The 53505-nt window shown below is 34.8% G+C and overlaps 1 long non-coding RNA gene across 1 annotated transcript; it reads right to left on the bottom strand.

The window, feature by feature from the left end:
- Positions 1–25579: 25579 nt before the first annotated feature.
- Positions 25580–47702, bottom strand: LOC129045589 (uncharacterized). Its single transcript, XR_008505543.2, has 3 exons — positions 46666–47702; positions 46474–46581; positions 25580–26025 (listed from the first exon to the last, which is right to left on the bottom strand). It is a non-coding gene; the product is annotated as an uncharacterized LOC129045589 (long non-coding RNA).
- Positions 47703–53505: the final 5803 nt, after the last annotated feature.

Here is a 53505-nt window from a genome sequence, read left to right as displayed (position 1 = left end):
AACATATAATGTAGTATTTGTTTCAGAGGTACAGGTCTGTGATTCAACAGTCTTGCACAATTCACAGCACTCACCATAGCACATACTCTCCCCAATGTCCATCACCCAGCCACCCGATCCCTCCCACCCCCCACCACCAGCAACCCTCAGTTTGTTTCCTGAGATTAAGAATTCCTCATATCAGTGAGATCATATGATACATGTCTTTCTCTGATTGACTTATTTCCCTTAGCATAATACCCTCTAGTTCCATCCACGTCATTGCAAATGGCAATGTGTGTGTGTGTGTGTGTGTGTGTGTATCACATCTTCTTTATCCATTCATCTGTTGATGGACATCTTGGCTCTTTCCACAGTTTGGCTATTGTGGACATTGCTGCTATAAACATTGGGGTGCATGTAGCCCTTCGGATCACTACATTTGTATCTTTGGGGGAAATACCCAGTAGTGCAATTGCTGGGTCGTAGGGTAGCTCTATTTTCAACTTTTTGAGGAACCTCCATACGTTTTCCAGAGTGGCTGCACCAGCTTGCATTCCCATCAACAGTGTAGGAGGGTTCCCCTTTCTCTGCATCCCCACCAACATCTGTCGTTTCCTGACTTGTTAATTTTAGCCATTCTGACTGGTGTGAAGTGGTATCTCACTGAGGTTTTGATTTGGATTTCCCTGATGCCGAGCAATGTTGAGCACTTTTTCATGTGTCTGTTAGCCATCTGGATGTCTTCTTTGGAAAAATGTCTGTTCATGTCTTCTGTATGGGAGCATTTTTTAAACTGATTTTTAAGTATGCCGTATGTTAAATAATTCAACAGATGTCTGATATGATAAAAGAGGGGATAGGACTATTTTCCATACCAAGAGGAACAGGTATGGTTCCTGCCTTCAGAGTGATGACCTAGTAAAGAAAAGAGTTATCATTTTGTCTGACATGCAAATGCAAAGACCTTTTAATATTCAGTAAATTGTTCCATAAACATCTCTTAGGAAGAGCAACATCATGAACAAGTCAAATCAATTCATTTGGAAATTAATGCAATCACAGGAAACTTGGCTTGTCTCTAAAGTCTGTATAGCAAGAATCCTCCTGATGAAGTTCTTAAATTTCCTAGCATGTTAATACTAGCTTTTTATGACTAGAATAATCTTTTTTTTCATTTTTTCTAATGCTTATAAACCTCAAACAATAAAGAAAAATATAAAGGAGAAAATAAAAACTACCTAAAAAACCCTTTATACAAACATGTTTTTATGTTTATTTTCACTTCTCCCCACTGATACATACCTGTGGCATATGGCAGGGAATGAGGATAATCAGAAAGCTAAGCAAAGAAAGGGAAATTAAAACAAACCAGAGAATAAGGGAAATTTGTGCAGACAGCAACAGATTATAATAGAAGAAACACCCTCTGTTCTTGAGATTTCTTCCGGGGTACAAAAAGCAGGCAGTTAAGAATTGAATTTCATATACAAAATTACATTTTAAAGTCCTACAATGACTGGTCTGATCATCTACTATCACTTTGCAAAATACAAACAAATAAAAAAGTATCCTCACATTTAAATTTATAGATTCTGAACAAATATTGTTATGCAAGAAGGAATTTAAAGAAATTCTAACCATTTTTATTACCTGTTGTAAAACCTAATAGTAGGCTGCCATATGATTATAGTTCTTGCAAAATGTACAGGGGAAATTGATAATCAAACACCACTGAAGACAGGTATTTATATCAAATTCACATAACTATTCCTAATTATAAATATAGATATGCATTCCAGGATTATCCACAAGTATGTACTCCTATGAATACTTCATATGAAGTTCCACATGCACATTGAAAGGAGATATGCCCTTTCACCTTTTATGAACTACTCAGAAATATTAGAGCATCACCAGCTGCCTGAAAGGTCACACTGAATTTTGGGTGCTAATTGTGGCAGACTGATGTACATCACTTAATTTAAAAATAAAGATGTTTTAAATCTTCATTTTAATCTACTTCCTCCTGCTTACATGGAAACCAAAAATTTAGTAAGTTATCATGTTTATATGTACTCCTCCCTCTATGTAAAATGTGACTGGTATAAAGTATGTGAAACCTGATAAATTAGTTAGTTGAAACCTTAAGTCAAGTTTGATCTCTAGTACATATAGCCACCACATGATTCCCATTGGCTCTATTAAGAGTAGAGCCTTGTGCATGCATGTCCCAGGCTTGGATTTGGAACATATTGCGACATGTGGGGTGAGGGCAGGGGTTAGGGAGCAAGAAATATTACTCTTTTAACAAATGGTGTTGAGTAGAAAGTTAATGCTAAGGTACACAATCTTTCCAAAGGCCGATTTAAGTACTTGTATTTTAGTTCATGCAATAAAGTTGTTCTTAAATTCTAATCATGGAATTTTGGACCTGGGGTTACACTGAAGTCCATAATTGAGGTATGTATAAAGAAATGACTTAAGAAAATTAGTGTGCTTATGGAATAATAAAATTTATTATATTTTCCAAATCTTAAGTCCTTTAATACAAAAAAATTCATTAAGTTAGAGCTACACTGTACTAACTGCCCCCAAATGCCATTTACTTTTGCATCTTGGTACCATGGTTCCTGTTTTCTTTTTTCAAGTGAATTTTCTCCAATCTCCTCTCAGTTTCAAAAGCCTTTTTAATTCCTAGGTTATATACCATTTCCACCAAGAAGCCATCCCCTTTCCATCCTCCAAGCTGAATTTATTGTTTCCTTTGCCTTCTTTTAGCACTTTCCCTGTAATCTCTATTCACCAGCTATTTATATTATACCTCAAGGCATAGCTGGTTGGTTGTTTACAGTGCAGTTTCTCTTACCAGACTGGTTTACAAACAGTAGATTATAAAACTGCTTAAAGGCAAGAAATGGCTTTATTAATCTAGGCATTCTATGAAGTGCCTAGCACACTAAATGATCATAATCTTCATTCAATTTAATTCAATAAATTTTTTTTTAAAAATTCAAGTACAATTAACATACAGTGTTGTATTAGTTTCAGAGTGTAATATGATTAAAAAATTCTATGTATTTCTCAGTGCTCATCAAGATAAGTGTACTCTGAATTCCCTTTGTCTATTTCACACATCCCCTCCCCACCACCAATTTATTCTCAGTATTTGAGTCTGGTTTTTGGTTTGTCTTTTTTTCCTCTGTTTGTTTGCTTGGTTTGTTTTTTACCTTCCACAGATGAGTGAAATCATACAGTATTTTTCTTTCTCTGACTGACTTATTTCACTTCTAAATTAAAACTACAGTGAGATATCACTTTTTACCTGTCAGAGTGGCTAAAATCAAAAACACAAGAAACAACAAGTGGTGGTGAGGAGGAGGAGGAGAAGGAACCCTAGTGCATTGTTGGTGGGAATGCAAAGTAATGCAGCCACCGTGGAAGACAGCATAGAGGTTCTTCAAAAAATTAAAAATAGAACTATCTTATGATCCAGTAATTCCACTACTGGGTAATTCAACAAACTTTCATAAAATGCTTTATACAAGACAGCATGCCAGATATTTGCCACATATTTTTAATCGACACGTAGTTCCTACACATTCACACTCCTGTGTTCAACTTTGAACCACTGAGAATAGTAGCTAGGAGCTTGAAAACCAGTAGCTTGAAAATAATATTTTCCAAAGTTCATTGCCATAAGGATTCTGGTTAGATTCTTCCATTTGGAGGCATTCAAAGGTTAGAAGGCAGAAGTTAGACATAACCCATTCTTGCTTGTTTCAAAGCCTCCTAGGTCTTATAAGGCCATTAGGAGTATGGGCTCTGGTCTCTGGTTAATATGGTCTTCTCTTTATTTTCCTCTCACTCTTCTACCCATTCTCTATATTAAAACTTTCTGTACTGAAATACCTTAGTTTCTGTTTTCCTAATTGAAATCTAACTGATATAGATGCAAAGATTTCACATGGGGATGCAAAGATTTCACTGGGGATGCAAAGGGGGGTGGAACTCTAACTGATTTCACTGGGGATGCAAAGATTTCACAGCCAAATAGAGGAGATGACAAACTTTTTCTGTAAGAGCAACTTAGTAGAGAGATATTTTAGGTTTTATAGGCTACACATCATCTCTGCCACATATTATTTCTCTTTTTTCTTTCTAACAACTCTTTAAAAAGGTAAAGCCAATTTAAAAAGACAATAAATTTTTCTAAAACAAACAATAATGTAAAGCCATTCTTAGGATCAGGGTATATACAAAAACAAGGGGGTAGGGATTCAGGATTTGGCCTATTGGACATACTTCACAGGCCACAGTTTGCTGATTGCAATGCAATGTAGTAAGTAATATAGAAAAGATGATGCCTAACTCTGTCTACAATAGTCATCTTATGTTGACAAAGGAGTTAAACATGAGTTAAAGTCTAAAAAATGTGTAGATGTTCAACAGGCTCACAAGGCATTCCAGAAATAAAGAATGCTCAGTCATGAAGACATGAGAGGGTAGAGACGGAGATGGTCTTGCCTCGGGTAAACATAAATGGTTCAGAACTAGTGATATACACAACAATATGAATGAATTTTAAATATATTATGCTAAGTTAAAGAAAGCAAACTCAAAAAGCTATATGCTATATGACTCCATTTATAGGACATTCTGGAAAAGGTAAAGCTATAGGGAACTGAACACAGATTAGAGGTCACCAGGGGTTAGTGATAGGTACAGGGATAGGGATTGACTACAAAGGGACAGTATGATATAATTTGTGGTGGTAATGAACCTTTTCTGTATCTCTATTAATGTTGTGGTTAAGTAACTATATACATTTGTCAAAATTTATAGAAATCTACACCAAAAATAGTGAATGCAATTTACTACATACAAGTGTTTTAAAACTATATAAAAATAATTATCTATTGTAGACATATGGTATGGAAAGTAGGAAGAGGAGATAAGGATCTGAAGGCAACCAGGGGCTAGATTCTGAGGTATCTGTGTGCCCTGCTAAAGATTTTGAACCTTATCCTGTACTAAATAATGTGTGACTGAAGGAATTCAAATTTGCAAGTAGTTCAACTACTTTTAGAAAGAATCACTCTCGTATTAACATAAAGCATTAATGAAAAAGAGATGAGACTAGGATCAGGGAAATGAAGTATGAGGTTATTATCCTGAATGGATATTTGGGAGATAAAACTAATAGATCTTAATAATCAATTGGATGTGAGAGCTAAAATGGAAAGAGGTGTCTAAAAAGAATATGCCTCCACCATGGGCAACTGGATAGTGATGCTCAATGTGAAGATTAAAAATACAGGGGGAAAAATCAGGTTTCACATATAAGATAAATTCTATTTTTGAGATGTTGAATAAGCAGTGAGCCCAGAACAACCAGGGCTATATGCTCAATAGGAGATGAGAAATATAAGTTTAGTAAGATTGAGCAAGAGCTATAAATGTGGTAGGCACTAGTGTGTAGAGTGTAGTTGATGTACTGGGGTGGATAAAAGAGAGTCAAGAATAAAATTTTAGGGAACTTCAACACTTCCTTCAACAAGGAAAGGCAGAAGGAGGAGATATCTTGGAGGTTGGAAGAAGGCACGAAAGAGAGAGAGAGAACTGACAGAGTAATATAAATTGAGAAGAGAGATTTCATGAGAAAAGAAATGGTGGCTAGGGAAAAGGATAGTGAAAACTTGAATCACAAAACCTCCCTTCCTTAAAAACATAGTAAAATGAACAATAGAAAAGCAAAATACACCAAAACTAAAACAACAAAAATAATAACCAAATCGGAAAAAAATATATACCAGTACCACTCAGACTAAGAATTATACAAAATCCCATACTATAAAATGGAAAAGTATATCCAGGTAAAGAGGAAGAAGATTCTAATAATTAGCAGTTGGCAACAAATCTCACTGCTGAACTTGGGGTTATGTAAGATGATGAGTTTGTAAACTCTGAAAAGTCCCGCTAAGACTTCCTAATTTGAAAGGAAGTACATCAAGAAGGTTGTTATACAACCCATGGAAATAGGAGAATGCTCCTTTTTCAATAGATGCCATTTCCCACTATCATGGATAAATGACACAGAAATAAGGGAAGAGTTAGGATTTGACATTTTGGTGGAGTTTTTCTGTTTGTTTTTATGTCATTTTTTGATGTGTATGTGTGCGTGTGCACTTGAATGCACACATGCCAGGACAAGAAATATAATAACGGCCGATAATCATCCAGAGCTAACTATTTCTGATAATAAATAGTGATTTTCCAGATAAAGAGATGAAGACAAGAAATACTAAGGGGGATACCTTTGAAAAGTACCTTTCACCTGGTAGGATGGAAAACTGTATTAATAACATCTTAACCAGAACCCTTAAGTTTTGCTCAACTCCAGAAAGGACTGTCCTGGTTAAAAGCAAAAGTTTAATATTTACCCTGAATGAGACATTACAAAATCCAAAGGATTTTTGTCTGGGTAAAGTGAAGTCAGGTATAGAATTACTGTTTAATTACAAAAATGGAGTAGAAAGTAAATAGTAAAGAGTAAATCCAACTATCACAATTGCCTACAGACACAGCTAAGTATTCCCTGCCTACCCTCCACTTTGAACACACATGCAGAAAAGCAAATATTTTGATCTTAAACAAGTGAGGAACACATGAATATTCATTTGATTATTTCCAAAACCTCTTATTTCACATAATTTTTAAAAATGTGACAGGACACAGCCATAAAAAACCTGCCTTCAAACTAAAACTCTAAGGGAATGATATAAACATGATCTTTTAAAGTGGGAGAGAATTGAGGGCTAAAAAGAGATAGTATGTCTTCTAGAAATACACTACAGTATAAATGAAAACTAATGGAGGGAGGGAGAGAAGGAGACAGAAAACAAGCGTGCAGTGAACAAATAAAGAATACATTCTGAAAGTACACATCCCTCCAGGAAACAGAAGAAAATTTTCAACAAAGCTCTCATATTAAAGAGAGCATGAAATCTGTAGAGCAAGAAAACTTAAAAAGGTCATAGCTCAATGGAATGAGGTTAAAATGGAGAGTGACAGACAAAGATATGAACTAAGAATGAAAACAATAATACTACAGAAGTAATAAAAAAGAAATGCTAAGATAGACAGTACTGAAAATCTAATTGTTAAGGAGGAGGAAAGTCTTTAAAAATTGTCAAAGAATGAGGAAAAGGGCAGAGAGTTTAAATCAATTATAGAAAAAATAAACACACACATAACAGGCACTCAATAAATATTTAGTGAATGAGAAAAAAAAATTGGGTTGACGTTTTATTACAGAGAACTTCAAATGCAGAGTAATAAGTCTGTCCTACATATTATATAGGAAATGAGGACACAATGAATCTTTTGAGTGTGTGTGGAAAGAGTAGATGTGATAGGGAGGACAGTTAAAATTGACGTGATAAGAGTATTATGTTAAGAACAGTAATCTGGCAGATGAATCAGAGAAGGTATGACTTGGAGGCTGGAAGACCAATAAGCAGATGGCTGAATTTTTTTTAGGTTTTATTTATTTATCTGACACAGAGAGAGAGGAGAGAGCAAGCACAAGCAGGGGGAGCGGCAGTCAGGGGAGAAGCAGGCTTCCTGCTGAGCAAGGGGCCTGATGTGGGGTTCGATCCCAGGACCCTGAGATCATGACCTGAGCTGAAGGCAGACGCTTAACCGACTGAGTCACCCAGGCGCCCCCAGATGGTGGAATTTAATGAATTTGTATGGTTTCAAAGAATAATGGTGCCTGACTTTTATTCTGCCTTGCTCAGTAGTCCCCTATGTGCCCAGACATGGAACAATCTGGGCTAGTTTTCATCTTATCTATAATCTACATAAATGATTGCACCTGTGGAAAAGTATTTTCTGATAGCATCAGAATAATTATTTAGATTACTAAATCTTTTTTTTTTAATATTTTATTTATTTGACAGAGAGAGACACAGCGAGAGAGGGAACACAAGCAGGGGGAGTGGGAGAGGGAGAAGCAGGCTCTCCGTGGTGCAGGGAGCCCGACGTGGGGCTCGATCCCAGGACCCTGGGATCATGACCTGAGCCGAAGGCAGACGCTTAACGACTGAGCCACCCTGGCGCCCCGATTACTAAATCTTACTTAGAAACTTAAAAAGTCCCCAGTCAATCTCAACCTTGTGTTCCATAGTAGTAATAAGTATAGACAGAAGAAAAGATAACAATAATAATATAAGAGTTGGGGGAAGGTGATTATATTCAATGCAAACTAAGATGTTCAGTTCAAAAACAGAGATACAAAAAGGATTTTTAAATAACTGCTAATGCTGATTCCCTGGTTTGGAGACATAAATGTAATTCTTCCAGACATTAGTAATTTCAAGTGATTATAAATATATTTAGGGATTTTCCTTTACAGCAAGGCAAAAGATATATACATATGACACATTAGTAGTCCAGGTTAGAAATAATGACTGACTGGATCATTAGGTGAATGTGGGATCAGAATGAGATATTTTAGAATATATACAACCCTTTAGGTTGCTTTGGAAGTTCATGGTTGACCCTACAATCAACTTGAGTTAATTCAAGTATCCACGGGGAGCTCCTCAAGCCTAGACTAGGTCCTGAACAAATAATATGTGTGCACTAGTCTTCAATGACATAAGTTTGAATATACCTCAACATGCTTTCCCTTCAGACATGCAGTCTAAAAATACTTACTACAATTCAGCATTGCATAGGAATTGTGCCCACTCTACAGTTGTACAAAGTATATATAAACATGACTTTACTTTTGTGTGTCCCTGTATATGGAGTGGAAAGAACTAGCCATCCCGATAAAAGAATATATGCCAGTTGTGCAAGTCTTATCGTGGTTACTCACTCAAAAAACTTTTAAGATTCCAAGTGCAAATCAGCCAGCTAATCCTAGGAAGCCCACATTTCCTAGGATGCTGCTCAGTGACAAAAGCTCCTGTAGGAACTCCATGGTAGTCAGGATGCTGCCCTCCCATCTCATTACTTCCCCACACAGGTCATTTGTATTTGCGTAAGATCAAATACATTCACTATTGTATCTAGTGCCCCCTAGAGGACATCTTGAATTTTATAAGACAAAAGTATAGATTTACAGGTATGGGGAAATTACTATAAGGAAAAATTCCTATGTTTCCTCTTTAATGGAGTATTGGTGGTAACATGTAAAAATCATAATTGTAAGTTAGAAAATGTTATAACCTAACTAATATATCTTTACTTCAAACTATTTATACATGGACTGGTAAATTTTTAGACATTACTTATAGCATAGTAAATATGATCTTTTGACGCTCTCTTTATACTCCAAAAGAAATCTAAGCAGCTTTTCTTTTTCCTTAGGTTTCTGGTAAGACAATCCTCTTAAAACTAAAGAGATTGCTTTATAACAAGAAAAAAATTCATTTTAAAAGTTTGACATTTTAAAATAAAAAGAAAATATTGGAATAGAAACAGAGAAGGATTTTTCTTCAGAATGATAAATCTCTATAGTATTTCTCAAGCTGTCCCATCAAAGTATCTCTTTTTCTCTTTGAGTTTTATTAAGATATAACTGACATATACATTGCATTAATTTTGGGTATATAACATGATGATTTGATATATATATATATTGCAAAATAATTACCACAATAAATTTTAAGTAAAATATTAGCAAATACAATATGGCCTTGTTTCAAAAAAACAATATTCTATCATCAAGTAAGTTTTAACTCCAAGAATACAAGGATGATATTATATCAATAAATCTGTTAACATACTTCCTACATCACCAATTAAAGGAGAAAAACTATATGACCATATCAGTAGATGCTAAGAGGCATTTGATAAAAACCCAGCAGCCACTAATAAAAATCTAAGATGACTTAAAATTGATGAAGATTCTTTTCTAAAAACCATAGTAAATATCATCTTAAATAAGATACAAAAATGATTTCAATCAGTATCAGATATCAGAAAGTGATACACTATCTAGAAATTCCAAGAAACTATAAGAAAATTCTACTGGAAATAATACAAGAATCTACTAAGGTGATTAAATGTAATAAAATATATAAAATCAATAGCTTTTCTTTCTGTAATAGCATAAACACCAAGAAATGTAAATGATAAAGCTATCTCTTTTACATAGAAATAAAATCTATAAAGTGTTTACAAACATGGTATATTTATGGTATTGGCATAGAAATTAAGTTATTAGGTATATACCTCAAAGAATTGAAAGCAGGGACTCAAACAGATATTTATATACTCATGTTCACAGAAGTATTATTCATAATAGCCAAAAATGGATGTGACCCAAATGTCCATTGATGGATGAATGGATAAATAAAATGTGGCATACATACAATGGAAAATTATTCAGCCTTAAAAAGGAAGGAAATTCTGACACACACTACAACAACATTAATAAACACTGAAGGCATTATGACAAGTGAAATCAGCCAGTCACAAAAGGATACATACTGTATAATTTCACCGATATGAAGTACCTAGAGTAGTCAAATTCATAGATACAGAAAATAGAATGGGGAGAGTGGAGAGTTACTGTTTAATGGGTACAGAGTTTAAATTGGGGACAATGAAAAGATTCTGGAAATGAATGGTAGTGATGGTTGCATAACAATGTGAATGTATTAATGCTGTTGAATTGTACACGTAAAGATGGCTAAAATGTTTAAAAACCTGCTTTAGGTTAAACAGAATAGATCTGAGTATAAATGACAAATGTGGTATCTCAATTCAGTGAGGGAAGGATGCTATATCTAATAAATGATATAGACTCAATTGGCTAATCATCTGCAAAAAATAAATCTGGACCTTGTTCTCATAACTTAAATTCCAGGTTGATTAAATACTTAAAAGTAAAAAGTATGACATTAAAGTATTAGTAGAAAAGTTTAAAAATTACACATAAACATGTTTGACCAAGTTAAAATAAACAACATATATGGTATAAGAGATTATAAATAAATTCAACAGACTCTACACATTTAGGCAAAAAATACTTTCATTGAGGAGTTTCCTCAAAAAGTTAAAAATAGAACTACCTACGATCCAGTAATCACACTACTGGATATTTTTACCCCCAAAATACAAAAACATTAAATCAAAGGGATACATGAAACCCTATGTTTACTGCAGCATTATTTCTAATAGCCAAATGATGGGAGCAGTCCCAGTGTCCATTGATAGACGAATGGATAAAGAAGAGGTGGTATATACAATGGAATATAATTCAGCCATAAAAAGAATGATATCTTGCAATTTGCAACAACACGGATGGAGCTAAAGAATATAATGCTAAGTAAAATAAGTCAGAGAAAGACAAATACCATATGATTTCACTCATATGTGGAATTTAAGAAACAAAACAAACAAGCAAAAGGGGAAAAAAGAGAGAGACAGACAGACTCTTAACCACAGAAAACAAATTAATGGTTACCAGAAGGGGGTGGGAGGGTGGATGGGTGAAATAGATGATGGGGATTAAAGAGCACACTTAACATGATGAACACTGTGTAATGTATAAAATTGCTGAATCATTATATTGTACATGGGAAACTAACATAACACTGTATGTTAACAATACCAGAATTAAAATAAAAAACTTAATACAAAATATTTCCATTGCAACTGGCAGATAATGGACTGACTTCTGTGATACAGCAGGAGCTGCTAAAACTTGCTAGAAAAAGACAACCCAGAATTTAAATGAAAAATGGATCTGAATAGAAAATTAATTGAAGAACAAATCCAAATGTCCAACTGTCTCCAAATTCCCTCTGTCCCTGCACATACATATCCCCTCGCATCAAGAAGTGGAATCTGTTTTTTCTCACCTTGAATCTGCACTAGCCTTGTGATTTGCTCTGTAAAGTCATGTTAAATGTCCCAGTCACAATAAATGTGACAGAAGTGATGTTCTAGGAGTTCCTGAGGTATTAAAAGGACCAGCATCTTCTCTTTCAGTGCTCTTAAAATCCATCTGCCATATTATACAAAATCCAGGTTATGCCAATGAATGATCCATGGGAAAAGGGTTCCCTGGAAGATGAGGATGATGATCATTCCTGCCCCACCCAAGATCTGGATTAGATGTTCCAGTGGCAGTCATACTCTTAAATAACTGCAGCCCTATAAATGACAAATGCACCTGTAGTGAGGAAATGTAATTTAAAAAGCAGTGAGTGCCATTTACATGCTGCATAGTGGGCCAAGACTTTTTATTGTTTGTATGACGAAAATATGTAGAAAATATGACTTGATGAGAGCTGTGTGCAAGATGGTAACAATTGGCCCATAAAATTTGAAGAAGTGACTGTGACATGATCTTACAGACTTATGGGTTGTCCTCAAAGCAGTCTGAAAACACTATCAGATTTGAAAACTGAATTTGCTTGAGCAAAGACCGTACTGCCTTTGTTGTGTCCACATCTATTTAGGTCCACAAGCAGAGGTATGATTTAAAGCAATAGTCTTCAAAATTCTGTAATTCCCCAAAAGAATTTTGAAAATCTACATCTGCATATCCCTTCACATATTTTTAGTTGGTGTCTAAAAGTGCTCATCAGGAGTTGAAATAATTATAAAGAATGCACACATATGGGGCGCCTGGGTGGCTCAGTCGTTAAGCGTCTGCCTTCGGCTCAGGTCATGATCCCGGGGTCCTGGGATCGAGTCCCACATCGGGCTCCCTGCTCGGCGGGTAGCCTGCTTCTCCCTCCCCCACTCCCCCTGCTTATGTTCCCTCTCTCACTGTGTCTCTCTCTGTCAAATAAATAAATAAAATCTTAAAAAAAAAAAAAAAGAATGCACACATATTGTAAATACTGACATTTAGAAATAAAACTATAACTTCAGTTTTTAAAACATATCCAAAGGAATCTTAATAGCATAATAGTCTGATATACATCATCCCCCATTTAAAAAATACATGAGCAAACTCTTCTCTAAATATTTCCTTTTTATCTTTGGTCTCAAATTTTCCTTATACTTCCTTCTCAGATATTTATTTATTCAGATGTTTATCTGAATGTAAATCTATTTGCAGAAGTTTTTTACTGATCACCTGTGGTAGACTGATTATATTAATGGTTCCAAATAATGTCCTTCCTGTGTCTATACCCTTTCTCCTATAATTTTGTAGTCTCCTTCCTCTCTGACTCTGGACTTGGCCATATGACTTGCACGGGCCCATGATATGTCAGAAAATGTGATGCTTGTGCATTTCTGCTCTTGGTTCCTCTGCCTTCACTATGAGAACAGGCCCAAGCTAGCCTGCTGGCAAAAGAAACACAGAACAGCAAGGTCAGGAAAGTTGTCCAAGCCAAGGCCCCAGACATGTGAGCCTAGCAGATCAGTTAAGCCCCTAGCTGACTCAATGTTGACTATAAATGTAGAATTTGACCCACTAAGCCCAAATCAATTAAGACAAATCATAGAACTGTAAGCTAAAGTAAATGTGTATCTTCATATGCTGCTGAGGTTTTGTGATTTTTTTGTTATGCAGCTCAACTATTGGAACAGGTGACTGATCCACCACTCACCATATTTTCTAGACAACCACACTGACTTCAAATTCATGACTAATCCTCAAATATTTGTTGAATGAATCTGCAACATGTATATAAATTGAAATTTAAGATTTTATTTTTCTTTCTTATGACTGTAAGACTCTAAATATTGAAAAAGTTCAAATTCATGACTAATCTTACTATTAATATTGCTCAGCAACCATGTATACATCCTTAACCCACTCCCTTTTTGCTTTCCTAAATGATTTTCACATATCATCTCTTCTTAAATCATAGTAACTCCCTTCACTGTTATTCAAAGTAGATGACCTTACTTCCTACTTCTTTAAGAAAATTTAAGCAATTAGAAAAGAAATTCCACAACTATTATCTGTACCACATTTTCTCCTTTCCTGCCTGTTACCATAGATGAATTATTCATACTCTGATATAAAGCAAAATTCACTACTTGTATACTGCATCCTATCCTATCTTACTTACTCAAGAATATAGATCCAAAAATACTTCCTTGTTTTTCCTAAATTATCAATTTGTCATTTTTCCTTACTTGATCACTCCTACCAACATACATACATGATGTTATTTCTCCCGTCTTTCAGATGAGTGTTTCTTTGGCCTGACTTCCCCACCAGCTGCCATCTCTATTCTTCACTCCATTTTGCAACAAAAACTTGTTACTCTCTCCTCCTTGAAACATTTTACTCACTTAATTTCTTCTCTTGGTTATCCTAAGACCTTACTGGTCACTACTTCTTAGGTCCCTTTGCTGAGTTTTTCTCTTCTTCCCAACCTCTTAATGTTGGTATATCCCAGGACTCAGTCCTTGATCTGTTTGTCTTCCCTGCCTACTTATTTTGTGCATACTCTCTTCCAGTCTAATAGCTTTAAATATCTCTTTGACAAGAGCTTCCAAATTAAAATCTCCAGCCTACACTTCTCTTCCAAATTCCAGACCTGATTATCTGTCTACTTGATATCTCTCTTTGGACATTTATAAACATCTCAATGTCATCATAAATTAAATCCCTGATCTTCCCCTCCAAAACTGCTCCACTGCAGTCTTTCCCATCTCATTTGATGGCAACTCCATTTTTCTTGTTGCTCAGAACCAAAACCTTGGACTGACTCCTCTCTTTCCCACATATCCTTAAAAAATACATCCAAAATCCAACAATTTCTCAACATTTCCTCTTATTTCACTCCAGTTTGAGCCACTACCATATCCTAAGAGCTCCTAACAACTCAGTGTATATTAGTTCTTACCTCCTATAGTCTATTCTCTACACAGAAGTCAAGAATGATAAAGCTATACCTCTGCTCATTATCCTCCAATGGCTCTCCATTTCACTAAAAGTAAAACACAAAGTGCTTTTAAAAGGTTCTACAAGGCCCTGCATGATCTGGCCTTTCCCCACCCCTATATTTCTCTGACTATTCTATGTTTCCTCAATTTGCTCTATCTGCAGTGCCTCCTAACCATTCCTCAAAATACTAAGCATCTTAGGGTCTTTGCACTGCAATTCTCTGCCTGGAACCCCAGGTATCTACATGGCAAACTTCTATCTTCTTTGAATTTTGCTCAAATATCATCTTTTCAACACAGTGTACCCCCATTTCCCTTTTTAAAATTACAATTTCCTCACACAATTCCTATTACAAACCCCTACTTCCTAACCTCTACTTTCCTGCCTGACTTATTAATTTTCCCAAAGCACTTATCACCTTCTAACGTAGTGTATAATTTGCTTACTTACACCCCAGAATATAAGTTCCAAGAGATCAGTTGTAGGGATATATGTGTGTAATCTCTTTGATTCACTGACATATCTCAAGAAACTAATAAAGTATCTGGCCCAAAGGAGGAGCTCAATAAATACTTGTTGAAAGAATCTACAACAAAACCCAGTATATTAACAAGGATTTTATATTTTATTTTTTATTTCTGATGATAGTTTGACTCTAAATATTAAATATTCTCTTTTGGATTAGGTTACCATTGGAATCATTATTAGTCTACAACTGATCAAATAATAGAACTATATTTTAAACACTGATATTTGTTAAACAAGTAAAACTTTGGGTGCCTGGGTGGCTCAGTTGGTTAAGCGACTGCCTTCGGCTCAGGTCATGATCCTGGAGTCCCAGGATCGAGTCCCACATCGGACTCCCTGCTCGGCGGGGAGTCTGCTTCTCCCTCTGACCCTCCCCCCTCTCATGTTCTCTGTCTCTCATTCTCTCTCTCTCAAATAAATAAATAAAATCTTAAAAAAAAAAAAAACAAGTAAAACTTTACTGAATACCTTAATGGGATGAATCATGAACAACGTTTTCCTCTTCATTTAATGAAAACAAAATGTGTACACTGCTGTAAAGTAACTGGTATAGGGGCTGTCCTTTTATTTTTTTAAAGGACGTAGAAAATTACTTTAAAAAATTTCTAAGTTAAAAAAAAATAAAATTTTTAAAAAAAAGTCTAAGATGAAGTTAAGTGAGAATTGATTATAATTGGAATAAATGATTCATCAGATATACTTAATAAAATGGATTTTAAATACTTTGTTTAATATCACCAAATCTGAAAGAAAGGTGAAAGTCTTATCAGTGAGTTTTACCTAATATGTCTTGAAAAATTTGGTAGCACCAAAAAAAATTTCAGTTACATTTTAAAAAACACCAGTAAACTTTACCTCTTTGGCTTTTCAAAGAAGCTTTTCTTCCCAGTTAATGGCATGTCCTAGGGATAAGTATAGCTAAAAATAATTTTTTAAAGCTTCAATGTATAAAGGGCTGTTTTTAGCATTCAATAGTTCTTATTAATGCTTTCTTTACTTTGCTTCTAAAGTGCTCCCCTTATGTGCACATATTCATGGATAAAAGCTAGCAGCATGGAAAAGGCACAGTCCTTAAATGAAAATCATCATCAATCCCACTACCCACCCCATTCTACTATATATACTGCATTCAGAACATCCCAGCATGCGCCAAAATACTACATTCCTAACCTACTTTTCACCCATAACATAAACAGAGAAGACAGAGAAATTCCCAATGGGTTGTAGTAACTTGATTAATCATTAACTAAGGCCTCTCCTTTTTTCTTCTCCCCGCCCCCCCCGCCCCCGATTTGGCTGCCAGTGTGAGCAGGTGCCATCTAGTTTTAATTTCAAATTACCTGTCAATTTTTGGGATATCTGTCAATGAACTACATAAATAAGACATGAAAGTATAGAAGCCACTCAGTGAATGTTATTTCAGAAACTGCTGGGTTTAAGATTTGTCTTAGGAGAATCCTGGGCACGTTTCTTAGGGAATACATTCTTGCTATGAAAGTCTTGCTCATGAATGTTAAGGCCTCTCCTTTGTTTGAAGCTCAGTGTGTGTATGTGTATGCCTTTATAGCGTAAAGTGAGGGAAGAACTGTTAGGGCACGTACTGCATGGAGCACTGGGTGCGCAAACAATGAATCATTGAACACTACATCAAAAACTAATGATGTAATGGATGGTGATTAACATAACATAAAAAAATGCTCTTTAAAAAAAAGAACTCAGGTGAGTTCTCAATCAGATGAATTTTTGGAAAGAGTTGGAAGTGGAGAATCTGGAAATTGATTCTTTTAAAGTGATCCATATTCTTATATCCTCTAGAAAGTTTTCACATCCTTAAGAGGTAACCTAGCCCAATTTGAAGATTATTGATAAAGTGCATTGCTCGCCCGTGATAAAATGTACACTGCTCTGGTTATCTGACACCTTATATTAAATTATTGGAATTTTTTTGTAGTAAGATCTTACTCAGAAGATCTACTTATCTAAGATAGGATCTCTTCATAATATATCATACCAAGGCTATTCCCTAGAATTCTGACTCCAACTAGCTTTTACGTACAACTGCTCACTGAATCATCCACTTTGAGAAGGAAGTTGTGGATCTCTGAGTTAGATATTTGACTGTGAATCTGAGGGAGACTTAGGGAAAGTCTATTACTCAGTTATGCTCCAGAAATGATGTCAAGGAATATCAACTTCATAAATGCAATTCTTGAATATTCTCCATTCCTCTGACACAATTTTTTCACAGACCAATCACTCATTCATCTTGTGAATAAGTGATAAGAACATAAAATATTATATATTTAGGGCTATGTTTTTCTCATTAGACACATTAGAATGTTTAAATGGCCATCTTTAGGTACTTTTAGTGCTCATTTGCACCTCCACTGGATGATAATAGAAACTTATGTATTGAGCACCAGTATAATATATTGAATATTATAAAGAAAAGGGGAAAGGACAAAAATTCAGATTAGAAACAGTATCTGCCTCCCTTCTTCCCAATCCCAACTAAATTGGCCAAGAAAAATGTAAAAATAAGGAAAAGTTGAGTTAGTGTTTAAAGCTAAGGAAAGTATGCCAAATGCTACAAATGCTGAAAATATTTAAATGGAGTTCTAAACTAAAGGAGGACACCTCAAGGAAGCTTGCCATTCATTTCCATAAGAAAACAGCATTGCCTTTTGAGAATAAAAAAGGCAGACTCTAAATCCCAGGGCCTTCTCTCCTAATTTAGGGAGAGAGAAAAGGGAAAACCATGAGACTAACAGGGAACACGCTGCTGGGAAAACTTTGTCTGCCCTACAATGGCAAAATATAAAGGTTGTGGCAGGACTCTGTAGGTACCAGCATCTGGGATAAGTAGAAGTCCTGTGGCAGTAGTGGAACATGACTGTGGCAGAGATGAAGTGGAAGGAGGCTGAGGAGAAGGTGGTGAGATTACTCCCACAGTGGTAGACCTAAGGCCTTAAGCAACTGACTGTACCGCACTGTCCCTTGAGCCCACTAAAATATCCAGTAAAGATCTTGGTGCTTCTCCCTCCCAGAAGGGTATATATACACACTCAAAAGTTTATAGTAGAATGTCCTCCTCCCCACCCCACCCCCACCCCTTCCTCCTCAACGTGCTCCTTGTGTATCTGCTGCTTTTGCTGCTGTTTCTTTGCTGATTCCTTCCTTTGCAAGGTGGCCTGGTAGGGCACAAGTGCCCTACAGCCCATGGTAAAATGATTATAATCATATGATATAACTGGAAATTAGATGATTATCTAGGGTAGAGGTGTGAAAAACAGGTGTTTGTTGCTCTCGAAATAAAAGGACCAATAAACAAAATAAACAAGAAACAATATGTTTTAAAAGAAAAGATATTTCTTTCTTCCTTTTTTTTTTAGAAAAGATATTTCTTGACACAAAATAAGGAGAATATTAGTACTTAACAGGAAGGAAGGGGTACTTTTGAAATAGATCTGCTGGGGAATAGTATTAAGTGATAAGGTAAGAGATAAAAAGGAGCACAGCATAAAAGGCCTTATGAGTCACTGTAAAAATTTTGACTTTTATTCTGTATAGATTAAAACCAGGGGAGGATTTTGAGCAGAATACTGACATTATCTGACTTACATTTTCATATACTCACATTGGCTAAGTTGAATGTATTAATACACCGAGAATCAATTCTTCAACAAGAATGGAAACCCAGAGATTGGTTATGTTGTTGCAATAATCCATGCCCTCCTCCCACCTCCAGTTGATGACATCTTGGAACAGGTTAAATCAGTGACAACTGTGAGAAGTGATCAGATTCTTGAAATTGTAAAGTTATAGTTAAGATTTTGTGACAGAATAGATTGGGTAATGAAAGAAAGTCAATTAAAATGTATTATAATTACTACTAGTAATTTGGAGGACAATTTTAAGTGGATATGTAACTTGCCCCAGTATTTCATTTATATATATATTTATTTTTTTTATCTATTTATTTTGAGAGAGAGAATGAGAGACAGAGAGCATGAGAGGGAGGAGGGTCAGAGGGAGAAGCAGACTCCCTGCCGAGCAGGGAGCCCGATGCGGGACTCAATCCCGGGACTCCAGGATCATGACCTGAGCGAAGGCAGTCGCTTAACCAACTGAGCCACCCAGGCGCCCCCCAGTATTTCTATTTTAAAGAATTTAAGCTATGGAAATATTTATATAAATCCCAAAGGATTTATTGTTTATAACAGAAAAAAATTGGAAATTATCTAAATGTCAAAAAAGAAACTGTTTAAATAAATTATGGTAGAATGAGGTAAGTAAATAGTATGCAAATAGTAACCAAAAAAAAGAATTAGCTCTATAAGCACTGATGGAAGGATATTCATGAAGTTTAAATTAGAAAAGGTGGAAGAAAAATATCATTATTTACATAAATAGATAGTAGTCTTCCTAGAATAGCCAAAATAAACTTTTAAAAATTATAAACTAAAAAGAGGTCAGTAAGGAATCCAGATGCAAGAGCAACCTGCAGAAGTCAATACAGTTCCTATAAAAAAATGTAATGAGAAAAATAGTTTTTCTGCTTTAATTGCAATATAAACTATAATTTATCTAGGAATAAAACTAACAAGGAAAAAATAACAAGAAACATTAAATACTTTTTAGGAAAAAAGAACTAGAAAACTTAAAAACATAAAAGACCCAGTATTCTAGGACATTGACAGCAAAGTAGAACTGATAGCATAGTGTGAATATTTCTGAATCCTCACATAAAAACAGAAAGAGCAACTAAATTAAAAAAAAAATCCTATGGACATTTATAAGAAAACTGGGAGACAAAGTATTCCCAGAAAACCCAAATACTGAACAGGCAAGGACAGACCTTAAGACATGTAAGAATTTGGCATCTGTGAAAGTAAAGATGGAGGAAAAAATAAACCATCAGATGGCCCTGATAACCAAAGTAAACAGTAGGTATTCAATGGAAAGCACTGAGTCAACTTGAGAAAAGCAGATATGCAATCCAAAGGTGGTTGAGTACAAGGGGTCCAAAATAAGGACTGAAGCTGACTAGCCCCCATGAATTCATAAAACTGAGCCACTAGGACTGATTTCTACAGTGGTTCCCCACACTAAAGAGAAAATAATGAGAGGGAAATAAAAATTCAACAGGATAAGAAAAATAGAGATGAAGAGAAAAGAAGGTCTAGATACAAGCAGAGAGCAGAGTTTCTGGCTATTGCATAGTGATGTGCTCGGCAAACATTCTTCCAAAGAGTAATTATACATGGGGCAAATTCACAAAAATAACCATTTCAGCACTCTGGAAATCAAACAAAGCCATAAACAGTCTGAGAAGCATTTTAATGCTTGCAGTACTGCTGAACATAACATCAGGTAAGAACAGTAGGAATGTGTGGAGTTCTGCTGCTCCTATAGTGTAGGCTGCTCCGACAATATCTGCCTTGGTCTATGTGGAGGTTCTGCCAGGTGGGGCAAGCTGTGAGGATTGGCAGCTTCTCTGCTACTTTCAAAAGGGGCTCACTTGATTTGGAATGGTGGATAAGACCCATGCCAAGTGGCACTGCTGATGGAAGTGACTTCCCAAAGGTTGGCCAGCTGGAGAGGGCCAATAGCTTGACTCTACTTCCCCAAGGTTGCAGTCCTGGTTGGGGCAAGCATATTACTGACTGAGGATGTGTGTGTGTATACACACACACACACACACACACAGTGGATAAGGAATGGTCCCAAGCTATTCACATACTCCTAAGAATTCACTCATATGGAAGACAGGAGACTCAAAAGGACCCCATTGAAAGTAAAACCTGAGCCAGACAAGAAAATGTCCTGAATGTGCTCTCCTGCCTACATATAGATCTATCTGTAGATCACAGAGCTTTATTGGCTCAAGGTATTTGAACACAATCTTTGTCAATCAATGGCAAACTACTAAACTATGTAGATGAAAGGCAGCTCCTAGAAAGCCAAGTGTGGAGTGGTAACACTCCACAGGGGAGATTTCACAGAATAAGCCCAGGCAAGTAACTAAACAAATGAACAAACAAAAACCCAGCACAACAACTTTGTGGGACTGAGGGGTGGGGGGAAGGGAGAGATTAAGCATTCAAAATGCTACAGTATACTATCCAAAATGTCCAGTTCCCAACAAAAAATTATGGGATATGTGAAGAAACAGGAAAGTGAGATCCATATTTAGAAAAAAAGGTCAATAGAAACTGTGTCTGAGTGTCTTCAGATGCTCCAGATGTTGTTATATAGCAAAGATTTTAAAGCAGCTACTACAAATATGTTCAAAGAACTAAAGGAAACCATGTACAAAGAATTAAAGTATGACAACAAAGAATCAACAGATAGAGATTTTCAATAAGGATGTAGAAATTATTAAAAGATGAAGAAACAAATAGAAAATCTGGAGTTGAAAATTATAATAAATAAAGTAAAATTCACTATAGACTAGGTTTACCAGCATGTTTGACATGGCAGAAGAAAGAATCAGAGAAGTGATGATAGAGCAATTATAAATTATACAATCTGGAGAACAAAAAGAGTAAGGATTGAAGAAAAATTAATGGAGCCTCAGAGACCTGTGGAACAACATCAACTGTACCAGCACACATGTAATGGGAGTACCCCCCCAAAAAAGTAAGAGGACAAAAGGGCAGAAAAATATTAGAAGAAATAATGGCTAAAAATTCCTGAATTTGAAGAAAAAAAATCTATAGATCCAAAAAAGCCCAATAAACTCCAAGTAAGATAAATACAAAAATTTCCATAAGTAGATATTTCATAGTTAAAATGTTGAAAGGTGGGGTGCCTCAGTTGGTTAAGCAGCTGCCTTCGGCTCAGGTCATGATCCCAGGGTCCTGGGATCAAGCCCCGCATCGGGCTCCCTGCTTGGCGGGGAGCCTGCTTCTCCCTCTCCCTCTGCCTGCCTCTCTGCCTACTTGTTCTCTCTCTCTATCTCTCTGTCAAATAAATAAATAAAATCTTTAAAAAAAAATGTTGAAAGGTTAAGAGAAATCTTGAAATCAACATGAAGAAAACAACTCATATATAAAGTAGCATCAATAAAATTAATAGTTGACTTTTCATCAAAAAACAATGGAAATCAGGGGCGCCTGGGTGGCTCAATTGGTTAAGCGACTGCCTTCGGCTCAGGTCATGATCCTGGAGTCCCGGGATCGAGTCCCACATCGGGCTCCCTGCTCAGCAGGGAGTCTGCTTCTCCCTCTGACCCTCCCCCCCTCTCATGCTCTCTATCTCATTCTCTCTCAAATGAATAAATAAAAAATCTTAAAAAAAAAAACAATGGAAATCAGAAGGCAGTAGAATGACACATTCCAAGTGCTGAAAGAAAAAATAAGACAATAATTCTATATTTGACAGAACTATTCCTCATAAATGAAGGTAAATCTCCAGAAGAAAAAGAATACCTTTCTCACAACAGTTCCAAGAAAAATAGAATTGAAACTTCTCATTTTGAATTGTCCTGGCTGGGGTCACATACACATGCCTGGATCTCCAGTCACACAATATGGATATAGAAAGGGATATCTAAGGAATAATAGTGTACAACTACCATAAAAGGAAATAAATTCTGGGCAGGCAAAAATAACAAACTTTTTGGTCAGGTCACCTGTGGTATGAGGAAGAGCCTGACATGGTAAGGTTAGAGGATAGCTAGCTTGGTTGTCTGTCCAGTGTCCCTTCTCCCTCTTTTGGTAATAGCAAAATTTTTATTTATCGAAATTATTTACTTCATATGGTTAGTGGAACTGTCAATCACAGGATTCTTACCACAAAGGTGGTCACGTTACCCGTTAGCCAATCTTTCCTGGGAAGTATAATCATTAGGTTTGGGGTGCAAAGGCCAAAGGTGGTTGTAACTGAGTTATCCAGTGGTATGACCATTGATATCCTAAGGATATTAAGAGATGGCCCAAGATATCTGATTTCTAGTATCTCTAAAGGTGAATTCCTGTACTTCTAAGAAGTCTAGATACTTAACTCTTACTTTGATTCTGTGAGCAAATAAATATATCACCATAAATGTCCTTTTATTGCCTATGTTAAGGACAATTCCTATTGCAGGCAACCTCAAATTCTTACAAGTGGTCTGGTTTCACAGGCTCTCATAAGAGTCCACATTACCTCAGATGTCCAAGAACAAAGTTAGACTTGTCAAAATCTCTGCCTGACCCTAAAATAATAACAAACTAAGAATGTTTCAGTCATGGAAGGAGGACTGTGAGAGGCCACAGTCCCCAAATGGACAGTACACTGAGTTCAAATCTGTACTTTCTCAGATACCTATTCCCTACTGTGTCAAAAAAGAAAATCAACTAGTCAGATGCAGGGAAAAACCAAATCAAATCAAATCAGATCAAATAAAATCATTTCCAGATAAACGAATAATGAGAGAAATCATTGCCAGTACACTTGCCTTACCAAAACCAAACCAAAACAAAACAAAAACACCAGGCTCAAGGAAAGTAACTAAAATCCATAGAAAGAAGTGATGAGCACTATAAATGGTAAATTTGTGCACTAATGTAAAAGACTATAAAAATATATCTTTTCACCCAAAGTTATGCTCTCTAACCACAAAAGAATTCAATTTAAAATTAACAAAGAAAGAAATCTTTGAAATCCTGAAATATTTGAAAGTTAAGCACATTTCATAATAACCCAGAAGTCAAAGTAGAAATCACAAGGTAAATTAGAAAATATGAATGGAATGAAAACAAAAATACAACATACCAAAATTACTGGAAGAAACTAAAGCAGTGTTTACAGGTATACTGACCAAGAAAATAAAGAGAAGACATAAATTATCAGAATTAGGAATAAAAGAGGGCACATCAATTCTGATACTGCAGAAATTAAAGAAATTAAATAAAGGAACATCATAAATGACTTTATACGAATGAATTAGATAACTTTTACGAAATGGAAACATTCCTAAAAAGATACAAATGATAAAAATTAACTAAAAAAAGGCAGAAAAACCTGAATAGAATAGGGAAAGAGATTGAATTAATTATTTAAAAATTTCCTATAAAGAAAAGCTCAGGCTCAGATGAATTCACTGGTGAAATCTATCAAATATTAAAGAAATAATATTAATTCTTTATAAACTCTTTCAGAAAACAAAAGAGAAGAAACAGCTTTCCACTTATTCTGTGAGGCTATCTCAACCATAGGTTTAGGTTGGAAGGCAACATGCTTAATCCGATCTTTGTCAAAGGGCTGCATTTCTTTCTTTGAGGAAGCTTTAGGGAAATGTTTCAGTTGTAGTTTTTTCTCATGCTGTTTCTTATAATTCATTGTAAGAGCAGCAAGGAATATGTGTTGGCTGCTCATGCTGCTCTTAGCAAGGTGTTAGAAGAGAAGGATGAGCTAAGGCAAAAATATGCCAGTTTGCAAGCAGAGAAGGAAGAGGATAGAGAATCCAGAAATTTGAGCCTCACAAGCTGGAAAAGGCCAACTGCTTCTGTACCCCAAACACCAGATCCACTTCCTCAGTGCTAAGCCCTAAATTTTGCTAAGCCAAGTGCCCCATATTTTAGGTTTCTGTGATTGTTGCATTTGTTTCAGGGACTGATTTAGTCAGCTTAAGGTTAAGTTACTCTAAGAAAGAACTCTTAAAATACAGAGTTAAATAATGTGAATTTCTACTTCAAGTAATGGTCCTAAGATATAGTCAGGTTAGTAGTATGGCTCTGCTCTTAGTCATTCAGGGACACAGACGATTCCATTTTACTGTTCAGTACACCCTACAGTCTGCATTTGTGTGGTCAAAGCTAGGTCTCTATATTGTCCATGTTCCAAACATCAAAAAGGGGAACCAGAAGTCTAGGACAAGCGATTTTCTTTTAAGCAAATAAGGCGAAAGGTGCACGCATGACTCCAACTCACATTATATTGGTCAGAACTTGACATATGGCCACCTAGTCGCATAGGATGTAAGGAACTGATTGAATGGGTATTTGTTCAGGAAGGTGGGGAGATCAGATCCTAAATCTAACTTTAGGAGGGACACCACACCTACAAATTCCTGCCCCCAAATATAAGTATCTTAGAATACTTTAACTATGGTCAACCCCTTTCAATTTATATGATTTTGCTCAAAATTTTATTTTTGTCTTTTTTGGAGACCACTCAAAATAGATATTGTTATTTTTATATGGATGTTTATTTAGACTGACTGACATGTTTACCGATTTATATACACCCATTTTTGTCATTGTATAATTTTTTTTGGCTGCATAATAAATTACCAGGAGCTTAGCAGCTTAAAACAACACTTACTTGTTAGCTTACAGTTCTGTATGTCAGAAGTCTTGCAAAGCTAGGTGGGGTTCTCTGCTAAGAGTATCATAAGGCTGATATCAAGCTGTCAGTTAGATTATGTTCTGATCAGGACGCCTTGGGAAAAATCCTCTTCCAAGCTCATTCTTTTTGTTGGCAGAATTTGGTTCCTTGGGGTTATATGACTGAGGTCCCCCTTTCCTTGTAGTCATCATCCATTGGTCCATGTCAGCTCCTTTCCACATGGCCCCCATAGGCAGGTCACAGAATGAATGTACACTTTCAAGGCCATCCAGGGAGTGTCACTTTGACTTCCTCTTCTGCAACTGGTTAAAGATAAATATATATTAGCATATGCATATGCTAGCTTCTCAACTCCCTTTGAATTAGTCATATCATTTTACTGAGAAAATACAATCTTTGATACTTGTTCATTCTTATTTGTATGAGTTATGTTTTTTTAACATGTCTGGAAGTTATATACTTTAATAGTGGTAGCCAATTAAAAAAGACAGGTAGCCAGAGTTGCCCTATTGTAAAAACTGCTGGTCATTCAAGACCTACATAGAAGAATGAGGGTCTGTAAACCAGACTTTTAGTGCCTCACTATTAAATATGAATAATGAATTTTAGCCTCTGATATATGAAAATACAGTAAAAAGAAGAAATCAAATTAAGAGGAGACTAAGAGAATGCTGGGGGCAGAAGAAAACTCTAAAGAAATAACATTTAAATCTTAAAAAAAACTCAGTTCTGGGCAAGATGGAGTAAGCATATTCAACCCCATTTCTCTTGCTGATTACAATGAAAACTGCATGGACAAAATATATATGGTAATTATCAGACGACTCAGAAAGGTGGGGAAAAGACAGACAGACTAGCTAGGGACCACGGAAATTGAGAAATGACCTGTGTATGCTGTTTTGTCTGTCTCCTATATATGCAATGGGCACAGACAAAAACAAAACAAACAAAAACTCCCCAAAAGCCCCAAGGAAAACCCCACTCAAAGGACTGGGAAGAGGGTGGCTCTGCAGAATAGAATTCTTTTAGTATACCCTCCCAAGTGCAGGTAAATATCATGAAAGGTGCAGTGCGCCTTTCCCTCCGTACCAGACACTGGGGATGGAACCTTGTTGATAATTCCTACCCTGTACTAAGCAAAAGAGCAAAGAGCAGCATCTCGCCCTCTCCCAAATTAGAGAGCGGGAAAAGGATTAGAAAGAGGAGAGAAAAGGCACTCAACCTCACTAATCATCAGGGAAATGGAAATAAATAAAAATCACAATGAGATCACTTCCCACCTATTAAGATGACCATTTTTTTAAAAAAACATTAAAAAAATAATAATTATTGGTGAGAATGTTGAGAAACAGAAAATTCTTTTATACTGTTGCTGAGAATGTAAAATGGTGCAGCTGCTATGTAGAACAGTATGGTGATTCCTCGAAAACAAAACAAAACAAAAACAAAACTACCATACGATCCAGCAGTCCTGCTTCTAGGTTATTTATCCAAAAGAATTTAAATCAGAATCTCAAAGAGATATCTGTACTTCCATGTTCATTGTAGCATTGTTCATAATAGCCAAGAGGTGGAAAAAAACAAATACCCATCACAAATAAATAAAGAAAATGTGGTATATACACACAAAGGAGTATTATTCAGCCATAAAAAGAACAAAATTCTGTAATAGCTATAGCATGGATGAAACTTGAAGACATTATGCTGAGTAAAGTAATCAAATCACAGAAGGACAAATACTGCATGATTTTACTTATATGAGGTTTCTAAAGTAGTCAAGTTAATCAAAGCACAAAATGGGATGGCGGTTGCCAGGGGCTGGGGGGAGGAGTAAATGGAGAGCTCCTGTTCAAAGATATAAAGTGGCAGTTATGCAAGATGAAAAAGTTCTAGAAATCTGCTCTACAACATTGTTGTAATGGTAAATAATACTTTATACTTAAAAGTTTTTTTTTTTTAAGATTTTATCAATTTATTTGAGAGGCAGAGAGCCTAAGCAGGGGGAGCAGCGAAGGCAGAGGGAGAAGCAGGCTCCCCGCTGAGCAGGGAGCCTGACTCGGGGCTTGATTTCAGGACTCTGGGATCATGATCTGAGGCAAAGCCAGAAGCTTAACTAACTGAGCCACACAGGCACCCCTATATTTAAACGTTTGTTAGGAGGGTAAATCACATGTTATGTGATTTTCAACACAATTTTTTAAAAAAGTGGTCCAACATTTTTTAAGTGCTAAAAGAAAAAAAACAAAAACAAAACAAAACCCTGTAACCCAGAATTGTATAGCAAGTGAAAGGCGAAAAGCAATTCAACAGGGGCACCTGAGTGGCTCAGTCAGTAAGCGTCTGCCTTTAGCTCAGGTCATGGTCCCAGGGCCTTGGGATCGAACCCTGCATTGGGCTCACTGCTCAGCGGAGAGCCTGCTTCTCCCTCTCCCTCTTCCTGCCACTCTGACTATCTGTGCTCTCTCTCTATCTCTCTGTCAAATAAATAAATAAAATCTTTAGAAAAAAAAAGCAATTCAATGGGCAAAGGATAATACTGGAATAATGTGACAATTGCCTATGAGACAATCTCTACAGGGGGGGAGAGAAAGAGAGAGTGAGACTGAGATTGAGAAACTAAACCTAAACCTCCTCATTAAAAGCACTCTACTGGGGTGCCTGGGAGAGAAAAAATTTAGACAGGAGAGAAAAAAATTAGACAATGAAAGAATCCTTTTGGGTGGTCAATCATCTTAAAGAAGTTTCAGAAAAAGAGGAGAAATTAAATTGGGAAGAAAGTATCAAAGGAATACTACAAGAAAATTTCCCAAAACTAATCTCAAGCCTGAAATTACCCAATGAATACCCACTAAAATGAAAGAAGAAATCCAGAACAAGGCACATTATCATAAAATTTTAGAAAACTGGAAATACAGAGAAAGTCTTAAGAGATTCCTTAGAGAAACAAGTAATATGCAAAAGATCAGAAATACAAATGGCATTGGACTTCTCACCAAAAACATTAGCTTCCCATTACTACTAGGATAGATTAAGAGCAAAACCATTACATGGCCTAAAGGCTGTGCATGGTCCTAGACCTGCCCAGCTCTCGAGTCTCATACCATTTCCCTTTTTATTTCTCTTTAATTCAGTTACACTGGCTTATTTTCTCTTCATTCCACCTGCAAAGCATTTATACCTGTTGTTTCCTTCATATTGAAGACTCTTCTCATTTCAACTAGTTTATTTCACTCTTTCTTCACATCTCAGTTCAATTGTCCTTTCTTTACATTTCAGTAGTTATAATGTTTTTAGGGAAGTCATTGATCCAAATTCTCCTCCTATATGCTTACACAATCCTATATGCCACCCCACACAGTATTTACCTCAGCCATGATTTTTTCTATACTTTTATTAATCTTCAGATGTCATCTTATTTGAAATATCAGCAGTAGTTGATATTTCATCACTCTGTCCTCTTTAAATTTTTAAGATTTTATTTATTCATTTGAGACACAGAGATACAGAGAGAGAGAGAAAGCATGAGCAGGGAGAGAGGCAGAGGGAGAGGGAGAAGCAGGCTCCTCATTGAGCCAGGAGCCCAATGTGGGGCTTGATCCCAGGACCCTGGGGTCATGACCTGAGCGGAAGGCAGATGCTTAACCATCTGAGCCACCCAGGAGCCCCACTCTGTCCTCTTTAAAACATTGCCTTTGTTAGGCTTGCAGAATCCCACATGCTCCTTTTTCCCCTTAGGTTCCTGGATATTACTCCATCTCTTTTGAGATTCTTCCATACCTCCACAACTTTGGAATGTCAGAATGCCCCAAGGTCCACTCCAAAGCCTCTTTTATTTTCTACCTGCACTCATTCCAATGACTTCATCCTGTCTCAATGGTTTAAATACCATCTATAAACAAATGACTACCAAAATTAAGTTTATAGCTTGGATTTCTCTTCTGAGTCCAGACTTGAGTGTCCAAATGCCTATCTCCTTGGATGCCAGCAAATCAAATCATTTTAGACAAACATCATTTTTAATACAGCATTCAATATTTGATATTAAATATCAGTCTGAGATGACTTTAATCTATAAAAGCCCTCTGGATATCTCCAGCTGAGAGTAGATATTTGCATGAAAGTTGATGGTTATCAAACTGAGTTAGCCCAGAGAAAAACATTCAATTATATCTCAATACTGGAAGCTGAAAAAGGGGGAAAAATAACTTTGTATCCCTACATTAGGACAAGGACAGTGGTCTATCTTATTTACCATTATATATTTGACATGTAGCACAATGACTGACATATAGAAGAATTAAATAAATAAATTTGACCTAGCCACTTAGTCTACTGTTGAAGACTACAAACTAAAGTGGAATGCAAGGCAATTCATGAAGGAAGAAAGCCAAATGGCCAATAAATATATAAAAAGATGACCAACCTAAAAAAAAATAAAGATGATCAACCTCAGGGCACCTGGGTATCTCAGTTGGTTAAGCATCTGACTGCTGATTTTGGCCCAGGTCATGAGAACGAGCCCCACATCAGACTCTGCACTAAGTGGGGAGTCTGCTCAAGATTCTCTCTCTCCCTCTCCCTCTGCCCTTTCCCCAACCCTCTACTCTCTGTTGCTCTCTCTAAATAAATAAATAAATCTTTTTAAAAAAAGATGATCAACCTCATGAGTTATCAAGAAAATGCAAATTAGAGCCACAGAAAGATATACTTTCATGCTTGCTATAATTATAAAATTTTTAACTTTTTTTTTTTAAGATTTTATTTATTTGACAGAGAAAGACACAGCCAGAGAGGGAACACAAGCAGGGGGAGAGAGAGAGGGAGAAGCAGGCTTCCCGCCGAACAGGGAGCCCGATGCGGGGCTCGATCCCAGGACTCTGGGATCATGACCTGAGCCGAAGGCAGACACTTAACGACTGAACCACCAAGGCGCCCCTATAATTATAAAATTTTAAATATCTGACAATACTAAGTATTAGTAGGGATGTGCTGAAATAAACTTTTATATGCTGATGAATATAAATTGGCACAAATACTTTGGAGAGCAATTTGGAAATATCCTATGAAAATATGCATATCCTATGACCAGTATTTCCACTCATAAGCACATCATTCAAAGGAACTCTGCATAAGGGCATAACTCTTGCATAATGGCAAATGTGGAAAAATATTCATAGCACTATTGTTTAAAATAACAACATTTTGGGTAACCTAAATGGCCATTAACAGAATAAATGAGTAAATTGAGGGAGTATATTAATGCAATGGAATATTACTCAGCAGTGAAAACGAATGAAATATGTATGTGTTTCAATACAAATATATTGCATAAACACATCATTGAGCAAAAAGGCAAGCTGCAAAAGAATACCTGGTGATAAAATTTACATTAAGTTTCAAAACATGCAAACCAATACCATATTGCTTAAGAGATACATATTTAATGAAAGTATTCTAAAAAATATGGGAATGATAAATATTAAATATAATAATCTTTGGAGGAATAGTGGAAGAGGATATAATCCAGGAATGTTACATACAGTTTTAACCCTGTTAACAATGTTTTATAAGTCTTAAGCTGGGTAGGAGATATGTAGGTGTTCATTATGTTATTCTTCAGGTTTCCTGAATCTTTTTTTGTAATTCTGAAATAGTTCTTAAATTTTTTTAGCAATTAAAAAAAACCTTACCACATATGTAAGTCTAATAAAAATGAGTACCTAAAACTTAGGTCAAAATGTCTATAACCTTAATTCAATGAAATTTAGCCATTTCTAATGATGGCAGAGAGGATGTGGGCAAGAAAGTAAAAATATAAACTGATAATGTTTTTATGATACTTTTGCATTTGTATTTGTATATGACACACATGTAATATGTTTCAAAAGCCTTAAATATGTTTATACTATTTGACCCTACACGTTTGGATAACATAAAAAAATTTGTGTGAATATTTCTAAATTTTTCTATAATAACATAATATTTGTATAATAAACTTTTTCTTAAAAGATGAAATTTAGAGTAAATAAAAGAAACTGAACTGGTGAAGTGAACTATTAGACATTATATAGAAACCTAATTCTAGCAATGCTTTTGCCTTAAAGTCTATTAATACATCAAAACCAGCTTTTGGAGGGGGTCTCTGTATGTCATAATTTTTTCTTTTTCATTCTTCTACTCTTAAACTTTCTGTACCCTTTTGTTTTAGATATGCTTATTGTACATAGTGCATAGCTGTATTTTGTCTAATCCAGTCAACCTTTGTTAACTAGTTAAAAATATTTAACTACAGCATTTAGTCTGTTCACATTTATCATAGTTACTGAAAAACTGTATTTACCATCTTATTTTTGCTCTTGTCCCATCTGCTTTGTAATTCTGTTTCTTTCCTTTCTTATCTACTTTTGGATTGACTAAGTGTTCTTTTATCATTTTATTTTTCTCCCTCAACTAGTATACTGTTCGTATTGTTTTGGCGATAACCCTGGTATTACCATTGTATCAGATGACCTGGTATTATCTAGTATTTGGTGCAAACTTATACAAGTTTTATATGAATATCTTTTATTCTCTTCCTGAACTACACAGGAACATCGCCCTTCTTTTGATATATATAATCTGTTGCTCTCCAATATTTTATCTTTTTTATCATTAAATGTCATTACTTTTTTAGACAATGCTCTCTTTGTTCTTATATCTCAAACCTTTTATCTGGGATCACTTCACCTCTGAATAAAGTACATCCATGAGAATTTCTTTCAGTCAAGTTCTGCTCATTAGAATAGAGATTATTCTCTATTCTATAGTGATAATTTTCTATTTTCACTCTTGTTTTTGAAGAATCTACACCTTTAAATCAGGTATAGAATTCAGAATGGTGGCTATTCTCTTTTAGCCCATTAGAGATACCACTCCAAAGTCTGTTTCTGTTAATAACAGTAGCTCCTTTAAAAGGAGCACTGGGTGTTATACGCAAACAATGAATCATGGAACACTACATCAAAAACTAATGATGTAATGTATGGTGATTAACATAACATAATAAAATTAAATTAAAACAATCTATGTGTAGATTTGTATTACCACTAATATATAAAAGTAAGACAATATATATTGACCAAAGCTTTTCAGGAATCATATATAAACGATTTTGTAATCTTCTTCCCTGTCATCTAAGCCCTAATGCTCTACTGCATATTTGGAATATAACAAGTTGTCCTTGAAAATAAAGTTCTCCTATAAGAGGTATTAAAAAAATAATAATAATAAAAAATAAAAGTTTGTCTTTGTTTTTGTTTTTCTGATGTTACACTCTGATCTATCTAGGTATATTATCAGTTCAGGGAAGTACTAGTTTTGCAACAGGAAAACTAAACACTCAGTAGTTCAATATGATAGGTAACAATCTGGGCTGCCTATTCCAGGTTGATAAGTGGGCTCCCACCCCACATTGTTATTCAGGAACCCAGGTTCCTTCCATCTAGTTTTCCTGCCATCCCATGGTCAAAATCATGTTATAGGCATATTCTTGCTCCGGTTTACAGGAAGTTGGAAAGAAAATAGAGGTCGACTGTTTATTTCTTAAGGTACCCAGCTGAAAGTATATGTAAACACAAATCATTGAGCAAAAAGGCAAGCTGCAAAAGAATACCTGGTGATGACAGTATATAACCTATATAAATAGGTAAGAAATTAGGCAATAAGTCACACTAACCATAAGGGGGACTGGAAAATATAGAGTAGTTGAAAAGTCATGACTCTGGTGCTTCCATTATTAAGCAAGAAAGGGAAACTGAAATTGGTAAATGCCTAGCTGTTCTTACCAGTCTACCTGCAGATTCCCTTTACTTATTTTCCATGGGATTATCTGAGCTATCTAATCTGTGGTATTTTTTATAATTTCTGTGAAATTCTTAACTATCCATTGTTGTAATAGAAATTTTTAAGACTATTATAGATTCATGTGAAATCTTAACAAATAACTCAGCAAGATCCCATGTACCTTTACCCAGTTTCCACTAATGGCAACATCTCGCAAAATTATAGTTTGATATCAAAACCAGTATATAGACATTGATACAATCCACCAATCTTACTCGGATTTCCCCAGTTTTACTTGTACTTATTTGTGTATTTATTTCTACACAATTCTATCACATGTATAAGTTTGTGTGTTCACCACCACAGTTAAGATACAGAATAGTTTCTTTATAAGAATCCTTTGTGTTGTTCTTTTATAACCACTCCCACCTCACTCCTCTCATCTCTAACTCCTAGTGATCAATAATCTGTTCTTGGGGCGCCTGGGTGGCTCAGTCGTTAAGTGTCTGCCTTCGGCTCAGGTCAATGATCCCAGGGTCCTGGGATCGAGCCCCACACATCAGGCTCCCTGCTCGGCAGGAAGCCTGCTTCTTCCTCTCCCACTCTCTCTGCTTGTGTTCCCTCTTGCTGTGTCTCTCTCTGTCAAATAAATAAATAAAATCTTAAAAAAAAAAAAATCTGTTCTCCATTTCTAAGATTTTGTCTTTTGAAAGAGTTCTATAAATGAAATCGAACAGTATGTAACATTTTGGGACTATTTCCCCCCCACTCCCCTCAGGGTAATTCCTTGGAGATTTAATGAAGTTGTTGCATGTATTAATAATTCCTTTTTATTACTGAGTAGTATTCTATGGATATACCAAAGTTTGTTTAGCCATTCTCCCACTGAAGGACATCTGGGGTATTTCCAAAACAGTGTATAATGGGTTTATACCACTGTACTATAGTTGTCCAGGTTTTGTTAAAAAAAAAAAAATCCAATATACATAGTGAGGCATCTTACATAGAGCTCTTTTGAAATTTTTTAAATGGCTTTTTATGTAAAGAGTTAAGATGGTTTAGTTTAGTTAATATAGTATAGTTTAGTCGTTTTTAAAATGACAAATACATGCTCATTGTAAAAGTTCAAACAATATCAAAATACATAACAAAGTACATTGATTAAAAAGTAAATGTCCACCTTTATCCCCCAGTGCTAACATCTCTCTTCTCTTCTCAGAGGTGAATAATGTTAACAGTTTAAGGTGTATATGTATCGTGGATCTGGTCAGATTTAAAAGTTTTTCAGTTGATTATTTTTCATTTGAGAGGACTCATAGTATCTGCTAGTATTTTCTTTTGTAATATTAGTATTGCTTACATTTCTTCCTTTATAATAATTTTGAAAATGAAAAAGTAGGTAGCATCTTTAATTCCTGCTTTTAGTGTTTCTAACTTGAACACATTCATATATTTTAATAGGTTTTTCAGCAGTTTTCATTGTTTATATTAGATTGATAAAACTTTCTATGAAAAGACTAATGTTCATCCATTTGTATGAAAATTCATTATCAAAATACAACAATATAGTTTTAAATATGTCCTAGTTGAGCCTGACACTTTGTTTATAAACACCTTAAAAAGCAAAAAACCTTGGAATAATGAGGTAGATGAAATCTACCCATTGAATTCTGACCTATTGAATATATAAGCTTTAGAGACCATTATATAAAAGTAAATATATTTTTTCCTGGAAAAGAATGACATATCTTTTAGTATTAAAACAAACAAACAAACAAACAAGCTGTTCTTTGACTAGTATGCTAGAGACAGTTCCACTTGAATTAAATTTCACCAAGACCAATAAACTAATGCTAAACATACTCCTAACCTCTGAAGCCAGTATGTATGGTAGTGTCTGGCACAGTTGATATGGTCCTTTGGGTAGAGAACATGCTCAAGCTCCCTCCTCTTTCGCCTGGCTCTCCACATTTCCCAGGGAATAATCATTAATTTAATTAGTCATATTCCAAAGCAAACACTGGGCTATGCATGTGTGGAAAGATGGTGGGTGTGGGTCTCTCCCTCCCTTCTCTTCTATAAGGCTGGAATTGGTAGGAGGACCTGATTAGAAGTAGTTGGATTTAGGAACATAGTTTGACAACACCCCCCCCTTATGTCTTATGTATTAAACTGCCTCAAACCCAAAGAGGCAGAATTTGGGCATTTCTGGGGGACAACACCCCCCCCTTATGTCTTATGTATTAAACTGCCTCAAACCCAAAGAGGCAGAATTTGGGCATTTCTGGGGGACAACACCCCCCCCCTTATGTCTTATGTATTAAACTGCCTCAAACCCAAAGGGGTCAGAATTTGGGCATTTATAAGTATTGGCCAAACACAGTACTGGCCAAAGACTGGGCAAACTCCAGCATCAACTTCTAAAATTTGGTGTAGGTTGGAGTGCAAAGCTGGGCATTATTTGGAATGGAAATAGAACAGGCATGAATTTTTGATCTAGTTTGGAATTGGAGTTCATCAATAGCCTCTTACTGATTTCAAAATAGGCATCTCTGTAGGCCTGTTATACTTTTATAAAAAATAGTAGGGAATATCAAGTAAGCAGCCACACAGAGGTGGGGATAGGGACCTTAATATCTTGACCTTAATGCCCTCTGGTTAGCCACGTGGTAGGTCTCAGTCAAGAAAACAAAAGCTGTCTGCATCAGTGTATTTCTTTTTAAAAACATAGTCTCTGCCAAAAGTTAACAAGCCTTAGTTAGTGTCCAATTATGCTAATGTATCCTCATCTCTGGAAAAAGCAAGAATCTTCTCTTTCAAAGGAAAGCATCTCTCTTCTGCTTTACCATAAGATTGGATCCTAGCAATCACTGGATTAACAGATTAGAAATAAAAGTGTGTGTGATGGGAAGCAGGGAGGGGTAAGGGAACTCTACAGCTCTTTTTTTCTTTCAGCTCACTCCACCTCTTTGCTCTTCCTGAGTTTATTCATTTATTTTAAGTGGCTGACTAAGACATATATTCTACTCCAGTTTATCTGAGAACTCTAGCTCTATATTTGGAGTTTCAGATACAAGATAATCTAATAATGAAATGGATTTGGATTTTTCCACTCGCAGTTGTCTCTTATATGTATACTATTCCTCAGGAACCTTACAAGGATGGTTAGTTTACCCAAAGCAAGATTTAGGCACCTGGGTCTCTTGAGCTAATACCTAACAGCAGGTGTTCAATAAATAGTAATTATTAGTTAATGATCAAACATATAGTATGTACCAAAGATAGAAATTAATATAAGATCAGTTTGGAATGGGTTCTGCCAAGGCAAGTTGAGCTCTGACTAAATAAAAAACATACTTGCATTCTTTTTTTTTTCATTCTTTTTGATGCCTATAGGCAGGAGTGGCTCAGTAGTATTTTCGTGTGAAAAGAATGTGAAAAAAAATCTATGCAAATGTTACATTAAAATTCTTTTCATTTTATGAAGGGACCATTGAAAATAATAAGTAATGATACCACAAATATTTCTGGGTATGTATTTTTTCAGTTCAAATGAATATAACATTATCTACTCTCTCCAATAAAGAAATTATAAATGGATTTTTAAGCTAATGAATCATGAAATATTTTTGTTGAGTTATAAGTGAACCAAATGGTCATATTTATTTTAACACCTGGAAGAAGTCAGGATGTGCACAGCTGGCTGTTAGCTTGTCACACATTCCTAAGTTTACAATTACTACTAGTGTTCTCAAAGTCCACTGACAAACAGTTGCAGGTGGCCAAGATGTTTTTGTGCAGAAACAGCTTTACTCAGCAAAATCTAATAATGTATCAATAATAGCATTTACTTTGGAAACTATCAGTATTTAAGAATGGCAATTTTCAAATATTTTCTTAAAATTATTTAAAGCATGCTTGGGACTGCTAATGATAAATTTATAAATATTGCTCAAATTTTTAAAAAAATTCAGTAAATAAAAGAACATTTAAGAATACTGTCAAAGGAAAAAGAAAGAATACTGTCAAAGAAAAAGTTAACTTGTTAAATAAAGTCTATTCGATCTATTTCTTACAGTGGAAATAGCCACATCCTTATACTATAAAGGGTTATCTATATAATTCATTTTCTAGAGCATTATTTCTACATGAAATGCAACTAGTATTCCAGAAGAGGGGAATAAATATCATTTTATAGAAGGATCATTTTCAGGTTTTTAGATGATATTAAAAAGCTAAATTTCTGTATTAATTTAAATTGTTTTTTTTAACTTAAATTGTTTCATATAATTATTTTTAAATTTCCATTAAATATTGATAGGAAATATTTACAAAGTGTATAACATGTAAAGAATCACAAAAACAAATATTTACATACCATCTTTCAGTTTAAGAAAATAACATTACCATTGTAGTTCTTTGTGCCTTTTCCTGAACTCATTTCCCTCCCCTTTGCCCCTCTGAGGTAAACACTTTCCTGAATTTTGTCTATTTCATTTTCTTGCTTTTCTTTAGGTGGTACCACATAAGGTTGCCTCCTTAATCAACTATTGTTTACTTCTGAATATTCTAAACCTTATGTAAATGAAATAATACAGTAAGTATTCTTTGACACTTATTTTGTTCAACACTGTATTCCTTAGATTCATCCAAGTTATTGCAGGAAGCTGTAATTCATGCATTTTTATTGCTATATATAATTACATCATATAAAAGTACTGCACAGCATCCATTCTGTTATTGATGGACATTTGGCATGTTCCCAGTTTTTGCTATTACCTAGTGTTACTAACAACGATTTTGCACAACTCTCTTGGTTCACATATCCAAGAGTTTCTAATGTATATGTATATAGAGATATATACACACACACATATTTATAAATGTCAAATTTATATGTAATATACACATTACTTTATCATTATATCAAATTATTCTCTAATTTGGTTTTTACCAATTCATCCTTTCACCAGCAGTAAGTATTCCAGCCATTCTATATCCTTGTCAATACTTGATATTCTCAGACTTTAAATTTAAGCCAATACGGTAAGTTTATTAGCAGTATCTATCTGTGGTTTTAATTTGCAATTCTTCAATTACCAATGAGGTTGAGAAATTTTTTAATTGCTTAACAGTCATACTGATAACCTCTTATGAAGTGCTTCTCCAAGTCTCTTGTTCATTTTCCTTTGGAGTTGCTTGTCTTTTCCTCAACTGAACAGGGAAGAGTTATTTATTCATTCTAAACATTAATCCTTTGTCAATTATATGTTGCAAATACCATTTCTCAATGGCTTGTCTTTTTACTTTTTGTGTCTTTTGATCAACAGTTCCTAATTTTAATGTAGAAATATTTAACCATCTTTTCCTTGTTCAAAACCATTTTCATGCTGTTATCACATATGAAAAAGTCTACTTCAGAAGCTAAAAACCTGTACTATAGAAATGGAAAAAATGTCATAGTTGTTCTATCATATACTTTAAAAATTAAACAACAGATATTCATATGAAAAACTGTGATTCAGACAAAGGGCTAGTTGATTGTTTTTTCTGGGTTTGGTGGCAGTTGATTTATTAACAAATTATTTGCTGATAAATCTGGAGCTACAAAAAACACACACACACAGGTTTCTAAAAAGTTTTCTATAACATCACTTAACTCAGTAAAATACTGGTAAGTATTGGTTGTAAGGGACACATTTGTTAACACCTGAATTAATAATGGAGATGATGCCATTTATTTACCAAAAGGGATATATATGTATAAGCATAGAAAGTTCTATGTATTGGGAGTTTAGGTGGGTGAAAAGAGGGATTTGTTTTTATTTTTCACATCCAATCTTTCTGTAGTATCTGAACATTATAACATAAGCATGAATTACCTTTATAATGAAAAACATGTCTGATATTCTTCAAGCTGAATTTAAATTTATTGTAAAAATATTAAAGTAAAAATGGTATGAAATTTATGATCTTATTATAGTGTAACAGAGAGTAATTTTGTCATGTTTGTATGTAAGATTTGAGTCTTCTAACAGCTCTTAAAAGTATACTAAGAAAAATAAGTTAAAAATGCTGAAATGTTGGGCGCCTGGGTGGCTCAGTTGGTTGAGCGACTGCCTTCGGCTCAGGTCATGATCCTGGAGTCCCTGGATCGAGTCCCGCATCGGGCTCCCTGCTCGGCAGGGAGTCTGCTTCTCCCTCTGACCCTCCCCCCTCTCATGTGCTCTCTCTCATTCTCTCTCTCTCAAATAAATAAATAAAATCTTTAAAAAAAAAAAAGCTGAAATGTTATCAGTTGAAAATATACCATTATTTTAAAGAATTTTTTGAAAGATCTCTAGATAGACTGTGGATCCTATTATTTCCAAAATAGAGAGGCAGAATATATCAGCACTAGAAGTCATTTGTGAACATAATTTATATCCAAACTTAGAAAAACATAAAAATTATAATTTTTGGCAAGAAAACAAAGCAAATGGCTAACAGTGATATTCAGATATCTATCTGGTATTAAGTTAGAGCTATGTTAATTTTCTGAGTTACCTTAATTTTTAAGATACTTGCACTGGATTAAGTTTTTAAAATACCCTCAGTGAGAAAACTGAATGGGAAGAAATCAGAGAGGGAGACAAACTATGAGAGACTCTGGACTCTGAGAAACAAACTGAGGGTTACAGAAGGGAGGAGGCTGGGGGGACATGGTACCTGGATAATGGGTATTAAGGAGGGTGCGTGCTGTGATGAGCACTGGGTGTTATACACAACTAATGAATTGTCGAACACTACATCAAAAACTAATGATGTACTGTATGTTGGCTAACTGAACATGATAAAAAAAAAATTAAAAAAAAAAAAGACCCTCAGTGGATTGATTCAGCAAAGATATGAACTCTTTTAAAGCTTCTCTTCTGGGTGCCTGGTTGGCTCAGTCAGTTAAGTGTCTGCCTTTGGTTCAGGTCATGATCCCAGGAACCTAGGATTGAGTCCCATGTTAGACTCCCTGCTCTGCAGGGAGTCTGCTTCTCCCTCTACCCCTCCCCTCACTTGTTCTCTCAATCTCTTGAGCTCTCTCTCTCAAATAAATAAGTAAAATCTTTTTTAAAAAAAATTTAAAGTTTCTCTTTCTGTTTCTGATAAATATTGTGTTCTTAAATCACATCCCAATAAGAATTTGCTAGCTGAATAAGTTAAAGAGAAAGTTTCTAGAGGCCAGAAATACTGGTAATTCATACACCAGTAATAAATATACCCAGAAAAGTAGAACTGCATCATCTAATTCTGATCAAGGATGCAGAGATCATTTTTGCTGATAATGTCTGAATATTAGAAAAGTCACTGATGGTCAATAGAACTGCAATATTCTAAATCAATTTATATGAGATATGCCAACAGATGTCTGCAAAAAAATAATAATTAAGTAAACTGAATTAGTCACTATGATAAAAATGATGCAAAGGTGTGTTATTTGTAACAGAGTTAAAACAATACTTATTTAATATTCAAATACAATGTAATTTAATGTTTATATATTTCTAAGGTTTCTCAAATAAATACAGCAACAAACCAGGAGAGAAGTTTGGTCAAACCATGTTACCGATGTTTTAATTTGCAAAATAAAATTTGATGAAGTAGGTGTACCTCTTAGCAGCTCATACCAAGAAGGTAAGGAAAAAAGGACTTGGCAGAATATTCCTTTTGCTTCCAGAAATACCTGACCTGAACTATGTCTCTTCTCTTTCTCTTGCCTTCCCCCTAACCTTGATCCCCAACCTTGATGATTTCACTACTATATCTTTACCCAACCTCTCTGTCTCAACATACATTGCTATCTTTTTCAACCATCACCTTGAATTTCTAACCCTCCAACAATGTTTTCATTTTGGTAATGCACTTGTGTGCTTCATTCATTCGTTCAACATCACAAACAATATACAAACAAAAGGTGTAGCTTAGTAGTTAAGAGCTGGACTCTGAACCCAAATGCTTGTTTGTATCTTGGTTCTGCCAGTTATTTATTAGCCATTAGACCTTTGGGAAAGTCACCTAACTTCTGTACATGTTTCCTTATCTGTAAAAATGAGGGTGTCAACAATACCTATCTCATAGGTCATTATGAGGAATGAATGAATCAATATTATGTAGAAGTCTTATAAAGTGTAGTAAGAATTATATAAATGTCAGTTGCTTTTATCAATATTATTGTTGTTATTTGAGCACTTACGTGCCAAGCATTCTATTACATATTCAGATTATATTAGTAAACTAGATAGACAAGACTCTTGGGAAAGTCTTTTCAGGTGCAAACTGTCCCCCCATTTCCCTATCTCAGAGTCATAACTAGGACAGAAAGTCTGTGGCTAGGGATGCTGTCACATTGGTAGGCACCAAAAATGTGAAGCCATCAAGAAAAGATACAATTCCTAGGACTGGCATAGATAACAAAGCCACCTGACCACTTATTTCTCATTTCTGTTGCTATTATTACATTCATGTCCTCTGTTTTGACATTAATTCTAGCTCATGTTTTCTTCCTTTCCATCACTACAGTCTACCATTTATTTTCAAGGCAAAAGTTCTTAAAAAGATACATGCCTGTAATTATCCTATAGCTGCACATCCTAAGTAAGTGGAAATATCCTTCCTCAAAATGATCATAAAAATAACTGTAATGGGCTGGTTTTAGATATTAAAATGTTGCTCTTCCCATTGTCTATTGTTAACCTTCACTTATCCATTTCTTCTCATTTATAAATTTTGCCCTCAGGAAATAGAGCAGATAAAAAAAAGAGCTGATTTCTTGGCTTAGAATTTTAAAATAGAATCTTCATAGTATGGTTTTATTTCTAAGATCTAAGTACTCACTCAAGGAGAAATATTGTTTTGTTTCAATTCCCAATGGCATCTGACTTGGAAGATCAGAAGCTCAAGCTCTGAGGACATATCATTGACCACCTTAGGGCAGGGGAAGAAACAGGAGGCCAGCCTAAGCCCCTTTCTTGTTTTAAGCAAATGTTATATTAAAAACTAAGATAAAATGATTCTCTAACCTTAGACTTTTAGGCCTCGGAAGGGCATTTGGGGAAATATTTTGGGACAGTGAAATATAAGTCATAGCTATTTGGCTTACCTACAGATGTTACTTCCTTACTGTGTGGTTTTGCCTTTCAAAGTACTTAAAGCATTTACCAAAGGATTAAAGAGTTAAATGTAAAAACGAAACCATAAAAGAACTAGCAAAAATATAAACCAATACTTAAATAATCTTGGGGTGAAAAAGATGTTTCTAAGTTTAACACTGAAAGTATACTAAAAATTTTTTTTTATCTTTTTCACTGAATAAAAATTTAAAATTCATATGACAGTAAAAATATCATAAATTAAAATTGTTGCAGTACTTTGTTATGCATATATATATGTTAACATGCTATATATGTTTTATATGGAAGAACATTTAAACTAAAAAATAAAGGCCTTAATAGAAAAAGTCAAAGGGCAATATAAGGCAATTAATAATTAAAATGACACTATAAATTTAATATATTAACTTGTAAAAACATGCTCCTCGCATGTTTCTTGGAGTGGGTTATGTGTGTGTATGTGTGTGTATAAAATAAATATGTATGTGAATACATAAAAAATAAGTAGAGCCCATAAAAGTACAGACTCATATTCATAGTGGGTATTGCTGGGGAGTAGAACTACATGTACTTTTTATTTTGTTCTCTGTATTAAAGTTTCTTTTTTGGGGGGGTGGGTGGAGTACATGTTACTGTAGCAATAAGAAAAAAACTCACTTTAAAGAATTAAATGTACAAAACTAAACTTCAAAGGAAGATAGAGATGTACAGAAAGCCCTATGTCCTCTGAGCTGTAGCAGAGACAAAATAATTCTTCTGATATGAATCTCATTTTCTGAATGTGTGAAAACTAAGAGTTGGTAAAAAATATTTTGTAAATTGTGAATTAATTTCTTCCTCTATTAACTTTCAGGATTTCATTTGCTGATATACGGTGAAGTCAAGAATGCTAAGCATTTTTAATTTTCCCAACTTACAGCAATTAATATTAACAAATTGATATTTATATACTGCTACAATGTATTTACCACCATGGTAAGTTCCACTGGAGGTAAACAAGGGTACTTATTATATGTTAAATATTTAATAATCCAAGCTTTCCACCAAGTCAGTCTGGCATGACCCAGCAAATAATGATGATTTGGTAAACTTCCTGAGTCAAGAATCTCAGCAACATAAACATTGTTTCAAATTTCCTTGGTAAACTTCTTAGTCAAGAATCTCAGCAACATAAACTCACTGTTTCAAATTTTCATGTAACGTGCTATCTTCAATAAAGATAATACTATTGGTCCACCATCAACAAAATAAACACTTTTGAATAAAGGTAAAAGATTTATTCTTCACACAAATTTGAAAACTCTGGTTAGAATCAGAAATCAACAATGAGCTAACTTAATTTATATAGGGTTAAATCTGTAATAGTCATTTAATAATGATGATGCTATACAACTAACATTTTTTGAGTGCTTAATACTTTCCAGGTACCAAGCTAAGCACTTAATCATTATCACTATTTAACTTCTTGAAAACTTTAGGCTCAGACATTATGCAACTTGCCCAAGGTCACATAGCTAGTATGGGGATTCCAACCTACTGCTGTCTGGCTAGTAAGTGCCACATTGCGTCTTCATTAAATATTTTATACATTTAGTTACTAGGCAAATACTAGACTAAATGGCAATGATTTAAGCACTAGTAAAATAGTTTAAAATCATATACTTGTAAAAAATTGTGAATATTTAATAATCCATGCTTGAAAACTATTCAGAGCCAACAAAGTGCAAAAAATACAGACAATAGTCACACATCAAGCCAAAGCATATAAAAATGGATAGGATGAAATTTAAGCGATCAAACTAATCTTTTTTTCTGTTACTAGTTCTTCATATATATAGCAAAACAAAAACTCAACTGTTAGATCTAATAATTGGTGCATCGTTAAATTTGTTAACTTTGGGGAACAAAAGAAAATAATTTCTCATTCCTAGGTACTTTTGTTATGCTTGATCACTTAATCCTTAACTAATCAGCAATTTCATGAGATTAGGTATCATTCCTCCATTTTTAGAAAAAGAAAATAAATTGGGGTTCAGAAAGTGTGAACAATTCATATATAACTGATAAATGACAAAGTTATTTGCTTCAAGGTCTAAATGACCCCAAAGTTGCACTAGGCATAGGCTAATGCCAATGTAAGAAAGCACAATTAGTAATAATGAGCTGTACTTTAATGTTTATGTGTGTTGATCACAGATTACTACACTTATATAACTAAATTAGAGATCAAGCTAGCTTTCTGGCATGAAATGCAAGACTCAGGCATGAAAACATTTGCAAAAGTGTATAAATCATTTGCCTTTTTTTTTTTAATTCTCTACTTGAAGATTTAAGAAAGAAATAACTCCTTGATCAAAATACATGTACCCATTTTCCATGACTAAAAATCTAGTAATATAAGACAAATTCAGATTATTTCAGAATTTTGGACTGAAAAGATTTTAAAAGCTAAAAGGAAAAACAGGATGTTTAAGATAAATATCTGAAAACAGACATTTTAGCTTCTACTTTTTTGCATCACAACATTCAATACTCCAACAAAGCCAACATTTTCAGGTTGTTAAATCAAAATCCTCTCTTTTAAATACTTCTTTTAAGAAGTAGGAATTTAGAAGCACATCACAGTGAACTATCTTGGAAGGTTCATAGCACCTACAATCGTTTCATATAAAATCAGAAATAGAAGCATTTTTTAACACTATATTTATGCTATTTTTATGCTACATATTATATTCTCACCATCCTTTAAAGTTCCTACTTCATAGAATCATAGATTTTAAAGTTATTTAAGACCACCTAGTTCAATAACTTCATTTTCATAAAGGAGGAAATTAAGATCCAGAGATATCTGACTAATTTCTCCATGACTGTTTTGTTGTGAATTAGTGCTGGAGTAGGGAATGAACCCTAGATTTCCTGATATAGAGTCCAAAACTTACTACATTACACCATCATACCACCTTCATTTCTATTTTGGATAGTGTCAAGTAGTAACTATAGCATATTTAAATCCTGGGTCCCCAAGCAAACATTTCAGAAGTCCCCACTCTTCTATTGAGGAAGTTAAACATAATCTTAAAGTGGATGAATACTTGGGTGCCTGGGTGGCTCAGTTGGTTAAGCGACTGCCTTCAGCTCAGGTCATGATCCTGGAGTCCCGGGATCGAGTCCCGCATCGGGCTCCCTGCTCAGCGGGGGGTCTGCTTCTCCCTCTAACCCTCTTCCCTCTCATGCTCTCTGTCTCTCATTCTCTCTCTCTCAAATAAATAAATAAAATCTTTAAAAAAAAAAAGTGGATGAATACTTAATATTTATTCTAAATGTATACTGGTCAGGTATAACTTCTGAATAAACAGTCTCCTGATAAAAGGGGTGCAGATTATTAGTGGCCCCACCTACAATGTAAAGTACTCTTAGAGAATACTTAAAACAGTAATAACATATTTGGATACTTGTTTACAATTTACAATGTCATTTCACATATTATCTTAGCCAAAGACTCTCAACTGTTTGTTTTTAAAAATCTATATTATTGAAATATAACTTAAATACCATAAACCAAAGCAAAACCCATTTAAAGTGTTTGGTTTGAGGTTTTTTGGTTGTAGTTTTTGACTTAAGACAACAAAGATTTAGTAGCAGGGTATGTGAATAGGTATTTGGGAGTGCTTAGTTGGATGCTTCTGGCTCCAACTCTTATAAAGTTGCAATTAGGTTGTCAGCCATGGTATAGAGTAACCTGAAGGTTTGAATGGGGCTGGGCATATGCTTCTATGATGGCTCACTTACTTGGCTCTTGGAAATAGGTCTTAGGTCTTCTAACCACACAGACCTCTTCACTGGGCTGCTTGAATATCCTCACAATATGTCAGCTGGATTCCCCAAGTTCAAGGAGTTCTGAAAAACATACACCTGCATAACCACTTATAATCAAGACACAGAACATTTCTTTCATCCAAATAGTTCTTTCAGGAACCTCACCTCACTTCTGCCCCCAGAAGAGGTGTTTTTGTTGTTGTTGTTGTTGTTTGCATTACTTCATGAAACCTGTTGCTGTCATAGACATATATCCATATACTGGGTTACCATATAAACTTATTTCTTGCTATGCAGTTCGTAACTCTGCATTAGAGGGATGAAAGATCTTCAATATGCATATGAGGAAAGGCAGAATGGAAGGTTAATCTTCCCAACAAACTTGCTCTAATGTAAGCTGCTTAGAAATGGTAACATTCTCCAGTTTTAAAATTTTTCTTCATCACTTTGTTGACCTGGAATTCCTGCTCCTGTTCAAGATGCTGTTCTAGTTTGGCTTTCTTCTGTTGCAAATGCATCAGTTTTCTGGAAAGCTCATTAGTGAGGAACTCTTCTTCCTTCTTGTAATTTACAACAAGGGTATCCTTGCAGAAAGAGAAACTTGGCTTTCTATTACTGTTGATTAGTTTGTATTTTCTAGAACTTCATGTAAATGGAATCACAGAATAGAACTTTTGTGTAGGGCCTCTTTCACTCTACATGTTTTTGAGTTTCATTCCTGTTGTATGTATTGCTAGATCATTCCTTTTTATTGCTGAATAGTGTTTTGTTGCATGGAAATACCACAAAAATTATTATTAAACTTTGAATTTTACCAATAAAAGATTATTGGACTTTTGTCTTGCTATGTGAAAACCTACATAATACCCTTATTGTGCAAAGTCTAAAATATTTGCTACCTAGACCCTTAAAGAAAAAGTTTGCGGACCTCAAACTAGCTGAATGGTCATGAGCTGAGAGCTTGATAGAAATGCAGAATCATCAACAATACCCTAGAACTATTGAATTAGAAACTGGATTGTAGGGACGCCTGGGTGGCTCAGTCGGTTTAAGCGTCTGCCTTCGGCCCGGGTCATGATCCCAGGGTCCTGGGCTGGAGTCCCATATCGGGCTGCTTGCTCAGCAGGGAGCCTGCTTTTCCCGCTCTCTCCCTCTGCTTGTGCTCTGTCAAATAAATAAAATCTTAAAAAAAAAAAAAAAAAGAAAGAAACTGGATTTTAGCAAGATCTCCAGATAATTCATATGTATATCAAAGTCTGAGAAGCCCTGTTTTCTTTTTCTTAACAATTCTAACAAGAAACAACATATATTGTATATGTAAAAGTGTATGAGCCCGTGCATGTGTGCATGTATGCATTGATAAGCCTAGAATCATTCATATCTACGACTTTCAGAAAATTATTACTGGTATCTAAAATAAACTCATAAAAAACAAAATATGGAGATATATGCAGGTTGAAAAGTCTTATTTAAAAATTTTTTAGATATAAACTGTTCATTATTTTACAATCTTAAGAGTATAAAATAATTTAAAAAATTCCTTGTTAGAGCAATTTCCAAAAGAACAAATGTAGCACAAATAAAAACCGTTCTGTCCTTCTGTACAAGGATGTACCAGTGATTAGTAGAGATTAACAGATGATCATCTTCATGCATGTGATCAACAAGACCAAAAGGTCAACAGGGTTTTAGTTTACCATATGCTGCAAAATTCATGCTGCAAACCTACTTGGCATGTGCTTTCATTATACATCCTTCTTAATCAACAAATTAGAAGTTAGAGAACAAATCATTCACTTACATTCCTATTAACATTTGTTTAATAAGTACAGGAATATGAAGATTTTTCTCTTCTTTATGTAAAATAGCATTATAAAGATATTTTCAAAACCAGAGAGAACTAATTTATATGTAATTATTTTAAATATGCTATAAGCAGTAACAAATGACATTTTATTACTAAACTCAGATTTACAGTTTGTAATCATCTCATATAACCAACAGCTGTAACTTTTTGGGTTTCTTAGTTAACATTTGAAACTAAATTATATTTATGTAACTACCATTTTAGATAAAGAGTTTCATACTTTCACTGATTTAATTCTATCAAATCTAAGTTACTATTTGAGACTCAATAAAATTCTGCAAAATAAAGAAACCTTTAAATTTCTATTACATATTTATTTCATTAATGCTAGCCAGAAAATAGCAATTTCTCCTTTTCAAACAATCTTTTCCAGAATTTCTTGATTCACTTTGTATCTTTTTGCACACATGTTAGTTCTAAATATATATCTGAACTCTAAATGACTTCTGTTCATATTAATAGTCCATAACAAGCTATTAAATCTTCCTTACAACAAGCAACAATATGCCAAAACACTTGCTCTGTATTTTGGTACTTTCATGAAAAGAACCTATAATTCCCCAAAAAGTAATTATAAAACAACCATTCCTTCATTAACATATAATTGTGTTCTTCATTCATATAACAAAATTCAGCAATAATCAGAAACTGTCAAAGGAATAATTCAAAGGCCAGGAGTTTTGGGGGTTTATTTCATCTCACTTGAAAATGTGTATGTATTATGCTTAAAACAAGATTCTTTGGTCTCTTTAAGTCCTTCAGTTATTAACTTCAGTTAGTCCCACTTTAGAATGTGAAAGTTGTTTCCATGTTATTGTTAAAATCTTATCAGAAAACAAGTTAACACAAAAGTACATCTTTTTGTTTCTGTTTGGCACTCTACTCATATTTATCTCTCATTCTTCAGATAAAGTTGAATTTGTGATATATAAAATAGATAAATTATATACTATAATACCTAGTTTATTAACAAGAACTTATTAATGGTAAAAAAATATAATAAAAAGAAGGGTTACATTTAAAACTGTGTGCTTCTGTGAGAAATACAAAAATAAGATGAGAAAGATTATGTAAAGAGAAATACAAGCAAAAGTATAAAAAAGGCAGCTAAAATGAAGTTCTAGATTTAAATATAGGTGTTTGGAGGACACATAGATTATAACGTAATAAGCCCTGATTTTAAAAAGTCATGTTTTTCACTCTGAAAAATACCCTTTCATATTTGTAAAGTAATACATGGAGAAAAATAGAAATCATTAATGATGCATGAATCAGAACATTAGTTTAGAGTAAAAGCCAATTACAATTATGGAATCTGCATCTGTTCATTACAACTTTGTCAGTTTTCCAGAATATGAGTCTAGGCAGTTTTTACAAATGACGTAAATGGAAATGTGTTTAGAAACGGCTAAACAATTTGTGCAACATGTAAAAAATGTGATGTTACAGCTAAAAAGGAATTCACTCTTCTTCACATTACTATTTATATAGACTCCTCTTGGTTCTATTTCTATGGACTTTTTTCTTACTCTGTACAATTTTGCCATTAAGAGACTGACTCAACATTCCATGAATGTTTAGAATTTTGACTACTTTTTCTAATAGAATATAAAACATCTCCCACCAAGGTGTATAGAATGGTTTACAAAGAATCTAAATGACTTTGAAATTTTGCATTAAATTGTCTGACGAGTGTGTGATAAATGTTTAGATGAATAATCTTCCTAAAGCCATCTGTAATACATGGGCTCAGCTTTTTTGGAAAATCAATGGACGCCATAAGACATGTCATTTAGCTGAAAAGAGGCTGTGTGGATTAGTATTAAAGAAAACATATTTTAGGCATATCAAGTGGACCAAAAATGACAGCATGATACAAAAAAAATAATAATAATAACAAAGGAATTAGTGTAAAGAAAGTTAAGCAGAACTTTACAGGATCAGATAAGCATTTCCTGAAGTGTGTTCTATGACACCACAGTCTCTAACAAACAGAAAATGGGTTTTATCATTAAATAAGCTTCAAAGATACTAAGTATTCTCCTTCCTCTAAGAGAGTCACAGTGTACAATAATAGTGTATGAAAGACTCTGTGAGCAAAGTGCTGGAAAAAATATCAACCTGATTTTTGTGTATGGAATTCCCATCCCTTTTTGAAAATTTCAACACACATATTTTCCCACAGAAGACAATTTGGGAATGTTTTAATAGATAATTATAGATATTTAGGCAGCAAAGTGTTAAAAGTAAAAATGGCCCACATATGAAAAACTATTAAGTTAAAAAATTATCTGAAGGAATTTAAGATTAAAAAAACCCCAGCAGCGAGTTGAACCCTTCTTTCAGCCATTATTCATTCATTCAACAAATATTTAGAGAACACTAACTTAAGTGCAAAACATAATGCTAGGCACTGGGTATAGTTTCAACTTTCTAAGAAGTTGCTCCCACCTCACCTTCATATTTCCCCCCAAAAGACTAGGAATCTTTTTGAGTGATACTTGAATAAACTGCCAATTTCAACTCTAATGGAATGATAACCTTGTTTCACAAGGACTGATATTAGTAGAGGTATTTAACAATCAGGAAAATAACCAAATGCTAGGAAATGCAAAAATAAGTGGGACTACAACAGTCTAAAAAAGCTTCTGCACAGCAAAAGAAATCATCAAAATGATGGGAGAAAATATTTTCAAATCAAATATCTGCTAAGGGGTTAATATCCAAAATATATAAAGAACTTACACAACTCAATGACAAAAAACAATCCAATTAAAAAATGGACAGAGTATCTGAACAGATATTTTTTCAAAGAAGACATACAGATGTTCACATATACATGAAAAGATGCTCAACATCATTAATCATCAGAGAAATGCATATCAAAACCACAATGAGATATCACCTCACACCTGTTAGAATGGCTATTACCAAAAAAACAAGAAATAACAAGTATTGGAGAGGATGTAGAAAAAAGAGAACCCTCTTGCACTGTTGGTGGGAATATGAATTGGTACAACCACTATGGAAAACGGTATGGAAGCTCCTCAAAAAATTAAAAATGTAACTACCATGTGATCCAACAATTTGGTATTTACCCAAAGAAAATGAAAACACTAACTTAAAAAGATATGTTCACTGATGCGTTACTTATAAGAGTCAAGATATGGAAGTAACCTAAGTATCTATTGATGGATGAATGGATACGGAAATTGTGGTATATGTGCATACACACACACACACACACAACCAGAATATTATTCAGCCATAAAAGAGAATGAAATCTTGCCATTTGCAACAATGTAGATGGACCTGAAGGGCATTATACTAAGTGAAATAAGTCAGACAGACAAATACTATATGATCTCTCCTATATATGGAGTCCAATATGTACAGAGAACAGACTGCTGACTGGCAGAGTCAGGGGGTGGAGGATGGGAGAAATGGGTGAAGTGTCTTTTTTGCTTGAGTTTAAATAAACTGAATAGTAATAATAAAATTCCAGGGCGAGGGCATTTCTTTTAAACAAAAGAATCTGAAGTTACATCACTTCTGCTCACATTCCATTGGTGAAATCTTTGTGTCACATAACCATGACTTTGCCACAAGGGAGACTGGGAAATGTAGTCCTAGGCCAGGCAACCATATCTTAGCTATGGCTCTCTTGTTATGAAGGAAGGGAGAATACAATTTAGTGACTGTGCCTCCTCAATATCTATATATATCTATAAACAAAAAAGACAAATTATCTGTTCCCTCCCTACCCAATATCCAATGGTGGTACGGGAATAGGATAACCATAACGAAACTCCTATTTGGAAAAAGGAAGAATTAGAAACACTAACAGTCACTGATCCATGTCATTTGTTAAGCCCATTTAGCAGGTAATCCAAAGACTCCTACCTCTGACAGTAGATTAAATTCCTTGACTAGACTGACTACCCTAATTTTGCTGATGGGGAGAATTCCCATGACCACTATCCTCTAGGGGCCTGTCTTTGCTCTCTGGGAGGTTCTTCTTTGTCTTTTATTCCCCATGATCACATATAAAGAGGAAGTTGGGGAAATATTCTTCTTGGGAGCTGTATCATTTTCATAACCTGGTTCTTGCTGCTGCAGGTTTTTCCAAACATTATCATCCTTTGTGTCACTTAGATGGTTTCTAATGTTGCACTGGTTAATATTCAACTATCGTCTCTGGGATTTCCCCAACCACTGGCACTCACTATGTAAGTTCTGATGCTGGCACTTCTTGATCCTACCAGAATTTAAACCTCCACTAATACCAAATTTAGGCCTTGCTGCTCTGGGCTTTTTACAAATAGATTTTTTTTTTTCATTTCAATGGCAAGTAATAGTATTATATTTTTGAAATCTTTTTTAATGGCAACGGAACTTAACATATGTAGTATCAACAATGCATATAATGGAATGCCTGGGTGGCTTAGTCGGTTAAGCATCTGCCTTTGGCTCAGGTCATGATCCCAGGGTCCTGGGATTGAGCCCCACATTGGGCTCCTTGCTCAGCTGAGGAGAGCCTGCTTCTCCCTCTCCCCCTCCTTGTGCATGCTCTTTCTGACAAATAAATAAATCTTAAAAGAAAAAACAACATATAACCCAACCAAACTGATGGCAATATGAATTACTTTGGCTAAATTCCGGCATGTTTCAACAATTACAAATACATCAGAACAGATGCTTGACAAACAGGGATTGTAATTCACTATCTATTGTAAGATACTCTTGATTTCCAGAATATTAAAATGGTAAAAAAAAGCGTATCTTAGAATTGATGATTTGAAGGGTATCTCCATGTTCACTGCAGCATTATTTACAATAGCCAAGACACGGAAACAACCTAAACATCCCATCAACAAATGAATGGATAAAGAAGATGTATGTGTGTGTGTGTATACATATGTGTATATATATATATGACATATATATATTTAACAGAATAATATTCAGCCATAAAAAAGAGGGAAATCCTGCCATTTTTGACAACAATGAATGGAAGTTGAGGGCATCATGTTAAGTGAAATAAGTCAGAAAAAGACAAATACTGCATGATTTCATTTATATGTGGAATCTAAACAAACAAAAATCCCCAAAAACCCAAACTCAGGAGATCAGATTTG

This window comes from Mirounga angustirostris, unplaced genomic scaffold (genome assembly GCF_029215605.1).
Source record: "Mirounga angustirostris isolate CCGP_5_RB_7025 unplaced genomic scaffold, mMirAng1.0.hap1 SCAF_3, whole genome shotgun sequence".
NCBI lineage: Eukaryota > Metazoa > Chordata > Mammalia > Carnivora > Phocidae > Mirounga > Mirounga angustirostris.
The sequence above is the reverse complement of the archived record's forward strand: the minus strand, read 5'-3'. Positions and strand labels throughout refer to the sequence as shown.